Source organism: Cervus canadensis, chromosome 10 (assembly GCF_019320065.1).
Source record: "Cervus canadensis isolate Bull #8, Minnesota chromosome 10, ASM1932006v1, whole genome shotgun sequence".
Lineage (NCBI taxonomy): Eukaryota > Metazoa > Chordata > Mammalia > Artiodactyla > Cervidae > Cervus > Cervus canadensis.
Genome location: NC_057395.1, coordinates 82,230,025 through 82,285,577, shown reverse-complemented (window position 1 = coordinate 82,285,577; position 55,553 = coordinate 82,230,025). Strand labels below are relative to the sequence as shown.

Here is a 55,553-nt window from a genome sequence, read left to right as displayed (position 1 = left end):
TGAAAAGTACGAGTAGCATGAAAAGGTGTGAAAAATACGAGGAGCATAAAAAAGTGTTAAAAAAACGAGGAGCATGAAACGTTGTGAAAAATACGAGGATCATGAAAAGGTTTGAAAAATACAAAGAGTAGGAAATGGTGTGCAGTAATCGAAGAGCAGGAAAAGGTGTGAAAAATACGAGTAGCATGAAAAGGTGTGAAAAATACGAGGAGCATAAAAAAGTGTTAAAAATACGAGGAGCATGAAACGTTGTGGAAAATACGAGGATCATGAAAAGGTTTGAAAAATACGAAGAGCAGGAAAAGGTGTGCACTAATCGAAGAGCAGGAAAAGGTGTGAAAAATACGAGGAGCATGAAAAGGTGTGAAAAATATGAAGAGCGTGAAAAGGACTGAAAAATACGAGGAGCGTGAAAATGTCTGAAAAATATGAGGAGCATGAAAAGTTGTGAAAAATTCGAGGAGCAGGAAAAGGTGTGAAAAATACGAGGAGTGCGAAACGGTGTCAGAAATACAAAGAGCGTAAAAAGATGTGAAAAATATGAAGAGCGTGAAAAGCTCTGAAAAACACGAGGAGCGTGAAAAGGTCTGAAAAATACGAGGAACATGAAAAGGTCTGAATAATACGAGGAGCATGAAAAGGTGTGAAAAATACGAAGAGCAGGAAAAGGTGCAAAAAATACGAGGAGCATGAAAAGGTGTGAAAAATTCGAGGAACATGAAAAGGTCTGAAAAATACGAGGAGCATGAAAAGGTCTTAAAAATACGAGGAGCATGAAAAGGTGTGAAAAATTCAAAGAGCAGAAAAGGTGTGAAAAATATGAACTGCATGAAAAGGTGTGATAAACATGAAGAGCGTGAAAAGGTCTGAAAAATACAGGAGTGTGAAAAGGTCTGAAAAATATGAGGAACATGAAAAGGTCTGAATAATACGAGGAGCATGAAAAGTGTGAAAAATTCGAAGACCAGGAAAAGGTGCGAAAAATACGAGGAGCATGAAAAGGTGTGAAAAAATCGAAGAGCAGGAAAAGGTGTGAAAAATATGAACTGCATGAAAACGTGTGAAAAATTCTAAGAGCAGGAAAAGGTGTGAAAAATAGGAGGAGCATGAAAAGTTTAGAAAAATATGAAGAGCAAGAAGAGGTGTGAAACATATGAAGAGCATGAAAAGGTCTGAAAAATACGAAGAGCACGAAAAGGTTTGAAAAATACGAGGAGCAGAAAAGGCGTGAAAAATACGAGGAGCATGAAAAGGCATGAAAAATACGAGGAGCATGAAAAGGTGTGAAAAATATGAGGAGCATGAAAAGGCTTGAAAAACACGAGGAACATTAAAAGGCATCAAAAATACGAGGAGCATGACAAGGTAGGAAAAATACGAGGAGCATGAAAAGGTGTGAAAAACACAAGGAGCAGAATAGGTGTGAAAAACACGAGGAGCAGGAAAAGGTGTGAAAAATACAAGGAACAGAAAAGGTGTGAAAAATACGAGGAGTGTGAAAAGATGTCAAAAATACGAAGAGGGTGAAATGGTGTGAAAAATATGAAGAGTGTGAAAAGTTCTTAAAATACAAAGAGCATGTAAAGGTCGGAAATATAGGAGGAGCATGAAAAGGTCTGAAAAATACGAGGAGCATGATAAGGTGTGAAAAGTACGAAGAGCAGGCAAAGGTGTGAAAAATACGAGGACCATGAAATGGTGTCAAAAATACGAAGAGCGTGAAAAGGTGTGAGAAATATGAACAGGATGAAAAGGTGTGAAAAATACGAGGAGCATGTCAAGGTGTGAAAAATCCGAGGAGCATGACAAGGTGTGAAAGATCCGAGGAGCATCATATGGTCTGAAAAATACGAGGAGCAGGAGAAGGTGTGAAAAATAAGAGGAAGAGGAAAAGGTGTGAAAAATTCAAAGAGCAGGAAAAGGTGTGAAAAACACGAGGAGCAGGAGAAGGTGTGAAATACGCGAAGAGCAGAAAAAGGTGTGAAATGTTCGAAGAGCATGACAAGCTGTGAAAAATCCGAGGAGCATGACAAGGTGTGAAAAATATGAGGAGCATGAAAAGGTGTGAAAAATACGAGGAGCATGATAAGGTGTGAAAAATACGAAGAGCAGGAAAGGTGTGAAAAATGCGAGGAACATGAAAAAGTGTGAAAAATACAAAGGGCAGGAAAAGGTGTGAAAAATACAAGGAGCAGGAAAAGGTGTCAAAAATACGAGGAGCAGGAAAAGGTGTGAAAAATACGAGCAGCAGGAAGAGGTGTGAAAAATACGAGGAGCAGGAAAAAATGTGAAAAATTCAAAGAGCAGGAAAACGTGTGAAAAATATGAACATCATGAAATGGTGTTAAAAATACGAGGAGCATGAAAAGGTCTGAAATATACGAGGAGCATGATAAGGTGTAAAAAATACGAGGATCAGGAAAAGGTGTGAAAAATACGAGGAACATAAAAAGGTGTGAAAAATTCGAAGAGCAGGAAAAGGTGTGAAAAATACGAGGAGCATGGAAAGGTGTGAAAAATTCGAAAAGTTGGAAAATGTGTGAAAAATACGAGGAGCATGAAAAGACGTGAAAAATTCGAAGAGCAAGAAAACGTGTGAAGAATACGAGGAGCATGAAAAGGTGTCAAAAATTCGAAGAGCAGGAAAAGGTGTGAAAACTATATCAGCATGAAAAGGTCTGAAAAATATGAAGGTCGTGAAATGGTCTGAAAAATACGAGGAGCATGAAAAGGTCTGAAAAATACGAGGAGCGTGAAAAGGTCTGAAAAATATGAGGAGCATGAAAAGGTTTGAAAAATACGTGGAGCATGACAAGGTGTGAAAAATACGAGGAGCATGAAAAGGTGTGAGAAATTCGAAGAGCAGGAAAAGGTGTGAAAAATTCGAAGAGCAGGAAAAGGTGTGAAAAATACGAGAAGCATGAAAAGGTGTAAAAAATTCGAAGAGCTGGAAAATGTGTGAAAAATACAAGGAGCATGAAAAGGTGTGAAAAATTCGAAGAGCAGGAAAAGGTGTGAAAAATATAAACAGCATGAAAAGGTATGAAAAATATGAAGGTTGTGAAATGGTCTGAAAAATGCGAGGAGCATGAAAAGGCATGAAAAATACGAGGAGAATGAAAAGGTGTGAAAAAAAGGAAGAGCATGAAAGGTGTCAAAAATACGAGGAGCATGAAAAGGTGTGAAAAATATGAAGAGCATGAAAAGTGAAGGCTCGTGGTCACTCTTTTCTTTCACAGACCTCTCAGAGGCCATCCAGTGGGTGAGTGAAGGCTCGTGGTCACTCTGGTCTGTCACAGACCTCTCAGAGGCCATCCGCTGGGTGAATGCATGCTTGTGGTCACTCTGGTCTGTCACAGACCTCTCAGAGGCTGTCTGCTGTGAGTACAGGCTCATGGTTGCTTTAGTCTGTCACAGACCTCTCAGAAGCCATCTGCTGGGTGAATGTGGGCTCCTGGTCACTCTGGTGCAAAGTTTCCACAGGGCTGTCGAGAGGCACCATGTGGCTGCCCCAGTTGGGGGCAACTTATTGTGCTCTTGCTGCCCCCAAGCTACATCTGGAAAAGGCTAATCCCAATGAGAAGCTACTTTCAGACTTCAGCTCACATCCCAGGAACTAGTCTTCCAGCCTAAGCAGGTCACTTTGGGTTTCCTGTGTTAGTGTTCACAGCTCACATTTCCTAGAGGGTGGGCTGGATCTGGGGACACATGTCCTCTGCTGCTAAAAGTGACATTAGACTGTGTTCCCAGGGATGGACCACAAGGCGAGATAGGAGAATGTCTGCCCTACCTGCTTGGAGGCACTGTGCCCCCAGCCCCTGCCTTCTCCCCACTCAGGTACGGAATGTGGGAGAGCAGGAAGGGGAACCTGGGTCCCCAGTGAGACCCTCTCAGCAAAGCTGGGCCTGGGTCAGGCTTGGAGGGTGTGACCGAGAGTTTGCTGGACAGGACAGCACATTAAAGGGCCTCCTGCAGTCAGGTTTCAGGGCTACATAGCAACTAAGTGCAGAGCGTGGTGGCTGAGCTGACGGCTGTGGATCCTGCAGGCTGAACGCTGAGCCCTGAACGTTGGAAGGTTGTCTGGAGTCACAGGACGTGCTTGCTCTCTCTGTTGAGATGATCTCAATGGGTTCCCAGGTTCCCCCTCCTACTCTTTAGAAGCTATCAAACTGAAGCCACTCCTCATGGTGAGCTCTGAGGAACCTCAGGAAAGAGAAGAATAGCTGCTTTCCAGCAGCCATCAGACTGCAGCCACTCCCCACTGTGATACCCAAGGAAACTCAGGAAGGAGAAGTCAGGATGCTGGTCCCAGGTGGTAAGGTGTGTATCAAAGGGGATGATTTCAGTGAGATGGCTGGTGCATCTTCCCACACATAGAAAAGTGCTGAGTTCCTTAACTGTAGATGCTGCCCCCTGGTTTTGGAATCCTAAAAGATCTGTACTGAATAAAACAACTCTCAACACCTGTATTATAATATTATTATGTCTATACATATGAAGTGGAGACTTTCCAAAGAACAACAAAGACAAATCTCAACATTCAGCACACTGGCACCAGTGGTGGGCACTCCCCAAAAGATGCAACTAGTGGGGCAATTAGAAAACTCATCACCCCTTTTCCCATAAGATTGTGGAATGAACGCTGACACTGGGAATTGTTACAGGGAAGAAAAAAATTTGACTCCATGTTGAATCTTTTACTTTAACCTTTGCTTCCTGTTGGTCTGTTTGCTACAGGGATGCTGTTCATACATAATGGCCTCCCCAGGAAACCCTGCCCCTCTGCCTCTGTCCAGGACCTGTCCACCTGTGGGTGGCTGCAGCAGGGAGAAAGTAACAGATCTCCTCCCGAGGCTGGCCATTCCAGATATTTGCCAGATTAATGGACTTTTTACTTTATTTCCTCACCTCCCAGGTCTGTGTTCTATGAAAGACACTGGCATCCAGACCCTGACAAGATGGTTTCTTGGAGATATTAGTCTGCTATTTTCTCAATCTGCTGGCTTTCCAAGTAAAGTCATATTCCTTGCCTCAGTACCTCGGCTCTGATTAATCAGCCTGTTGTGAGGCATGAAGAGCGAGCTTGGACTTGGTAACAATCCCACATGCCTTGCAGTCAAAAAATCAAAACAGAAAATGAAAGCAATATTGTAACAGATTCAATAAAGACTATGAAAATGGACCATATAAAAAGATCTGAAACCAAAATCCAGAAGGAACTCAGTGGTTGCCTGAAATATTTAGAAAGGAGTTCGTGCCCCTCTTGCCCGTACCCCATGAAGCCACACTGGACAGTTAGGCCCTGTCCATTCAGGACACCCTCTCCACAACCCAGGTGGAGGTGCTCTGCCCCCACTGCCCACCTGGGTCTCAGGAGTAGAAGAGACACAACCTATGGAGTCTCCTCTCTGGTCCAGGGGAGCGTCACACCAGCCACCCTGTCTCCCTGCCCATAATAAATAAGGAGGTTGTTGGCACCTGGGTGAGAGATGTTGTGGGCACCTGGACTGCCTCATCCTTGTGATTTGAGGTGAAGACAACACAGAAGGAGAACCAGCCAAGAAGGATCCAGGCAGCAGTAAACCCCTGTTCACAGGGACTGTGTGAGACCAAAGACTCACTGTGCCCAACTGCTCCCACTTTTGGGAACTGGCCTTTGTCATTCTCTGGGCAGGAGGTGGGAAGGACAACCCGGTCTCTCTTCCACCTCCTGAGACCCAGGTGGGCACTGGGGGCAGAAGCACCTCCACCTGGGGTCCAGAGAGGGTGTCCTGTATGCACAGGGCCTAACCGTTCAGTGAGGCCGGCCCTCGTCCACAGTGCACTGACCTGCTGCAGGGTCTCGGGTTCCCTGGCATCCAGCTCCCCCATCGCCAACCCCAGCTTGGTGTCTTGGGAGCCACTCACTGGCGGGCACCCAGCAGGTGAAAGCTGCATGCCCAGCGAGAAGGAGGAGAAGCCGGTGGGGCAGGGTCCAGCATGGAGTGTCCAAGACCCCTCTGCTCCCCCAGGAACACCCATCCCCGCCTGCTGTGGGCTTTCTCCTCTTCAGTATGTGTCTTTGTGGCTGATGTTGCCAAACACCTTCCTCTGAAAGAGAAGGCTCCATGACCATGGAAGGTGTGGAGGTGAGGAGGTGCTGTAGCCCTAAACCCAGAGAGCTTCAGAACTAACTCCCCTGAGCCCTGAACGTACTGCCTGTTACATCTGTACGAACCGAGGCTGAGATCCAGGCAGATTCTCTGTGGAAACAATTTCCATGTCCAACAAGAGAACCAAACTAGGCCAAGATCTGGGCAGATTCTCTGTGGAAACACGTTTCATGTCCAACAAGCGAGGACTTGTTAACCCACAGCTGAACCCTGACACGTGGGACGTGCTGTAACTGTGGAGACTGCAGGGAAGGTGTTTGAGAGGCTTCTTCCCGGGCGGCTCCCCGAGGCCCCTGGAGTTACTGGACCCAGAAGGGGAGCACTCTTGCTTCTCTCTTCACTGCAGGCCAGACGGTGCCCCCAACCACACAGCCCTGCTCCTCCACCTCCCTGAGTTCAACAGAAACCCCCCCGGTCATGAGCCCAAAGCACAGTCTTCTTGGTGAGCAGAGCAGAGGCCGGTGGGAAGAGGGGTGGAGGCTGAAAACTTCTTTGTAGAGGAAAAACACGGATGTGTGTTCCGGTGTGTGGTGGCCGGATGCTGCAGTAATTGGTGTTCCCCACACATTTATGGGTGGGTTTTAGTTTCTGTATTTTCTAAATTTCTTGTTTTTTAAACAGCTGCATATTATGAGAAAATTTTGCAATCAAGCATGAGCACTTGCAAAATAAGATCTTTTTTTTTTTCTTTTCCTAAAATGTTGCAGTTTTCTATGGTGACAGATGAATAGCCTCCTACTTTTCAGTATTCATTTAATTGGCTGCGCTGGTTCTTAGCTGTGGCAAGCAGGGCCTTCAGTTGCAGCATGTGGGATCTAGTGCCTTGACCAGGGATTGAACGTGGCCCCCTGTGTTGGGAGCTCAGAGTCCTAGGCTCTGGATCAGCAGAGAATGCTGCGATCTCCTACTTAAAGCAAGGTTATTTATTTATTTCGGCTTGCTGGGTCTTCGCTGCTGTGCGGGCTTTTCTCTGGCTGTCAGGCGTGGGGGCTGCTCTCTCGTTTCTGCGCTGAACTTCTTCCTGTGGCGGCTGCTCTGTTTGGGAAGCAGAGAATCTAGGCTCTTGGGCTGCAGTAGTTGTGAATGGACTTAGTTGCTCCACGGCATGTGGGGTCTTCCCAGATCAGGGACTGAACCCGTGTCTCCTGCATTGGCAGGTGGATTCTTAACCACAGCACCACCAAGGGAGTCATTCCCCTCCCCGCTTCGTGCCAACATCCCCCTTTAAGAAAAGACTAAAAATAATCTATTTAGTAAGTTTTCAGTAGTCTGAGCTCTGGGGTCAGCGTCTGGGTGTCATTCTCCCAAAGGCATCTTGTCTTCAGATACTGGCTGGGCTCATGGGTCCAGTAAGCAGGGCAGGTCTGGTGGCTGAAGACAGGCTTGGCCTCTGGAGCTCTGCCCTCACCAACTCACCCAGGGTCCCCGAGCCCCTGCAGCCAAGCAGAGCCGCGCGCAGGCGGGGCTGGTACAGCCACAGGGACGCGGTGGTCAGGGTGGAGCGTGCGGCGGAGGCAGCTGGCTGTCCGTCCCATGACTGCTGGTGTCCTGTGTGACCGTGCAGGGCAGTCACGGTGTCAGGTGGGGCCTGACCGCTGTCCTGGGGACAGGATGGGACCTCAGAGAGCTCGCATCCCCACTCCCCATCTCCCAGCTCCGCTTCAGATCATGGCTTGTGGCTGCTGGCAGCTCCCTGGGCTGGGAGGCTATGTAAAGCACCAGCCTCCTTGCTCAAGGTCAGCTGAGACCCCCAGTTCTGGGGTCACACATCATCCGTGCCACAATCCAGGTCATCCCACTTCTGTGAGGGAGGGCCTGTGTGGGGCTGTGGGTGATGGGGGATTTGGGTGTGTTGTGGGCTGGCCCCAGGAGTCAGCTTTTTGAGGGGAGGGGAGTGGAGGTGACGGGAGGGAGAAGCTTTGACCTGCTCAGCCTTCCAGGGGATTCCAGGCCTAGCTCTGGTGGGAGGTGTATCTGAGAAGCCCCTGCAGGTTTCTGGGTCCCCACCGTTTTTCAGTTGAAGCCCCTCTGCCTGCACCACCCCTAACTCTCCCTCCCATGGACCCGGCCTGAAGCCACAGAACATGGGGAGTTTACGTGGCTTCCCTTCCTGTAGGGAAACCAAGCCACAGACAAACACGTTCCTTTAAGAAAGCATAGAAACCCGAAAATAATAGTGGGTGGTTATTACTGACGCGGGTCATGTAGAGACGCTTCACAAGCCTGGCACATGGAGGGGACTGAGGGCCGTTGCCCGAGTCCTGGACTTCGCACCCTCCGCCCCCCGCCCCGTGGCCCACTCTCCCCTTGGTGTCTTCTGGTGGCCGGGCGGACTTCAGCCTCCTGAGCCCCTTCTGGAAGGACCAGGCCAGGGCAGAGGTCATTCACAGAGGGGAGGGTGTGGTCGACCTTAAGAACCCCATTGCCCCACTCTGTGTCGGAGCTCAGTTCCGGGTCTGAGCAAGCGTGGCTTCCTGGTGCTGTCCCACCCTCACTCACCCAGGGTGGGGGGGCTTTGTGTCCACCTTCTCCCCTCGTGCAGCCTGGTCACCCCAGGACCCGTGATGTGTGTGCATCTGCCCTGCTCACAGCGCACCCCGGGGCCCATCAGACTTCACTCATGAAAGGGAAGTGTAAGGACGAACTATTCCATGGTTAAGAATTTCAAGGTCGCGACAGTGTTGTCCAGAGCGTACGGGCATGTGTACGGGGCCCATGCAGAGAGAAGCAGCGGTGTGGGCTTCAAGGACCCTCCGTGTGGGGGTGGGATGGGGGCCGGACAGGGATTTTCTGCAAACGCTCCAGGCTCTGTTCTCAGCAGGGTTGACGACTGTGGGCACTGCCTGTCTGTGGAGGGGCCCTGGGGCTGCCCAGCCCAGCAGGAACGGCAGGGGTGGGAATGGAGGTCGGCCTCCCTTAGCACCCCTGACCTCACACCCCGTCATCAGGGCAGCCCAGTGCCTAAACGGCCTCTTCCTCGTCTAGCTCTAAAGACCTGGAAGGTGTGGGGGCTGAAGGACATGCAGAAAACAAATTGTGTAAAGCAATTATCCTTCTATTAAAAAATAAAAAAAAGATTAAGGAAAAAAACACAAAGGAAAGCAAAGGTGGGTCTTGCGTTCTCAGCCAGCCTCTGCCAGATTCCGCCTGTGCTTCCGCATCAGACCAAAAGGCTGGTGCTCCCACCTCGTATCACAGATGAGAAGAGAGACACAGAGAGGTTTAGCATCTTGCCCCAGCTCACACAGCTGCTGGGGGCAGGGCTGAGAACTGGACCCCTGAGGTCAAATCTGGAGTCCAGATGCTGTGATGACCCGGAGGGAGCGGCAGAGACCAGATGGCCCATGCTGAGCCAGGCGTGCGCATACACACACACACACTTGCACGTGGCCTTCACCTTTGCGGCTACAGAAGTCAGAGGAAACCAGAGGGCAACCAGGAGAGGCCAAAGGAGAGCGAAGGCTATAAGGAGGAGAGGCCACACTTCCCAGGAGGCCAGGGAATTCCTTTCCCTGGTGAGTCTAACTCCACTCTGCATTCCTCTCCCTCGACCCAGGAACTGACTGTCCAGTGACCTAACTGACTTGGCTCCAGAATTATCCCTTCCCAGGGGTTCAGCTACGACTGGACTCCACTGCTGTCAGTGATAAGGGGGGAATGAGTACATAGTCTGGGCTTCAGATTTGTTTGGAGACAAAATTTATTAGAAGAGAAGTACTAAAAAACCACAAAGGCAATTGGCATGAACATCTCCAGAACACGTAAGAAACCCTCTGCTGTTTATCTACCTCCTCTCCTGTCACTAAAGTGGAAGGTCTATTTAACAAGTAATTCTGTGCTTATCACACTCTTTCTTTAAAATATTTATTATCTATTTATTTATTCGGCTGTGCTGTGTCTTAGTTGCAGCGTGTGGGAGCTAGTTCCCCAATCAGGTATTGAACGTGGGTCTCTGCATTGGGGTCTTGGCAACTGGACCACCTGGGAAGTCTCTTCTGGGGATACTAACGGGTCTCAGACCTCCTCTGAGGCCCCCTTAGAGCTGAGGCATGGGGTGGCTGCACTAATCCTCCTGAGGCTAAGGTGTGGTTTGATGGTCTTGACTCACTCACACTCCCTACAAACATAGGACTTCTCCCCTGTGTGTGTCCTCTGGTGTCTGATGAGGACAGACTTCCGACTGAAGGTTCGCCCACACTCCCCACAAACATGGGGCTTCTCCCCTGTGTGTGTCCTCTGGTGTCTGATGAGAACAGACTTGTGACTGAAGCGTCGCCCACACTCCCCGCAAACATAGGGCTTCTCCCCTGTGTGTGTCCTCTGGTGTGTGATGAGGTTGAAGTTCTTACTGAAGCTTCGCCCACACTCCCCGCAAACATAGGGCTTCTCCCCTGTGTGTGTCCTCTCGTGTGAGATGAGATGAGCCTTCTGACTGAAGCTTCGCCCACACTCCCCGCAAACATAGGGCTTCTCCCCTGTGTGTGTCCTCTCGTGTGTGATGAGGACTGACTTCTGACTGAAGCTTCGCCCACACTCCCCGCAAACATAGCGCTTCTCCCCTGTGTGTGTCCTCTGGTGTCTGATGAAATCTGACTTCTGACTGAAGCTTCGCCCACACTCCCCACAAACATAGGGCTTCTCCCCTGTGTGTGTCCTCTCGTGTGTGCTGAGACTTGACCTGTCCTTGGAGCCTTGCCCACACTCTCCATGTGTGACTCTCATAATCCCCGAGAACCCTGCCCCCGTGAGTAATGTGCCTGTGTCCTCTGGATTCAGTTTCTGGCTTGTGCTGGGCTCGTCTTTCATTCTCTCATGCACCCCAGAACCCCCCATTTGTCCTCCGGTTGAGTAGGAAGAGGCCCTTGAAATCCTCTTCAGCCTTATGCTTTTCAACAACGGTTGGGGCCTGGCCTTGGTCTTGTGACCCTCAGGTTTGTCGCTCGGGCTGTGTGGATCTGAATATCGCTGATTTTGATTGCCTGGGCAGGGATCCTCTGGTTGGAGGAGGTCTCTTTCAGATGGTCTCAGGAGGGTCTGAGAGGGGTGACTGCGTTGGGTGTGTTGGCTGAGGAATTTCTGACTGGAGAAGGCGAGAGAGCAGGAGGCACATGGGTGGATCTTGGGCTTCGGTTCTGCTGAAAGAGGAAGCTTTTGGTCAGGTAGCTGGTTTGCCGTGGTCAGGCCTGCCTCACTAATTATCTAAGTGTTGACAGTGCACGATTTGTCTCCCATCAAGTGTGTCTTTACAGTCCACTTTTCCACTCCACTCTTATTCTCTACATCTACAGAAATGCAGGAAGTTGGTCTCAGGGGCCTTTTCTACATATCACCCAGATAGGGACCTTCCAGCATCATCAGAGGCAGCATCTCTCCTGATAGAGGTGGATCTGCAGGGACTTTCCTTGCGTGTAAGTATCTGAAAAGTCATGTCACAGTGGCCACAGGTATTTACCCTACTGAGGGATAAGACTTGATGACTTAGATGAAATCTCCTGAGAGGCTCCCTGTGAGGAGAAAGGTTCTATTAAGTTAGGGGCGCCTGTCCTGGAGTTCTCTGCATATGGGAGGCAGCACAGGGGGTGGTTACAGCAGGTGTGGGTAAATCTGACTTTGTGGCTCCTTGTTCAAAGAGCAGCCTTTGTGGCGATCTCTGCAGGAAGTGGGTTTGAGACTGGATGAGACCGAGCGGCCCAGGTTCCACTGGCTACAGGTCTGGCCCCTGCTGCCCAAACAGGTTCACAAATTGCTACTGTCTCAGTTTCCCATAAATCATAAAATACAGGCATATCCTTTCTCAAGCCTCACCAGTACTCATACCTCATTTATTACATTCAGACTTAATCCATTTAACGTGCACTAGGAAGCCCTATTTAAAAATACATCTCCAGCCAGACTCTTCACATCCTCACTCGAAAGCATCTTCAGCCAGCCCACTCTCCCCGCATGTCTGGCAATGAACTGACCTCTGAGGGGGCTCCCTGCTGATGTCTCGTCCCCAAAGTGAACCAAAGCATCGTCTTAGCACAGAGAACATGCTGCTTGCAGCTGAAAGCCGCGCGGTTGTTCTGTGTCACCCAGGAGGACCCCTGGGGCCTGCATGTGGACACAGGCCCTGAGGCTTCCGTGTCACATCCAGCCTCCTTCTCTCCCTCTGTGCTTCCTCCCGTGACCCCTGGCATGGTCTCTCTTCCCGGCCCTAGGTCTGAGGCACTGGCTGCTCCCCTGTCTGGAATCCTTACCCACGGGTGTTATCTGTGCACAGACCCTGCCCCACCGTCCTGCACCACACCCCACCCTCTGCTCACACTGACCCGAGGCAGGTTCCCTGCGCTGTTTTTCCTCAGAGCACCAGCCCCTGTCTTGTGTGAAGCCCCTGCTGCCCCAGGGCAGTGGTTCTGTCTGTTTCGGTGCGTGGAGCCCTGTCTGGCACAGAGTGTGAACTCAAATAACAACAAACTGGAACAGTAACTGAATGCACATCACTGTACATGTGTCATTTAAAAATGGGACGAAATGAGGAAGAAACAGGTAAAGGGCAGAGAGTTCGTAGGTGCTAGAAATGTTGCTTTTTGCTTCTCAGCCTTTCAGCAGAAGGTGATATTACACATTTTTTTGCATGAAATATTAAAAATTAGAACTAGCACTTTTAATATAAAAATTTTTCCTAACAATCATATGAAAAGAATCAAATTCTGAGGCATTTTAATTGCACTCTACTGACTTTACACTGGATTGTCCTCTGCTTCGAAATCGGACCACGGAGGCTCCCAGGATGGGGTGGGGTGCTGGAAGAGGGCTGACACTCACCTCTCCCGGCCGCGAGCTCACTCTTCCCCCTGCTGTCCCGCTTGATGCCAAGGTCCTGACCATACTCGTCCCCGTACCAGACCAGCAGCTCACAGCCCGGCCTGACCACCTGGCAGGTTCGGTAGAAGATCTGCCCGTGATACTGGAAGGCCACCAGGTTCTGCTCCTCGTCGTCCCGGGCACAGTTCACATACCTGGGGGCGAGGCCGGGAAGGGGAAAGAAACCTCAGGTGATGAGTGCCCTCCACTCTCCGACCATGCCCAGCTCCTTGCCTTCCGCCTCTGAGGCCGCCCCTCATGTGGACCTTCTGTTCACACCTTCGACCAGGCCACGTGAATTCCCATGCTTTTCTCTCCTTCCCTAATTAGCCATTTTCCGGAGCCCAGTTCCAGACTCATCTCCACCTGGACTGTCCGTGAGGCTGGTGACTTCCAGCTCCTCTAAACTCTGAATTAAGTTCTGTTTCATCCACAGGACTTGGTGCTCCTTGGCTAACACGCAGCCCTCAGCACTCACCCCAGCCTGCCTTCTCTCCCGAGGCTTTCTCCCATCTCCCCACGTGTATCCAGAGTCCTATTCGCTTCCCCACCCCCTCCCACAGAAACTTGGAGAGAGCTCTGATATAGCTTGAGACACGGAACAGTAATTGTTTGTTCACTGTTTGCCTGCCCTGATGAAAGGGAGGCCCTCAGAGAATGGCCCCACTCAGGGCCATCCTGCCTCCCATTCCTTCTGAGGCCTCAGGGCCCACTTCTCACTGGAACCAAGCCTGAAGAGTTTGTTGCCCACATAGAGTCAAGGTCTCCTGTATCAGGTTTTCCTGGCGCTGTGTAGTTACTCAAAGATAGAAAAAATAAGTTTACTGTTCCTAAAATCAATTGGCTAATGTCTGTTTGCAGTATGTTCTCCAAAATGACATGGGTTGTGTGATCTGCTTCAGTAATGACGTTCATTGTCTAAACTGAAACATAAAGTGTGTGGTAAGTGTCCATTAAGTGAGTTAAAGTGTCCCTGGTGAATCTAGACTCCTCAAGTTGTTTTCAAGTCCACCAGTTTTGTTCAGCATATAGACTTGTATCTTGACGGGACATGCCATATTTTTATTTCCTTCTTTCTAGTGTCTTTTGAAATGAAAGAGCATGATATGGAGGGAAAAGAGGAAGGAAGATGTGAAAGCTGTTGAGGGAGCCGGGTTGAGAAGGAAAGGGGCGTGGGATGGAGGGAGTCTCAATGTCTACACACTGGAGACTCACTGCACTCACCTCATCCAGTTGGCCCAAGACGTGTCCTTTCCATCCACATACTCATAGCAGTTCCTCCCTTTGGTGATCTGAGTGTCAGAGAAAGAGTTACAAGCTTCCCTCTTTCTTTTATTTGTTTTTTGGTAGGAAGATATAGAAGAGCTATTTCCTTCTGTAGTCATTGGTGCTTTTCAGCCTGCATGGATTCACTTGCCAGTCGGACCACACGGTAAGCCCCTTACTCATCATTCCAAGTCTGAGTCTCTTGGTTCATTGAAGGCAAGGGCTCCACAAGGGAGGAGTCACTTCTGTGTGTCTGTACACTGTGGTCCCACCTCTCCTCTGACCTTTAGATAGAAGTCCTGTGAGTGTGTACCACGGTGTTCCCACCTCTCCTCTGACATTTAGATAGAGGTCCTGAGTGTCTGTAAACTGTGGTCCCACCTCTCCTCTGACATTTAGATGGAGGTCCTGAGTGTCTGTACACTGTGGTCCCACCTCTCCTCTGACCTTTAGATAGAGGTCCTGAGTGTCTGTACACTGTGGTCCCACCTCTCCTCTGATCTTCAGATAGAGGTCCTGTGTGTTTCTACACTGTGGTCCCATCTCTCCTCTGATCTTTAGATAGAGGACCTGAGTGTCTGTACACTGTGGTCTCACCTCTCCTCTGATTTATAGATAGAGGTCCTGAGTGTCTGTGCACTCTGGTCTCCCTCTCATCTTTAGATAGAGGTCCTGAGTGTCTGTACACTGTGGTCCCACCTCACCTCTGATCTATAGATAGAGGTCCTGAGTGTCTGTACACTGTGGTCCCACCTCTCCTCTGATCTTTAGATAGAGGTCCTGAGTGTCTCTACACTGTGGTCCCACCTCTCCCCTGATCTTTAGATAGAGGTCCTCTATCTCTGTACACTGTGGTCCCACCTCTCCTCTGACCTTTAGATAGAGGTCCTGAGTGTCTGTACACTGTGGTCCCACCTCTCCTCTGATCTTCAGATAGAGGTCCTGTGTGTTTCTACACTGTGGTCCCATCTCTCCTCTGATCTTTAGATAGAGGACCTGAGTGTCTGTACACTGTGGTCTCACCTCTCCTCTGATTTATAGATAGAGGTCCTGAGTGTCTGTGCACTCTGGTCTCCCTCTCATCTTTAGATAGAGGTCCTGAGTGTCTGTACACTGTGGTCCCACCTCACCTCTGATCTATAGATAGAGGTCCTGAGTGTCTGTACACTGTGGTCCCACCTCTCCTCTGATCTTTAGATAGAGGTCCTGAGTGTCTCTACACTGTGGTCCCACCTCTCCCCTGATCTTTAGATAGAGGTCCTCTATCTCTGTACACTGTGGTCCCACCTCTCCTCTGACCTTTAGATAGAGGTCCTGAGTGTCTGTACACTGTGGTCCCACCTCTCCTCTGACCTTTAGATAGAGGTCCTGAGTGTCTGTACACTGTGGTCCCACCTCTCCTCTGACCTTTAGATAGAGGTCCTGAGTGTCTGTAGACTGTGGTCCCACCGCTCTGACCTCTGACCACTGTTACCTTTAGATAGAGGTCCTGAGTGTCTGTACACTGTGGTCCCACCTCTCCTCTGACCTTTAGAGGGAAGTCCTGTGTTCACGCCCAGGGCACACAGTACACAGGGCTGACTGTGTCATTGCCGACTGTCTTATCACCATCTGCGTCCTTGCATGTAGACATGAAGTACCCCCCACCACTCACAAGCGATTAGAGCCCAGAGGACACGGAAACGGGTGCTTCTCACCAGCCAGGCGTATCCACTCTTGGCGGCCTCTTCATCGTCTGTGATCTGGCCCTCGTAGGGGCCAAAGTGCAGGCCCAGCGGCAGATCGGACGCCTCGTTCCACACTCCAAGCCCAGCGTCAGGGATGCCCGACAGTCTGATGCTCAACCCAGGGGGCAGAGTGAGGGCTGAGCGGTTGGCATGCCCCTTTTCCACTGCACAGTCCTTTACAAAGGTTGGGGGCCCATGGGCAGCACAGCTGTCGATGAAGAAGTTCTGACACTCCTCACAATCTGGAGGTGAGAACAGGGATGAGAGGAGGTATAGTGATGTTGCTGGTCGTAACGACCTCCTCGAAAGAACTGGGGCACTCATGGTGTTAGGGGAAGCACACTGGTTGAGACCGCCCACCCTGGTCAGGCACCATAGTAACCATTTGCATGAGTTGTTTTATGACAGGAGATCCTGATAAGGAATACAGAACTAATAAGCCACCACCAACCGGAAGAGTTGGGAAAGATCAATAGGAGACACCGCATGTCTGTCCACTTCCCAGAATCCCTCTCGCTAGCATCCACCTTGGCGGAGGGATGCGTCAGCCACCAGGAAAGACTCTGAATTAAAATGATTCGCCAAAGACCACCCGGAAATTAATCCCATCACCATAAAACCTGAGACTGTGAGCCACGAGGCAGAGCAGTTCTCCTGGGTTCCCTTACCTCCTGCTCTCCGCCCAGGTGCCCTTTCCCAAGAAAATCTCTTGCTTTGTCAGCATGTGTCTCCTTGGACAATTCATTTCCGAGTGTTAGACAAGAGCCCAGTTTTGGGCCCTGGAAGGGGTCCCCCTTCTTGCAACAAATGGCGACTCTGGTGGGACTCTTCTTCGCTGAGACTGACATCCTGACCACTCGGGGTACTCAGGGGTCAGCTTGTCTGCCAATGGGCCAGACCCAGCGGCTGCAACTGGGACCTTTTTGTCCCTGGTCTTCTCCTGATGCGGACAACTGGCCAGAGTGCCCCGACTGGTAAGGAACAAGAGACTTTGTTGACCTCTCCCCTTCCCTCTCTCTTTCCTCTCCCTAGCCCTTCCTATCCTTCCCGTTTTTCTAGTCCCCTGGTCCTGGACGCAGGAATCTGGTTGAAGGGCCTCAGCTTGAGCTGAGGATTTGAGACCTATCACCTCCTCTTGGCAGAGAACTCGAATTTTCTGGTCTGGTTTCTGGTAGGGCCGGGTTCCAGTCCTCCCTTTTCTGGAAGCCCAGGGAAAAGTCCCGTAATGCCTGGGTGTCTGTAGGTGGCAGGAGACGTCTGTAAGGCCACCCCTTTTGTCCCCCTTTCCCGCCTCCTCCTCCTCCTTCTTTCAACCTGGCTTCCTTTCCTCCTTTTGAAATCTTTGAAGACATCTGAAGTTTTGTGTCTCTATGGAAGGTTTTCTGAGAGACTGTATTCTTGTATTTAAGGGAGTGTCTGATGAGGACTGCCAGGTTTATATGTGTGTGTTTTAACTCTGCTCTGTGTTGTGATTTGTGATGTCCATTTTGCTTTGTCTGGCCACCATTTAGACCTGCTGCCATTTTGTTAGAACTTGATTTTCTTTCCCTGTGCTTTGAGACCAGGGCTCTCAGGAACACTTATCTAGACCATCTCTAACCCCTGAGACTGAGAAAAAAAGGAAGAAAGCCTTTAAAAGTGTTATTTATTTCAACTTTTTTATAAACTAGTAAATTTTATATTGTAATATCTAATTCATGACCTAACTTAGAAAATGAAGCTAGATCTTGCACTGTGTCTGTCTAAATATGTTTTGGTATGTCTTTGTCTCTGGGTAATATTTTTTAGGTTAATTTGTAAATTAGCTCTATTTAATTGGCTTAAAAAAAGGTAAGTGCTTACAAATCAAATAATTCTAAATTAAACAATAAATTCCAGGTTTAGGTGAACTGGGAAATATTCAGTACTAAATACCTGATATTAATGTTTGTTTGTTGACCTATCTAATATAGACATGTCTTAGAGTAATTAATATCAAGTAGAATATTTTCATTGTACCTAGGTTTAATATAAGTTAAATATTATACCTCTTACAAGTTTGTCAACAAGGAAATTACCTTGAGTGAAAAAACTTCTAAAAAATGTAAATGAGGTATGAGTTTGTATATAAAATCTATTAAGAATAATTATTCTTTAAAAATATCTGTCTACAATAGTCTCCCCAGATTGGCGTAACTTGAATTTCTAAGAGTTGTGCTAAACTAAGTATTGGAAGTCTATTAAATAATTATGTCATTTCCAAATGAAATAAGATTTTGAAATATTTACTACTAAACACTGATTTCCTTTTACAGAAAAACTAAAGAGATTTGGGACTATAAATGAATAATGTTTGATGCCATCCTAAAATGTGTTAAGAAAGCAAGGGTTTTAGAAATTATCACTGGTATTTATGCTCACCAATCTATAAAATGCTAATATAAAAGTTAGCTCTTGGTTGCTAAAGGAAAGCAGGAAGTGTGCTTTCAGTAAAAAAGTATGAAAAAATACTAAAAAGAGTTATGCATGATCAGGATTTTCTAAAATTGGATTACAATTAGTTAGATAAATGGATTTTGTTAGGAATGACAGGGTCATAAGAAAACTGGTTAGAGCCACTTAGGTCCAAGATGGCGGAGCTGACTTTCACTAGACCTTGAGCCTTGGTATTTGCGCCCATTGTGACATATCAACAAGCTAAATGATACACCCATCAACACTGACTAAATCTGACCAAATGTTCTAAAGGCTTTTAATTGATCTTTTCAATAAAACTTCCTAAATCGAATTTTTTTGAAGTTCCTTTGACCTCTAGCTAACTTTGGGGTGCTTCAGAGGGCCCCTGAAACATCCCAAAGAGAGATATTAAACTGTGTTTATTTGGTTGGTTAAATTACATGAAAAAGATCATCAAATGAGTAATAAATCTGCTCATGTTATAATGTATGATAAAATTACTAATACAGATATCCTAGAAATTATATGGAGTTCTTAACATTTTGATATGTCTTGGTGTTCTAATTAGAAACCTGACGACTTCACAAAAGTTAACAAAGGACTGAATGAACCAGCGAATATGCTTATAACTTATGGTTTCTATCTAAAAAAATTACAGGTTTGAATCTTGTGTTTTCCGGGAGTAAGGAAAACCTTCCTCTCAAACTAATTATGAAAATAATTTGGTAAAATTATACGTTATGAACAAAATAATTATATTTTCTCTCTATCTGACTCCTCCAGAAATTTGAAACTCTTAGGTTTCCAGTAAGTTTATCAAATGAGCTAGGAAGGTTATCTCACTAACAGGTAGAAAAATCTCAAGGAATTTTTGAGACCTTAAAAAGGGAAGAGTTCACCTAGATTTGTTAGACAAAATCTGTGATAAGCCTTTGGTGTGAGTTTCCCAGCCCTGTTTTATAGTAAAAGTTCAGTCTGAGATTCTATAAATGTTTCAGCAAAACAAAAAGTCTATAAACAATTATGGTTATATAAATCATTAGACCAAAATTAGTGAGAACAGACCTGTTTTGCAAACAAACTAGCCTTAATTTGGTTATATTTGATAAAAATGAGGATAACTTCAGGAAAAAAAAAAGATATTTCAAAAAATGTTAAATCTCAGTTAATGGAGGTCTGCATGTAGTAAGACTCATTTCTTAGATAGTTCTTTGCTGTTCTGTGATATTAATGTAAAATTTAATTGAATTCTTAAAGAACACCCTAAGTTTGTTTCTGAAGCTTATCTCAGTAATCTATCTTTGGATGAAGATCAGATGCCTCATGACCTGCAACCAGGACTAGAAAAAGACATAATTTAGGAGACTGTCTCCAACCTGGATAGAAGGGCTTTTTATCAGGTACTCTTAACTAGCTCATGCACAATGAAACTGAAGGAAAATTAACTCTTAGATTAATTCCCACTTCCAAAGGCCCCTACACTGGTTTGGTCTATAGAAAAGACAGCCGACCTGATCTCACCTTCAAATGATGCTCAAACAGGAAAAACTACACTACACCAGGATGAAAAGACAACTACATCAGAGGTAGGCAGCTTGCCCAAGATGCTGGATCTGCTTTGTACGATCATTTATAATGTTTTCTTGACTTCTTAGACCTTTGCATATAAATCAAATGCTTTTCTTTCATAGGCCTGATCCTATGCTAGTTTTAAAAATCAATCCAATTGTTGGGTTTGTGGCCAATTACCTGTATCTAATTCTGGGTTACCTTGGTAAATTTCTCTACTATAAGACTCTAACTGGTTGGCCCTGTAAAAATTTAGTTTAAAAAAAAATTATAGTCCTATTCAGGTCACTGTGATGCTACTAGACGGGATCCCCTCACTGGGCCAATTAATAATGCCTGCTCTGACTCTGGCCATAAATTTGAGCTTTTTTCTATTACTCAGGCTTAATCAGAGCAACAAGAAAAGTTTCAGCAAAAAAAAAAAAAAATCTCCCACAATTATGAGAAGGATTTATATAGATAACACCATGCTATGGTAATTTAGGTTTAAAGTCTCCTCTGTGTTGGAAACAATTAAATCATGCTAAGGATAATCAGTCTAGTAACACTAAAAAACTGGGCTATGTGCCTTATAGACGGTGGTGCCAATGTATAATTTCCCTGAAAGATAAAGATTTGTACAGAGTAGACTAAGTCAGATGACCTGAGTTATACTGGGCTATGTGCCTTATAGATGGTGGTGCCAATGGATAATTTCCGTGCAAGATAAAGATTCGTGCAGAGTAGACTAAGTCAGACGACCTGGGATATACTGGGCTACATCTAATGGAAGCTCTTAAGTCTTACTTGTGACTTTACTAATACTGCTGGCTATGCTCTTTGTATTTCACCTGTTTTACAAAACTGCTGTTTCTTACACTGCCAAATGTGTGACTTAGGCCTCTGATAAAATAATATATAGTTCCCTATGAGATCAATGATGATAACAGTGCAACTCTAGATATGAAAAAAAGCAACAAGAGGGAATGTCTTCCTGGACCAAGAGGCTAGTAAGACAGGTGGTCCAGAGAATTTTGGATACTGTTTAATGGCCTAGTCCAGTAACAGCACATTGAGTGGCCTATCAACAAAATCTTTGCCAAATCTGAAAATGGACATTCTCAGCACCATGGGATAAAATGGTCATGAAATGCCCCCCTCAAAATCATGGTCAAGTTTATGAGCAAAAAGGGGCTCTGCCAACTTAAGATTGACACTTGCCATCTACATCTACAGAGATTAAATCATGGCCTGTGCAACTGCTGACTTTCAACAGCCCTGAAAGGAGGTCAGGGTGAAAATCAGGAATGAGGCACTCGGTGCTCTGAAAAAAACTGGCAGAACAGGCCTTCAGATAGTTAGATCTTTTCAAGAGATTTTATGAGTCCCAATTCTTGCATCTTCTCATACCTAGAGAAACACTGACGTCAGTAATGGTGCCATCTGCTTTGGCTATTAAGGAAAATTTTACAACTAAAAGTCAAAATAGAGTACTCAGCTATGGTTCAGACATCCTGGAAAATAACCAGGTGTTACTATGGGTGTAATTTCAGATTAGACGTTATATTGCTAAACACTTGAGTTTTCTGAGTCATGTCAGGCTTAGATGCCACCATTCTCAAAACAATGTCTGCTGGATGCTAATAACTTCTACATTACTTTTTATAAAACTAGACAACTGGCCACCTGGCTAAAAGTCTCCCTGAAGTGCCAGGACTAGACTGGGTTTCAGGCCTATTCTTAAAAAAAAGAGATTTATTTTGTCTATTAAAATTCCAGTTATCCCTCCTCCAGCTACTACTAATTGGGTCTGTTACAACAAACTGGCAGACCAAAAGATTGAGATTTTAATCATACAAGGCTCAGATCTAGGACTTAGAACTCAGGAATACTTCCAGTTCAGTGTCTCTTCTCCAAGCTGAGGCGGTCCTATGCCCCATTTTGACAAAAACTTATCACAGTCATAGTTGCCCTGTTCCCTAAATTAAAACTGAGCAGGACTCTGTGGGTGGCGACTCTGGAGTACAGATCTGCTGTGTGTTCTCCATTTCTTATCTGTAAGATATAGGCTTCATTCAGCCTCCTTGACCTTCCCTGAGTTCCAAAGGGTGGATTCAAACGACTGCAAATCAGGGAAGGGAGAGAATACCGAAACAGGAGAAACAATCAAATGGTGGTACAGCCTTGAGACAGGGTCCTGGTTCCTACTCAAAGAAATACGCATAACAATGTCTTTTGAGTTCTTCTACAGAGCTGGAGCCGCCACCCAGGGGAAGATGGTAACTTCAGACTAAACACAAGATTCCTGGAGCACAGCTCTGTTCCTTCACCACCAGCCAAGCAAAAAAAAAAAAAAAAAAGTCACAAACCCAGCAGCCCTCACTCCAAATGTTGCCTCCTATTTCTGGGGACCAGTGATGACCATCCTGTGAGGTCTCCTGTTTGGCCCCTGTCTATTTCATCTCTGAGAGGCGCCAACAGTTTCAAACTAAATTGCTGTTATTACAAGAGTAAAAGCTGGTTTCAGATATAGAACACCCCAACTTAGATCAGGTAGAGAGAGACTTCTGCTCTGCTAGGCAGGCCTATGCCCAGGCACAGCAGGAAAAATTTACAGAAGAAAGAGACCTGCGCCCCAATTCCCAAGAAGCATCTTGAGTATAAAGTCTCTCGGGGGGAAGTTGTTAGGGGAAGCACACTGATTGAAACTGCCCACCCTGGCCAGGCACCATAGTAACCATTTGCATGAGTTGTTTTATGACAGGAGATCCTGATAAGGAATACAGAACTAATAAGCCACCACCAACCGGAAGAGTTCGGGAAAGGTCAAAAGGAGACACCCCATGTCTGTCCACTTCCCAGAATCCCTCTCGCTAGCATCCATCCTGGCTGAGAGATTCATGCACCACCAGGAAAGACTCTGAATTAAAATGATTCACCAAAGACCACCCGGAAAATAATCCCATCACCATAAAACCTGAGACTGTGAGCCACAAGGCAGAGCAGTTCTCCTGGGTTCTGTTACCTACTGCTCTCCGCCCAGGTGCCCTTTCCCAAGAAAATCTCTTGCTTTGTCAGCATGTGTCTCCTTGGACAATTCATTTCCGAGTGTTAGACAAGAGCCCAGTTTCAGGCCCTGGAAGGGGTCCCCCTTCCTACAACAATGGCATTTGGCCTCGATCCTGCACCCCAAGTCATAGAGGAAGGGGATGGCCGGGGGACCAGATGGTGAGGTGAGGTTAGTGGACCAAGGCCTCGTAGCCCCTTCTCCGTGAGTGGGCCAGTGGGGTCACTCACAGAGGTAGTCGTCATCCTGGGGCTCGCTGACCTCTTGGTACACGTGGCCCTTTCTTTCCCGTAGACTGTACCTCCTCACTCCAGTCTCCTTTCTTCTGAGTTCTAAGATGGAGAACAGAAGCTAAGCAAGGCTGATGGGGTCTGGGGAGTTCGTCCCTGTTTTATCAGAAAGTGTGAGTTCTCCTACCTGTCCATCTATACACTTTGTTAAAACTTTCTTACATGTATTTTTCAAACTTTTACTTTTGTAATTTTATGTTTTCATGTTACATTATTTATTTCTTGGCCACACTGCATGGCTTGTGGGATCTTAGTTCCCCGACCAGGAATGGAACCCACACCTCCTGCAGTGGAAGTGTGGAGCCTTAACCACTTCACCCCCAAGAAGTCCCTCCTCTATACTTTCTTTCTTCTCCCTTTAACTACAGGTTCAGGAGACTGAGGCTCCACTGACCACAGATGCCCAGTTCAGTGATAGCATCCTGCACTTCCCGTTAGTAGGTTTAACTTCCAAACCTTCCTACTTAGGAAATAGTTCACCGACACTTCTACTCAGAAAACATATGTTAAGGGCACATGACATGTAAGAGCACATGAGCAGAGATCTGGACATAAACACTAACAAAGCTCGGTTCCTATCATCACAGCTGGATTTATTGAACTACTTGTAGGTGTCAGACTTTTGCATTTAATGTAAGACTTTCAAGCATCGTATGAGTTATGTATCCGTATCTTCACTTTCCAGATAGCAATCGGGACCTCAGAAAGTGTATAAGATTTTCCCAAGGCCTCAGTGCTAACTTCATGTCTCAGATCAGTCCAGCTTAAACCCATGCCTACCCAAAGTCCGTGCCACACACCTAGGCCATAAATATTAGTTTTTCTACAGGGATTAGAGGAACTAATTAGAGGAACTCCCCCAAATTTCTCTTACCGACTTTTTGTCTGGGGTGCTGTCCAGGGGTCCTTGCTTTTCTGTGATGGGGCACTGGTTTCTGAGCCTGCTTGGAGCCACTTGTCTTCAGCGATTTTGCTGCTCCCGGCAATTCCTTCAAACTAGATTCCTTACTTAATGGTGCCCTGGACATTCTCTTCCATGTGAGTAAGAGACAACATGCAGTTCTTTAGTTCTTTAGGACTTTATGAAGTGTTTTCACATGCATGATTTTAGTTAATACTTTGACAATTCTTAGAAATACCTGATTTGGAGGGGGGTGGGTCTGAACACTGGAGTGTAACAAAAGGACCTAGGTGGATAGTGAATCAAAACTAGAATTCATATCTTAAGGTTCTTCCCCTTTAACTTTCTGCATAAAAGTGAGAGCAAGGGAGGAAGAATAGCTGGAGGTCAGGGAAAGAAGAGGGTAAGAGCTCGTAGAGAGAATCGGGGGTGTTCTATTAATTAGTGGCCCTTTGATGGATGAGGAAGTATGGAAAATTACAGAGGGGACAAAACACATCTGGAAAATAAGGTGACAAAGCAGTGAGATTGAGAAGAGAAAAGACGATCGGCAGAAACACATTTAGACAATAAAGAAAATGAGATGAAAGTTGCAGGTTGCCATGTCCTAGAGACAATGTTTGGAATTAAAGTAGCTGGTCTCATCAGTTCTCCTTGAACAAGGCTGTGTGACTAGCTGGTTCTACTCAGTTTCCTGATCCATTCATTGGTATACAGGCTAATTCTTAATATTATAGTGGACATGAAATTTAATAACCTTCACCAAATTGTTGTGTCAGCTATTTAATACAGTAAGAACGTGAGCGTACATCCCTGGTATCAATTTATTCCCTAAACTGCATCTATAATTGAAGTCTAGCTCACAGATACTATCTTCAGCATTCTTTGACCTTTCTACTCCTAGATGAATGCTTAAATGTGGAGTCACTCATTCACAAAACATTCAGGGGGCCCTCAGGGGCTTTGAGCTGGGCCTGGATTTCTGAGAATGAATGGGTGTGCGCTAGGCTCCCAAAGCTCACAACACAGGGGCAGGCTGAACACATGATTCCAAACAGGAGAGTCGCCTATTAGAGCTCAGAGGGGGAGCTGTTACTCCTCCTGCCAGAATGAGCATTTGAAATGATGCCCAGATGATGAGTTTCTACTCAAAAGTGGGTAATCTATGTGAAGTCCTTCTGTTATTTTCTTATTTGTTGCTTTTCAGTCATAAACCTGAGGCTTCTCAGGGTTGCGAGTTCCTTCCTCTTATTGGAGTGGGAGGCTCTGAGGTAGGGATCCTGTCTCCTTCTTCATCTTGGACTGTCCACTCTACAAACTGCCCAGCATGGCCTTAAGCTTCCGTTAGTCATATGTCTTAGCATATCCCTCCCTAGCACAGCACAAAAGAACTGAGGTTGAAAACATCTCTCAGATGAATGATATAAAGATGTATGAATAAGCTTCATAGAACCATGGAAGTTTTAACCAGTTTGTAAGGGGCTTAGAGAACGTGCATTTCTTTAGATTGCACTACCAGTGGTACTGTGATCTCAGACATATAATCAAAGGTTTTTTACCTCATTTTTTGGGATCTATAATGGTGATAGCTATATACCTACTTATAGGTACTGTAGGATTGATTTAAGGTTTAGGTAAGTTTATTCACATAAAATGCTTAAAGTCTGAAACAGTATGAAAATTGTGTAACAACAGAACCGCCTACTACTGCTGTTGTTCTTACTAACTGTAAAGGTGGTGATGGTATCAGACAGTGTGCTAAAGATCCAGGGCAGGAAGGCAGCCGTCTCCATGATCTCTGTGTTTTCTCCTATTTTCACCTGTGACTGGATCCATGAGGAGGACATTTTGGCAACAGGATTTGGGAAATACTCACCTTCTGGTGTTTACTGTGGTCCACTCTGAAGGCCATCAAAGAAGGTTTACCTAAAAAATGGTGAGAATCAGTGTTTTGGTTGGTAAATATTTCCAAACTCTGGGTATTCTAACTAAGGAGACATAATTCTAAGCCAGAGAGTGACAAAGACAATGATTTGCAAAGGAGGAATGGAAGATGATTTCTGTATCATCAACTTCTATGCTTCCACTGGGAGCATTACATAATTTTCTTAAAATTAAAAAAAAAAAAATGAAACTTCATCTGTGCCTCATCTGATGTTCATAAAGTAATAAATTGGTAGACTTTTATGACAAAACTACTCATCAATGTAGAAATACGAGGAAGTGACTGCAATATAATAAAGGTCATATATTGAAAGTCTACCTCTAACATCCTAGTCATCAGTGAAAAGCTGAAAACTTCTATGATCAAGAAAAAAAGGCAAGGATGCCTGATATCTACATTTCTGTTCACCATAATATTAGAACTCCTAGCCAGGGCTGTAGGTTAGAAATGGAAACAAAAGGCTTCCATTTGGAAAGAAAGAAGTAAAATTATGTCTGTTCACAGGGGCATGGTTTTATGTGCAGAAATATCTTTAAATCCACACAGACAAAAATCCTGCACAGAAAGTTGCACGGTACAAAATCAACATTCAAATATCTTTCCATGCATGAGGAATGACCATTCCAGAAAGGAAAGTAAGAAAACAATCCTATTTATTTTTTATTTTTTTAAAGCTATACTGAACAGCTAAATTAAAAAACAATATATTTATTTTTATTTATTTGTTTGTGCCAGGTCTTTGTTGTGGCATGTGGGATCTAATTCCCTGACTAGGGACTGAACCCATGTTCTCTGCATTGGGAGTGTGGAGTCTTAGCCACTGGACAAATAATCTTATTTATAATAGCATTGAAAAGAATGAAGTAATTAGGAGTAAACTTAAGGAGATGAAAGACTTATATGTTGAAAACTACAAAATATTGCTGAAAGGAATCTGACATAAATAAATAGATAGGTGTATCATGTTTATGGATTTGGAGGCTTAATATTATTAAGCTGTTCATACTACCCAAAGCAATTTAAAGATTCAATGCAATTCCTATTAAAATCCCAATGGAATTTTTTTCAGATATAGAAAATTCATCCAACAGTTAACACGGAATCTCAGAGCACCCCAAATAGGCAAAGCAATCTTAGAAAGAACAGCAAAGCTGGAGGCCTCTGATTTTAGAACATACTACAAAGGTACAGGAACCAAAAGAGTGTAGATTTGGCAAAAAATGTATCCTTAGTCCCTCAGTCTTCTCGACTTTTTGTGACCTTTTGGACTGTAGCCCACCAGGCTCCTCTGTCCAGGGGATTTCTCAGGCAAGAACACTGGACAGGGTTGCCATTTCCTTCTCCAGGGGATCTTCTTAACCCATGGAGTGAACCCACATCTCCTGTGTCTCCTGCACTGAAGGCAGATTCTGCACCTGCTGAGCCATTGAGGAAGCTGGCTGGCATAAAGACAGATATGTCAATCAATGGAACAGAATAGACAGGCAGAAATAAACTCTTGGATACATGGTCTAATGATCTTCATCTAGGGTGTCAAGATAATGGGGAAAGTTTAATCCCTGTAATGAATGGTGCTGGGGAAACAAAATAACCATGTGCAAAATAATGAACATCTTACATCTTGAAGAAAAATCAATTCAGAATGGATTAAAGACCTAAATGCAAGACTTGATAAGACTCTTAGAAGAAAACAAGGGTGAAGCTTCAGGACACTGAAACAGCAATGATTTCTTAGATATGGTACCAAGTGCACAAGTATTAGTACCAAAGTAAAAATAGACAAATGAGATGAATCTTAGTTTTAAGATTTTAAACCTCTGTGCAGCAAAGGACACTGAACAGAGTTGAAAAGGCCACCTACAGGATGGTAGAAAATATTTGTAAAATATGCATCTGATAAGGGGTTACTAAGCATACACCAGTGTGAAGCTACCTACAAGCCAGGAAGAGACCCTGATTGACCATAATGGCACCTGGATATCAAATTTCCACACTCCAGCATCGTAAGAAAACAAATTTCTGTGGTTTAAGGAATGCAGTCTGCTTTGTTATGGCAGTCTGGGCTGAATAACAGTGAGAAAAGGAATTGAATAGACATTTCTCCAGAGAAAATACACAAATGGCCAACAAACATATGAAAAGATGCTCAATATTACTAATCAATAGGGAAATACAAACTGAAACCTTCTGCGATGGGCAATATGTCTAAGAAGACAATAGCAAGCTTGGTAAGGATATGGAGAAATTGGAACACTTATACACTATTGTTGGCAATGTAAAATGTTGCAAGCTTTCTAGAAAACAGTATGGAGTTTCCACAGAAAGTTAGAACTGCTGTATGATCTAGCACTCCCACTCAAAAGTGTATTTCCATAAAAATTGAAAGCAAGTTATTGAATAAATAGTGGGCACATGTATGGTCATTGCCGCATTATTCCCAATGGGCAAGATGTGTAAGCAACCTAAATGTTCATTGGTGGATAAAAGATAAAGATTATATATAAGATATATATTATAGCTCTTATATCCACATGCACACAACGGAATGTTTTGAAGCCTTAAAAAAGAATTCTGTCATATGCTACATCATGGATGGGCCTTGATGATATTTTACTAAGTGACATGAACCAATCAACAAAGAGAAATATTGCCCGATTGGACTTCTATGAGGTATCTAAATTAATCAAATCCATGGAAACAGAAAATAAAATCGTGGTTGCCAAGGGCTGTGAGGAGGAACGGTTGGAGAATTGTTACTCAGTGGATTAGGGCTTCAGTTATGCAAGATGTAACATTTCCACAGATTTGTTGTACATCAATGTGTATATATATCCCCGGTGGCTCAGAGGTAAAAAATCCACCTGTAATGCAGGAGATGCAACAGATATAGGCCCAGTTCCTGGGTTGGGAAGATCACCTGGAACAGGAGATGGCAACCCACTCCAGGATTCTTGCCTAGAGAATCCCACGGAGAGAGGAGCCTGGTGGGCTACAGTCTATGGGTACACAGAGTCAGACATGACTGAGCGATTAACACTGTGGCCACTAACCCTAACGTGTACATAGTTAGCAACAGTGTGCCATACACTCAGAAATTGTTAAAAAGGTAAATAAAGACGTGCAGGCGTATGGTGAACCGAGGCGTATGTATTCCTTATGAAGAATCTCTCCTTATGTCAAAACCTTTGCAGACAACCAAATGTTTGTTTTCATGTCCCTTTCACTAGTTTTAATAACCTAATGGAACAGAGGGACTTCCCTGGTGCACAGTGGATGAGAATCTGCCTGCCAATGCAGAGGACACAGGTTCGATGGCTGGTCCAGGAAGATTCCACTTTGTGCAGGGCAGCTAAGCCTGTGTGTCACAAACTACAGAGCCTGCATGTACTCTGCAACGAGAAGACACCGCAACCAGAGAAAGCCCATGGACAGCAATGAAGACCCAGTGCAGCCAAAACTAAATAAATAATTTTTAAAAATCTGGGAGAACAGAAATCCATAGATGGAGAATCATAGAACTATCTAAATTGTTTTCTCCAGTCTAGGCAGATTAACTCTTCTAAACTCTTTGAGCAGCAGAAGAGGAAGTGAGCTGCTCACTTCTATTTTATAAGTGTACTTCATTTTATTTACCTGGTGCCCTCTCTGGTCAGTGAAATGTGGGAAAGATCATGGAGAATAAATAGTTCTCTCAAACACTTAACCAGAATCAAAATAAAGAATTAGTTTAACCTTAGGGTAAGAAGATCATGGGTTTTGTTTTATATACATAACATAAATAATTTATCTTGACATAATATGTTAATTATTTCCTCTTTGAAGAGATTTAATCCAATAACCAATGAGATTAGTATTAAATCTGTTTGGTGAATTTATTTCTAAGCTTTCTTTAACTGCCTCTCACTAAGAATGTTTAGCAAAAATAATTCTTTGTTAAAAGAATGATAAATTTTAACCGTAAAATTTTTGAGAATTACACAGGAAAACCTATACATTCATCTTCATTCAGGCTAATGTCAATATTCAGCCACAACCACTTCGGAGTGCTGAAAATTATGTCTTCCTTACTACTGGCTGAGATGTAGTTGAGACCTAAGCCCAGGCTGGTTTCAGGAAGACACCTCCACATCCTCCTGGCCTCTCACCTTGCTGCCTTGGTGTCCATTCTTCATCAGAATCCTCAGTGTCATCTACCTGGGGTTTGACGACCTGCCTGCGGTGATGCATGAAATCCGGTCGAGTGGCTCTGAAACCTGGAAAGAAGCAAAATATTTGTTCTAAGAAAGAGAAACAAAGCATAGAAGCAATGGGAAGTGTCACAAAGTCAAGGAAATCTGTAGGATGGGCTGGGAGAATCTAGAATAAGGCAAGAGGTGAGCTCTGCCCTGCAGGGTCAACCTCCCTTTGGTACAAAACTCTAAACATTTCCTTAGTCTCCACACAAAAGGGAACTGTGAGCAGATGAAGCCACCTAAGAGCAGGCCAAGTGAACACTGAGGGTGAAGATCTGTTTCATGTTTCCCAAGCTCACAGGCACCCAGCATTTCCTGATACCTATAGCCATCAGCGCTTCGTAGTTTCTTTTCATATTCCTATATCGGATTTTTTCCCATTCTCCCATCTCTTCCCATTGTTCCTTGGAGAAGTATACGGAGATGTCTTTGAAAGCATCTTTGGCCTAAGGAAAATAATAGATTTCATCAGTGATTTACTAATCTAAGTCAGACCTTAGAGCTGGGCCTTCTCCTCCACCTTTTGTGCAGGGAGTAGCCTGAAGCTACTGGATGGTCTGTGTGAGACAGGGATGAAGACTTTCCTTCCCGACTGTGTCCTGCTTAACTGAACAAATGTTGAGCATTTTCCTAGCTCTCCATGGACACAGAGCAGTTGACGAAGCTAGTGTCCTGTTTTGTCCCACTCCACCCCACCATCTCAGACAGGACCAGGTACCCATCCTGTGTACAGTCACAGGGAAGTTCACTCAGCTGGCCAGGCAAGCAGTCTGTGGTGCTTCAGGGACCAGCGCCAGGTCCTTCCTATAGAGCTGGCTTAGAGCCCAGCTTTGCTGCCTCCACCTCTCACCGTGGGCTTCCACTCTGTTCTCCCGGGATCTCCCTCAGTGCTCTCCTCTGGAGACCTGTTCGGCCTCATGGCCATTGGAGTGCTCAAGGCCAAGGTGCCTGTGGAAGAAGAAGGTGATGAGAGAGCCCAGACCAGTGTCCAGAGCCTGGTCTGTCTTCCTTGGGTGGAGTGTCCAGGGCAGGAAGGTGAGGGGAAAGTCGGGGTGAGGGTATTGGTGGGATGGATGGATCCTGACTAAATATGACAGATCAGCCTAATGTGAACTAGATTTGGTTTCTTTGGTTGCCTACAAATCAGCCCCTCTGAGGGAAGGCACTGGGAGGAATGTGTCTGTGGGAGACGGAGGGATTTTTAATGAGACCCGGAAACCCCTAACTGCTGGACTGGGGTCAGGCTGAAATCAGGGCTCTGTTCCAGTGCAGCAGAGGGAATGTTTCTCCAAGAAGGGTTTTGAGGATCTCCTCCTGCGGACTCAGAAAAATCTGGGCATAACTTAGGTTCTACATCTAAGGGACAAGTCGCTCGGCTTGAGGAGATCTGGGTCCCACAGGCTGAAGTAACTGGGGTCCTCAGACAGAGGGGACTGGGGATCTTTTGTCTGATGTAGAATGTGCAGGGTGAGAAAATTTGGGATCTGTGAGGCAGAGGAAATTGGGGGTTTCTTTTTACGGGACTTTAAGTCTCTGACAGGCAGGACAGTTATGGTCTTGAGGAGAAGAGTTTTAAGAGATCCCAGGCGGAGGGATTCAGGGTTTCCGAGGGTGAGGAAATTTGGTCTCTCTGAGGGTGGTATTTTTACGGTGCCTCAGGCTGAGGGGAACTGGGCTTAATCTAGGTATTTGAGGGTCGCAGCATAGGGGATTCGCAGTTTCTCTGGGTGGAAGGGACTTGTAATCCCTGAAGCTGACGAGACCCAAGCCCCCTTCTGATTAGGACTCAGGTTACTCAAAGTTGACAGGATTTCGGGCCTCCCACCCTGGAATTGGAAGCCATCAGGCTAAGGGTTTATGAGGGCTGGGCAGGGCGCGTTCCCGTCAGCCTCCCCGCTCTCCTGCCGCGTTGCCCACCCTGTCCCCAGGAGCGCTAGAGGTTCAGCGAAGTCCAGTCCTTCCGCGCTGAGGTGAAGTGAAGGGCCACCAGCCTGCCTGTATACCCTGTCAGGCACAAGCGACCAATCGGCGTTGTGACTGAGGCAGTCTGGCCAATAGGCGGCGGGAGGGTAGGGAGCGAGATGGAGGCCCCGCCCCACCGCTCCGGGATTGGCTGCTCTGTGGGCGTGTCTGTCAAGCCTCCAGCGCGCAGGCGCAGTTTGGCTGGTTTCTTTGTTTTCAGGCCTGGCCTCTTAGGCCTGGATCCTCAAGTGGGCGGGTTGTCCTCAGGCTGAATGTTTCTTTCCAGTGCCCTCAACTGGTATATCGGCTCCACCAGACTGTAACCGTGCTCCCGGAGTGTATCCTAGGCCCACCTGTGCCCTACCTTATCAAATCCAGTTTTGGCAAGAACTCTTATGTGGTGAGTACTGCATTATTCAAGGGAAACGGTGTAATTAACTGCATTCTGATGAGACACAAGATAAACACCGTGTGGTCAAAGATTTAAACACAACGCGCGGAATAAGGATGTTAGAAAAAACTTGGAGGATTTTTAACCTGAAAGTGGAAGTGGCACTGATGAGCCATCTGTGTATTTAATGTACCTTCAGAAATGAGGTATAAGTAAAACCTCAAAGCCCTGAAAGTGTTTTCTGTAAGCCGAGGCATAGATCTGGAGGACTGTGGATCCACTGAGCTGAGTTTGCCTGACACCTACTGGCTTCACAAGATAAAATAGGGACACTGTTTCTGGCCCTTAGGTAGCTTTGCTCACAGAAAAATAATGTGATTTCCATGTATTGGAAGCAAAGCGACTGACTGTAGAATTAGTATCAAGTGGTGGTTGGGAGTCTGGATGGAGAAATGTTACCAGAAAAGTGAGTTTACCTCTTGGTGGGTGTAGAGCCAGAAGGTACAACCCAGCCAAAGCTCATGGGAAGGAAAAGTGTATTATTTGCAGAACCATGGAGAACACCACCGAGCTTTCCAGAGCAGGGTCTTTGTAAACCACAAAGTTGGGTAAGCTTTAATCTATGAGTACAGGCATGTTCCGGCTTCTGTGGTGACTCAGATGGTCAACAATCTCTGCATAGCAGAAGACCTGGGTTCAACCCCTAAGTGAGGAAGATCCCAAGAGGAAGGCGGAGCAGACCACTCCAGTATTCTTGCCTGGAGAATCCCATGGACAGAGGAGGCTGGTGGTCCATGGGGTTGCAAAGAGTCAGACATGAGTGAGTGACTAACACTTTAACTCTACAGGCATGTTCATTAAGGGTCTTGGCCTGTGGGAGACTCCAAGCTTCAGTTGATTGATGTCTTGAGAGTCAGAACCAGTCACCATCAGCATGCCTTACATTCCAGCTGGTCTGATACACATATAGCTATCTATTCTTGACATAGATATAGATACCTATTCTTCTTCATATTCTTTCGCCTTATCAGTTCAATTCAGTCACTCAGTCATGTCTCACTCTTTGCATCCCCATGGACTGTAGTACGCCAGGCCTCCCTGTCTATCGGTAACTCCCGGAGTTTACCCAAACTCGTGTCCACTGAGTCGGCAATGCCATCCAACCTTCTCATCCTCTGTCATCCCCTTCTCCTCCTGCCCTTAATCTTTCTCAGCATCAGGGTCTTTTCAAATGAGGCAGTTCTTCATATCAGGTGGCCAAAGCACTGGAGTTTCAGCTTCAACATCAGTCTTTCGAATGAACACTCAGCTCTGATCTCGTTTCGAATGGACTGGTTGGATCCCCTTGCAGTCCAAGGGACTCTCGAGTCTTCTCCAACACCACAGTTCAAAAGCATCCATTCTTGAAGCTCAATTCCAGAAAAATAAATGACCCAATCAGAAAATGGGCCAAAGAAATAAACAGACATTTCTCCAAAGAAGACATACAGATGGCTAACAAACACATGAAAAGATGCTCAACATCACTCATTATCAGAGAAATGCAAATCAAAACCACAATGAGGTACCATTACACGCCAGTCAGGATGGCTGCTATCCAAAAGTCTGCAAGCAATAAATGCTGGAGAGGGTGTGGAGAAAAGGGAACCCTCTTACACTGTTGGTGGGAATGCAAACTAGTACAGCCGCTATGGAAAACAGTGTGGAGATTTCTTAAAAAACTGGAAATAGAACTGCCATATGACCCAGCAATCCCACTTCTGGGCATACACACTGAGGAAACCAGATCTGAAAGAGACACGTGCACCCCAATGTTCATCGCAGCACTGTTTATAATAGCCAGGACATGGAAGCAACCTAGATGCCCATCAGCAGATGAATGGATAAGGAAGCTCTGGTACATATACACCATGGAATATTACTCAGCTGTTAAAAAGAATTCATTTGAATCAGTTCTAATGAGATGGATGAAACTGGAGCCCATTATACAGAGTGAAGTAAGCCAGAAAGATAAAGAACATTACAGTATACTAACATATATATATATGGAATTTAGAAAGATGGTAATGATAACCCTATATGCAAAACAGAAAAAGAGACACAGAAGTACAGAAAAGACTTTTGAACTCTGTGGGAGAAGGTGAGGGTGGGATGTTTTGAAAGAACAGCATGTATATTATCTATGGTGAAACAGATCACCAGTCCAGGTGGGATGCATGAGACAAGTGCTCGGGCCTGGTGTACTGGGAAGGCCCAGAGGAATCGGGTGGAGAGGGAGGTGGGAGGGGGGATCGGGATGAGGAATGCATGTAACTCTATGGCTGATTCATGTCAATGTGTGACAAAACCCACTGAAATGTTGTGAAGTAGTTAGCCTCCAACTAATAAAATAAATAAATAAATCAATAAATAAAAATAAAAATAAAATTAAATTAAAAAATGCATCCATTCTTCCGCACTCAGCTTTCTTCACAGTCCAACTCTCCCATCCATACATGACCACTGGAAAAACCATAGCCTTGACTAGACAGACCTTTGTTAGCAAAGTAACATCTCAGCTTTTTAAAATACTGTCTAGGTTGGTAATAACGTTTCTTCCAAGGAGTAAGTGTCTTTTAATTTCATGGCTGCAGTCACCATCTGCAGTGATTTTGGAGCTCCCCAAAATAGTGTCAGCCACTGTTTCCCCATCTATTTTCCATGAAGTGATGGGTCCAGATGCCATGATCTTAGTTTTCTGAATGTTGAGCTTTAAGCCAACATTTTCACTCTCGTCTTTCACTTTCATCAGGAGGCTTTTTAGTTCTCCTTCACTTTCTGCCAAAAGGGTTGTGCCATCTGCATTGCTGATATTTCTCTCGGCAATCTTGAATTCAGCTTGTGCTTCACCCAGCCCGGTATTTCTCATGATGTACTCTGCATAGAAGTTAAATAAGCAGGGTGACAATATATAGCTTTGATATGTTCCTTTCCCGATTTGGAACCAGTCTGCTGTTCCATGTCTGGTTCTGACTGTTGCTTCTTGACCTGCATACAGATTTCTCAAGAGGCGGGTCAGGTGGTCTGGTATTCCCATCTTTTGGGAATTTTCCACAGTTTATTGTGAACCCACACAGTCAAAGGCTTTGGCATAGTCTATAAAGCAGAGATAGATTTTTTTTCTGGAACTCTCTTGCTTTTTCAATGATCCAGTGGATGTTGGCAATTTGATCTCTGGTTTCTCTGCCTTTTCTAAAACCACCTTGAAGATCTGGATATTCACAGTTCATGTATTGGTCAAGCCTGGCTTGGAGAATTTTGAGCAGTATTTTGCTAGTGTATGAGATGAGTGCAATTGTGCAGTAGTTTGAGCATTCTTTGGCATTGCCTTTCTTTGGGATTGGAATGAAAACTGACCTTTTCCAGTCCTGTGGCCACTGCTGAGTTTTCCAAATTTGCTGACAGATTGAGTGCAGCACTTTCACAGCATCATCTTTTAGGATCTGAAATAGCTCAACTGGAATTCCATCACCTAACTAGCTTTGTTTGCAGCGATGTCTCCTAAGGCCCACTTGACTTCACATTCCAGGATGTCTGGCTCTAGATGAGTGATCACACCATCATGACTGTCTGGTTCATGAAGATCGTTTTTGTGCAGTTCTTCTGTGTTTTCTTGCCACCCCTTCTTAATATCTTCTGCTTCTGTTAGGTCCATACCATTGATGTCCTTTACTGAGCCCATCTTTGCATGAAATGTTCTCATAAGCATAAGTTTTAAGGTTGCTATTGCAGGGAATGGCCACAAGGCGTCAGGACTTTTTCAGGCCCAGTTGTGATTCCCTTTAAAGTGAAAACATTCAAGTTTTAACTCCAGACTGTATTCAATACGGAATGTAGCTGAAGCAACACCCAAAAACTTATGTGTTCTTTCTGAACATTCTTATTTATTTATTTTAATGTTTTTTTTTAATTTACTGGCAGGTCCATGTGGCATGTGGGATTTTTAGTTCCCCAACCAAGTGTCGAACCCTCGCCCCCTGCATTAGAAGCACAGAATCTTAACCACTGGACTGCAGGGAAGTCCCCCTAAGCATTATTTTTTTAAAGTAACCTTTATTTCATATTGTAGTAACATGGATATACCATGTGTTGTTGGTGGCAGGTAAACCGAATGTATTTTCTATTTTGTTGTTGTCCAGTTGCAGAGTCAGATCTTTTTGTAGGAGCGTTCCTTTTTCTACAGGCCCTGTTATACTGGTAAGACATCTATTTGTATATACATAAGTGTACATAAATGTAAATATCTAGGTACATAGATATGTAAATGTCCAGATAGAGACATAAATGTCTACGTATGTAGATATACAAATGTCTATATGCATAGAGGTATACATACTAGATACATAGATGTATAAACACCTACATTCATAGAGACATAAATATCTATACACATAGACATATAAATATATATGTACATATAGATATAACTATCTATGTATATACAGATATAAATATCTATTATAGATACATATAGGCATAGATATCTATATACATAGACATGTAAATATCTGTATACACGGAGGATGGTTACACAGTGGACAATGAAGGAGACCACCTTATAGACAACATAAGTGATACAGATAGTGGCATTTATAAGAGCATACTAGGAGAGAGAAACATAAACAATTCCAAACAAAGAAAACACAGCTAAGCAAGATGCATGTGACTAGTTTTAATCTGAGGGCACTAAACCAACAAGTCCACAGGGTGTCAGTAGATGATGGCAAAGTCTGGAAGGGTGAGATAGTGAAAACTAGTTAAATGTTTCATCTTTGTTTACAAAGTATAGCTTATAAATTTTTGGATTCATAATCCTTACCTCCTAAAGCATGTATCATCCTATATATCCTCATATGCCCACATCCAAACTGTTTCAACTCAAATCAAGCATAACTCCAACTTGTTGCAACTCTAGTTAGTCAACTGTTGCAATTTCATGAAAAAGACACATTGTGATTCTTTTGTATAGACCAGTAATGGTTAGGATTTCTGTCTAATGCTTTTTTTTTTTTTTTTTTTAGGGTCCTTAGAGATCATTTAAAATTTTAACACTTCTCCCTGCTTCAACTTGTTCTGATTCAGTTGACATTGGAAAAGTTATGGAAAGAGTGTTTAATATAATCTGAACTCACCAGGTATCTATTGTTTGGTGTACATAAAGATCTGAGAATCAGACTCGATGGATGTAAAAATAAATATTGTGGATATAGAACATAATTCGAAATTGCGAGAGTCATTTGACCAGAGAGCAATCACAATGGATCCACTTCATCTCCCACACCCACGAGGACAAGTTTATCTTGGTTATAATATCAGCAACTGAAGAGTTAAAATGTTGAAAGGTTGTTGCTGAACCATAAGACACTGGAATTCTTGTCCTCCGGAGGAGACGAATTCAATCCAGGGCCAGAGACCAGGCTGGATCACTCAGAACTTTTGTGTAATAAAGTTTTACTAAAGTATAAAGGAGATAGAGATAGCTTCTGACATAGGTATCAGAAGGGGGCAAAAGAGTACAACCCTCCTTGTCTTTAGCTGTATGTTATATAGTCACTCACAGTCTGTTAATGAAAAGAAAGAAGTGTCATAAAATTTAGAATGGTACCAGATAATTCATCCTTGGCCATAAAACGATTGACTTGAATCTTGTAGAAGGGCAGAATACCAACAAATAGTTTCGTTTACATAGATTAGGGGAACAATACCTGAGTAAGTAGGTTGGGCCATTTGGCAGAACCAACTTGGAGATAGAATCTGGGGTACATTAACATAGCTTAAGACAACATTTCCATAAGAAAAAGAAATGTATTGGTTAACTCAAGGTTTGAGAGTAATTAGCTTCAGGTGAAACCAGGTGTCATGGCAACACAGCATTTTAAGAGAAACCTCCTTTTAAATTTGTATAGAGAAGAAAAATATCTCTGGTTTTCTTCCTCCTGCAGCTTAAGAGAGATAAAAATGTCTGGCACTTGCAGCCTCTTTCCTCCATTTGGAGACCCCTGGCCTTCCTGCCTGTTACCCTCTCAGTGTTATCACTGTGAAAAATGATTATGAAAAGAAACCTATGGAATGTTTTCATAGATAGGATGCAACTTTCCAAGATGCTTTAAATTTCAGGTGAATGTTTTATTATTTGAAATCTTGAGTGGATTACAGACTCTGTAAGTTTTACAGACTGTTCAAAGTTACATTCTATCCCATCCCAGAATGAATCCATTACCTTTTGGTCCATGCACTTGTGACATCCTTAATCAGACTTAGAGACAACCTGTGTTGGGAAGTGCTCTAAACCAATGTGTGCGTACCAGCTGCAGGTCTGACAAGAAACATTCACTCTCATGTTGTTGTAGTTGCTGTTCAGTGGCTAAGTTGTGTCTGACTCTTTGTGACCCCATGGACTGCAGCACGCCAGGAATCCCTGCCCATCACCATCTCCTGGAGATCGTTCAAACTGCTGTCCGTTGAATCAGTGATGCCATCCAACCATCTCTTCCTCTGTCATCCCCTTCTCCATTTGCCTTCAGTCTTTCCCAGCATCAGGGTCTTCTCCAGTGGGTCAGCTCTTCACATCAGGGGGCCAAAGGATTGGAGCTTTGGTTTCAGCGTCAGTCCTTCCTATGAATGTTCAGGACTGATTTCCTTTAGGATTGACTGGTTTGATCTCCTCGCAGACCCAGGGACTCTCAAGAGTCTTCTGTAGCACCACAGTTCAAAAGCATTAGTTCTTCAGTGCTCTGACTTCTTTGTGGTCCTAGTCTCACATCCGTACATGACTACTGCAAAAACCAGTAGCTTTTACTCTCACATATGGGATATCAAATTTGTTTTTACATGTTGCCTGCTATATTGAGGCTCTTGCTTCATACTTCATGTACCCATGGAGTGTTGTATTTAAATCCAGTTTGAAACAGAGCTATATTTGAAGAACGTTTTGCCACCAGCAGCGTTCTATTCTCACCAGCACCTCTTACCTTGGTGTGACATCTCAAAACTCAGAAACTCTTACATGTTGATATGAATATCAATTTCATTTTAGGAGAGTTTAAACAGAGAAGTGACAAAATCAGGGTGCCTATTTTATCAGGTTTCTCCAGGCAGAAAATTGAAGCTTGATGTGGTTCAGTTGCTCAGTCACGTCCAACTCTTTGCAACCCCATAGGCTGCAGCATGCTGGGCTTCCCTGTCCTTCACCATCTGCCAGAGTTTGCTCAGACTCCTGTTCATTATGTTGGTGATGCTATCCAACCATCTCGTCCTCTGTCATCCCCTTCTCCTCCTGCCCTCAGTCTTTGAAATTTAAATTGTTAGAAGGCAGAGTTCATACACCTTATGGGCTCCTTGACTCAATTTTTTTTTACAAGAATTTTCTTAGGTATTTTTTCAAGTGTGACCTTTCATTCATATAATAGCAAATAACAGAATTAGAAGAAACCAATTTGAAACAACGGATTGTTTCTACCCTGACAATCTGAACACAAAGGAACCAGTGGGAACTGCAAAGATGTGGGGGCCAAGCTTTTAAGAATATTTTAGGTTGGCAAATACTAAATAGTATGCTTTCCATTTCAATAATTCTTATTCTGACACAGAATATCCTTTTCTAGAAGGCTTCCAGTGTCGCTGCCTCCTGCTGGAAGCATGGGAGAAGGAGTCAGGGCACTTTCTGTCTGTCTTTACAAGACACTGGACTCAGCTCTAAGAAATCCCAGATCTTCCCTGGATCCTGACCACCACAAGCCAGAGATACTGGTAACAGTTTTGTTTTCCCTGTTAAAGTGTTTAATGACAAAGGTTCTTTCGGTTTCCTGATGTGGGTGACATGTGGGGCCCAGTGATGATTTTTTTTTTTAAGAAACTTACTTGCTAGTTTCCACATGATGGTGAGGCCGCTGTCCAATGATGAGAGACCCTGCTTGTGTATGACCTGTGCCTCCAGGAGAGCAACTTTACTCTAGTTTAAACCTGGCCAAGTTCTGTCTGCATGGTAGATTTAGACCTCTCTGTCTTGTCTGGGATTTTCCCTGGTGGCTTAGATGGTAAAGAATCTGCATGCAGTGCAGGAGACCTGGGTTCATTTCTGGATTGGGAAGATCCTCTGGAGAAGGGAATGGCGACTGAATCCAGTATTCTTGCCTGTAGAATCCCATGGACAGAGGAGGCTGGAGGGCTACAATCCACGTGGTCACAAACACTCAGACATGTCTGAACGATGAACACTTTGACTTTTCAATCCTGTCTGCACTGATTATGTTTAGACAAGCCTGCTTGCTTTCTGCAATGGCAATATTGACACCTGACCATGTTCTGTGTGCACGAGGACGTGGAGACCTGGGTGCGGACTGGGCCTGGCCTCCGTCCTGGAAAACTCCGTGCTTGTGTCTGAATGTCAGTGCTCAGAGGTCTGGGGTCTGGAGCTGTGGTGGGCTTCTCTGGATAATGTGCCCTCCTCTGAGAGGGGTTCCATGGCCCTCCCAGGGGTCAGTGCTGCAGTAGGGCTCTTAGTCTATCCTCCTGCCAGGCTCACCTGCCCTGAGGCTCATGGAGACTCCTCAGGAGGGCTACTTGGTAATTATTCCAGTTTTTCAGTGCATTCAGTTTGAGTAGGGAGGCAGGTTCACCTGGCTCATTGATTCCAGGGTACAGGGATCAGGCAAAAAACCAACGGGCAGCAGGTGAGGTTGCTATGTGATCACCTTCCCGTCGGCCGTCCCTGCTCAGCAGACACCAGACCTACCCCTTGTCTTCTAACCCCTCACCTGGTGTATTTTCTCAACACCTCAGCGGGAAAACAAAGAACGGAGCCTGCTGGAACCAAGGCAGTGTGTTCAGCATTATCGTGACAACTGTAAAAGCAGTTAGTATCAGACAGAAGCAAAGGGCAAGAGAGGAGGACTTCTCTGGGACGAGAGAAGTTTCCAGGAACCCACTCGTTTCCGCCTTTGGGGCCCACCATCAGGGACCTGGTGTCCTAACCAAGAGTCATACAGCCCCAGAGGCAGGGTTTGGGGACCGTGTGGGTCTCACCCCATCCACACGGGTCCGGATCCTGTGCCCAGAGACCCCGTGTCTGCTCTTCACCTCTGTGTGTCTTGCCCCTTGGAGATCCCCAACATCTGAATTGAGGGTGTTGCCCTGATTCATCTATGGTCTTTCTTCTCTTCATCTTGGGACATTCACATGAGGTCAGGCACCTTTGAATGGGTTGCTGCTCCGTGTTCTGCTGGGTGAAAACCTTTGGCGGTGTCATATTAACATCATAGTGTATCACAGACCTAATCTGTAGGGTCGCCACTGTCTGGGGTCCCCTAGATGGATTCTCTGTAATTTAATTTTTATTTTCTATTGGAGTCAGGTTGATTTCCATTGTTTTATTAGTTTTAGCTGTACAGGAACTTAATTTGATTTTACATAGAAGTGAATCTATTCTTTTTCCAATTTTTTCCTCATATACATTATTACAGTCTCTTTAGTAGAGTTCCCTGTTCTTTGCACTAGGTCCTATTTGCTTATCAGTTTGTTAGATCTTAGTGTGTATATAAATCCTAAACTCTTTATCCCTTCTTTCTTTCTTTTGATACTCATAATTTGATTGTCGCAGGCTGTGAAGTCCATTTTGTACATTAGGTCGCTGGTATGAATTTATAGATTGTGATCATAAGTGATATCTCATGATATTTGTCTTTCTGTCTCTGAGTTCCCTGACCTGGGGTGATGATTTCTTAGCACACCCATGCTGCTGACATCATCCCTGTTTCACTCTGTTTTACGGTTGAGTGGTGTTCCAGTGTAGATGTACCGCCTTGTCTTCACTTTTCTTCCACTGGACCTTTTGGTGGATGCCATGTCTTGCCTATTGAAAGAGTGCTGCCCTGAAAATCAAGGTGCACGTGTCATTTTGAATGGTGATTTTCTGTGGACCTGCGCTTCCCTTTATAGCTCAGTTGGTAAAGAATCCACCTGCAATGCAGGAAACCCCAGCTCAATTCCTGGGACAGGAAGATCCACTGGAGAATGGATGGGCTACCCACTCCAATATTCTTGGGCTTCCTTTGTGGCTCAGCTGGTAAAGAATCTGCCTGCAATGTGGGAGACCTGGGCTTGATCCCTGTGTTGGGAAGATCCCCTGGAGAAGGGAAAGACTACCCACTCCAGTGTTCTGGCCTAGAGAATTCCATGGACTGTATAGTCCATAGTGTTGCAAAGTGTTGAACACGACTGAGTGACTTTCACTTCACAGTCTCTGGACCTAGGCCCATGAGTGGGATTGCAGGGTCATGTGATACCTCTATGTCTTGTATTTCTTGGAAGCTCCATGCTGTTTCCCAAAGTAGCTTCACCATTGACAATTCCCAAAAAGATTGTAGGAGGATTTCATTTTCCGTATATTCTTTGCAGATGTTTTATTTTATTTATTTATTTAATCTTTATTCTTTGTAGATCATTTTGATGATGGCCACCGTGACCAGCGTGAGGTGATACCTTATTGTAGTTTTGATTGGCATTGATTTAATAATTATTGGTATGGACTGTCTATCCATGTGCTTTATTATTTTATACTTTGTGAGTACAATTTATCTCTTGAAACTGGCCTCTTGAAACTTGGCCCTGTTTGGAATTCTTTTCTGATGAAATACCCCGGAGATTTCTTGAGGGCAGATGTCATTTCAAGCCCTGTCAAACTTGTGACTATTTAGAGCCCTTCAGCACCTGTTTTATGGCTTCCCTGCTCACTCGGTGGTAAAAGAATCCACCTGCAATGCAGGAGACTTTGAGGAGACCTGGGCTCCATCCCTGGGTTGGGAAGATTCCCTGAAGAAGGAAATGGCAAACCACTCCAGTATTCTTGCCTGGAGAATCCCATGGACATCCTTTGTCCTGGCAGGCTACTGTCCATGGGGTTGCAAAGAGTCGGACATAACTAAGCAACTAAACAGCAAAAACCACACCAGTTTTGACATGTAAATATTGATGTGTACCAGCTAATTACTCCCCCCACCCCTTGCCACCTTTCCATTTTGGTAAGGGTAAGTTTCTGAGTCTGTGAATCTGTTTGCATTTTGTAATGACGCTCATTTGTATCCATGTTTAGATTCCACAGAAATGATACTCTCTATTATCTTTGCCTTTATCAGTTATTTCACTTAGTTTGATCACCTCTAGTTTCTTCCCTGTAACTGGAAATGGCATTATTTCATCCTTCTTGATGTCTGAGCCATATTGCATTGTGTATATGTACCTCATTTTCTGTATCCATTCGTCTGTCCTTGTACACTTAAGTTGCTCCCCTGTCTTGGCTGTTGTACCTAGGGCTGCCATGATTTTTGGAGTGCCGGTGTCTTTTAAAATTTTGCTTTTTATTCTGGATCTACTCATAGGTATTGGATTTCTGGGTCACTGGGTACTTCTGTGCTTAGTTTTTACAAGAACCTCCATAATGTTCTACCTAATGGGTGTACCAATTTACATTCCCACCAACAGTGTAGGAGGCTTTCTTTCTTTCCACACCCTCTGCAGAATTTATTGTTGTAGGTTTTTGATGTGGCCATTCTGACCAATGTGAGGTGATACCTCATGGTACATTTGATTTGCCTTTCTCAAAGAACTAGTGATGCTGAGCATCTTTTCATGTGCTTTTATCACTGTCTGTATGACCTCTTTAGAGAAACATGCATTTAGACCCTTGGCTGATTGTTTTTTGTTGAGTATTTTTATTTAATTGAGCTGTACTAAAAATTTATATGTGTTAAAGAGAAAGTTCTTGTGAAATCAACCCTGAATATTCATTGGAAGGACTGAAGCTCCAATCTTTTGGCCACCTGATGCAAAGAGTTGACTCATTGGAAAAGACCTTGATGCTGGGAAAGATTGAGGACAGGAGGAGAAGTGGGCAGCAGAGGATGAGATTGTTGGATGGCTTTACCCACTCAACAGACATGAGTTTGAGAAAACTCCCAGAGATAGTCAAGGACAGCGAGGCCTGGCGTGCTGCAGTCCATGGGGTCACAAAGAGTCAGACAAGGCTTAGCAACTGAACAACTACAAAAACCTGAATCCTCCTGAATATTAACTGCCTAACAATTCAGCTGGCATTTAATATTCAGTTGTCCAGTATGAAAAGACAAAAAGATATGACACTGAAAGATGAATTCCCCTGGTTGGTAGGTGCCCAATATGCTACCAGAGAAGAGTGAAGAAATAAATCCAGAAGGAATGAAAAGGCTAAGTCAAAACGGAAACAGTTGTGGGTGTGTATGGTGGTATAAGTAAAGTCTGATGCTGTAAAGAGCAATACTGCATAGCAACGTGGAATGTTAGGTCTATGAATCCAGGTGAATTAGAAGTGGTCAAGAAGAAGTTAGCAAGAGTGAACATTGACATTTGAGGAATAAGTGAACTAAGATGTGTGGGTTAGGGTTAGGGTTAGAATGTGGTCCACTGGAGAAGGGAACGGCAAACCGCTTCAGTATTCTTGCCTTGAGAACCCCATAAACAGTGTGAAAAGGCAAAAAGATAAGACACTGAAAGATGAACTCCCCAGGTGGGTAGTTGCCCAATTTGTTACTGAAGATCAGTGGAGAAATCCCTCCAGAAATAATGAAGGGATGGAGCCAAAGCTAAAACAACACCCAGTTGTGGATGGGACTGGTGATAGAAGCAAGGTTCGAAGCTCTCAAGAGCAATATTGCGTAGGAACCTGGGAATGTTAAGTCCAAGAATCAAGGCAAATTGGAAGTGGTCAAACAGGAGATGACAAGAGTCAACATCGACATTATAGGAATCAACAAACTCAGGTGGACTGGAATGGGTGAATTTAACCCAGATGAGCATTTTATCTACTACTGAGGGCAGGAATCCCTTAGAAGAAGTGGAGTAGCCATCATAGTCAACAAACGAGTCTGAGATGCAGTAACTGGATGCAATCTCAAAAACATCAGAATGATCCCTGTTAGTTTCCAAGGCAAACCATTCAATGTCACAGTAATCCAAGTCAATGGCCAAACCAGTAATGCTGAAGAAGCTGAAGTTGAACAGTTCTATGAAGACCTACAAGACCTTCAAGAACTAACACCCCCAAAAAGATGTCCTTTTCATTAAAGGGGACTGGAATGCAAAAGTAGGAAGTCAAGAAACATCTGGAGTAACAGGCAAATTTGGCCTTGGAGTACAGAATGAAGCAGGGTAAAGGCTAATAGAGTTTTGCCAAGAAAATGAATCACTCATAGCAAACACCGTCTTCCAACAACACACGAGAAGACTCTACACGTGGACATCAACAGATGGATGACTCCGAAATCAGGTTGATTATATTCTTTGCAGCCAAAGATGGAGATCCTCTATACAGTCAGCAAAAACAAGACCAGGAACCAACTATGGCTCAGATCACGAACTCCTTATTGCCAAATTCAGATTGGAAATAGAAGAAAATAAGGAAAACCAGTAGATCATTCAGGTATGACCTAAATCAAATCCCTTATGACTATACAGTAGAAGAGAGAAATAGATTTAAGGGACTAGATCTGATAGAGTGCCTGATGAACTATGGGTGGAGGTTCATGGCACTGTAGAGGAGACAGAAATCAAGACCATCTCCAAAAATACAGAAAAGAAAAAGAAATAGGAAAAATCAAAATGGCTGTCTGAGGAGGCCTTACAAATAGCTGTGAAAAGAGGGAAGTGAAAAGGAAAGATATTCCCATTTGAATGCCCAGTTTCAAAGAATAGCAAGGAGAGAGAAGAAAGCCTTCCTCAGTGATCACTGCAAAGAAATGGAGGGAAACCATAGAATGGGAAAGACTAGAGATCTCTTCATGAAAATCAGAGATACCAAGGGAACACTTTATGCAAAGATGGGCTCAATAAAGGACAGAAATGGTAGGAACCTAAGAGAAGCAGAAGATATTAAGAAGAGGTGGCAAGAATACACAGAAGAACTGTAAAAAAAAGATCTTCATGACCCAGATAATCATGATACTGTGATCACTCACCTAGAGCCAGATATCCTGGAATGTGAAATCAAGTGGGCCTTAGGAAGCATCACTGTGAACAAAGCTAGTGGAGTTATGGAATTCCAGTTGAGCTATTTCAAATCCTAAAAGATGATGCTGTGAAAGTGCTGCACTCAATATGCCAGCAAATTCAGAAAACTCAGCAGTGGCCACAGGACTGGGCAGGTCAGTTTTCATTCCAATCCCAAAGAAAGACAATGCCAAAGAATGCTCAGACTACCCCATGATTGCACACATCTCACACGGCTAGTAAAGTGATGCTTAAAATTCTCTAAGCCAGGCTTCAGGAAGACGTGAACCGTGAACTTCCAGGTGTTCAAACTGGATTTAGAAAAGGCAGAGGAACCAGAGATCAAACTACCACCATCTGCTGGATCATCAAAAAAGCAAGAGAGTTCCAGAAATAGATCTATTTCTGTCTTATTGATTATGCCAAAGCCTTTGACTGTGTGGGTCACAATAAACTGTGGAAAATTCTGAAAGAGATGGGAATACCAGGCCACCTGATCTGTCTCTTGAGAAACCTATATGCAGGTCAGGAAGCGAGAGTTAGTACTGGACATAGAACAACAGACTGGCTCCAAATAGAAAAAGGAGTACATCAAGGCTGTATATTATCACCCTGCTTATTTAACTTGTATGCAGAGTACATCATAAGAAATGCTTGGATGGAGGAAACACATGCTGGAATCAAGTTTGCTGGGAGCAATATCAATAACCTCAGATATGCAGATGACACCACCCTTATGGCAAAATGAGAAGAAGAACTGAAGATCCTCTTGATGAAAGTGAAAGAGGAGAGTGAAAATATTGGCTTAAAGCTTAACATTCAGAAAACTAAGATCATGGCATCTGGTCCCATCACTTCATGTTAAATAGATGGGGAAAGAGTGAAAACAGTGGTTGACTTTATTTTTCTAGGCTCCAAAATCACTGCAGATAGTGATTGTAGCCATGAAATTAAAAGACACTTGCTCCTTGGAAGGAACGTTATGAGCAATCTAGACAGCATATTAAAAAGCAGAGACATTACTTTGTCAACAAAGGTCTATCTAGTCAAGTGTATCCTTTTCCCAGTGGTCATGCATGGATGTGAGTATTGGGCTATAAAGCAAACTGTGCACAGAAGAATTGATGCTTTTGAACTGTGGTGTTGGAGAAGACGCTTGAGAGTCCCTTGGACCGCAAGGAGATCCAACCAGTTCATCCTAATGGAGATGAGTCCTGGATGTTCATTGGAAGGACTGATGTTGAAGCTGAAACTCCAATGCTTTGGCCACCTGATGCAAAGAGCTGACTTATTTGAAAAGACCCTGATGCTGGGAGGGATTGAGGGCAGGAGGATAAGGGGACGACAGAGGATGAGATGGTTGGATGGCATCACCGACTTGATGGACACGGGTTTGGGTGTACTCCGGGAGTTGGTGATGGACTGGGAGGTGTGGTGTGCTGCGGTTCATGGGATCGCAAAGAGTCAGACATGACTGAGCAACTGAACTGAACTGAATTAGTGTTAGAAAAATTGTTTGGTATAGGTGCCTTGGGATCGCATCTGATTTTCGTCCTAGAGAAGTCACAGCTCATGAGCGTAGCACATCTTCTGTGGAAATTAACATTCATTTAACTATCACTATAGGTAAAACAACCCAATCATCTACTTGCAAATACCCTGGCTTTAACTCTGATGTTGGAATTATATAGGAGTAAAATTTCAAGTCTTCATAAACTGTATATTCATAGCTTCAATGTCTTTGGTGACTGATAGTTTATATCATAAGGCATGGAGTGGTAATTTTTTGTTTATTATGTATAAAATTTATAGGGATGGAAAGGCAATTAAGATGAAAATAATAGCTTGTAAGATTGTTCAGATAGTCTACTTCTTGTGTGTCTTTAGTGCCAGTGTGTGTGAGTTTTGTTGTCAAAATAAGTGAGATAATATAAAGTACTCGTGAGCTGATTAAGAAAACAATTACTAATGTGTTATCATGAAGGTTAAGAATTCTTCTATGATGGCTGGTGTTGCATCATGAAAGTCTAGCTGTAGAGGATATGCCATTGATATATACAGATTTTTCACCTACAACTTAACTTCAACAAAGTGATACAATATTTTGCTAATATCTCCTAAATAGAGAAGGAAATCATGGTTATGATTTTAGCTTGAAATCAGTAGTTCAGGGTTTGATTCCTTCCTTATTTATTTTCAAATGATGTGCATAGGTTCTTTGAGTGTGTGATATGGTTGGTCTACTGTTAAGACCTCGTCTTGATGCAAATGCTTCTCAGGTAATAAGAATTATTGGTATCACTGTGGTTAAAGGAATGAATGGGCCTATAGATGAAATAGTATTTCATACTGTGTATGCATCTGGGTAGCCAGAATATTGTTGTGGTATTCCAAACAGGCCTAGAAAATGTTTTTGAGCAAGGTTATGTTAACATCTACAAATACATTTATGAAGTGAAGTTTTGCTCATGTCAAGTTGAGTATAGCCTGAGAATAATGAGATTCAGTGCAGAAAGCCCCCTATAATAGCAAATCTCCCACTGAAAGTACATAATGCAACTATGTAACTACATAGTGTATATCATGAAGAAAATATCTGAAGGTGAATTAGCCAGGAACATTCCTGTTAACCCTCTGACTGTGAAAAGAAATACAAAACCTAGGCCTCACATTATAGCTGGGGGTCATTTAATGTTACTGTCATGAGGCATTGCTAATCAACTGAACATTTTTACTCTTGTTGGCCTGGTAATAATTATAGTGGCTGATGTGAAATAGGCTTGTGTGTCAACATACATCCTTACTGTGAATATCTGATGTTCTCATACAATAAATCCTAAGAATCCAGTTGACACTATCGGTCAGACCATTCCCATGCACCTGAAAGTTTCTTTTCCCCTAAGTAATAGGTTACAATATGTGAAATCATCCTAAATCCTTGCAAAATCAAAAGATATACTTCAGAGTGTCGGAAAACTCAGATCAATGTTGAAACAGTATTGGGTCCTCTCCTCCTTCAGGATCAAAGAAAGCTGTATTTAGATTTCAGTCTGTTAATAGCATAGTAAAATTACCAGCTGCCAATACAGGTAGTGATAGTAATATGGCTGTGATTAGGACTAATCACATGAATAACAGTGTTTGATATTGGGATATGGCAGGGGTTTATATTAATAGTTGTAGTAATAAAATTGATAACACCTAAGACAGAAGAAACACCTGTTAGGTGTAGAGAACAAATAGTAAAGTCTACTTAAGCTCCAGCATGAGCTAGACTTCTGGCTAAAGGTGTAGACAGCTCAGCCTGTGCCAGTGCCTGCTTCAGCTATTGGTGATGCAAGCAGTAAGAGGAAAGAGGGAGGGAGAGGTCAGAAGCTTATTTATTCAGGGAAAACTATGTCATTAGCTCCAGCTATCAGGGAAACTAATCAGTTACCAAAGCCTCCAATCATCATAGGGAGTACTATAATGAAAATTATTACAAATGCATGAGCTGTTACAATTACGTTATAAATTTGGTCATCTCCAAGTCGAGTTCCAGGTTGGCCCAACCCAGCACAGATTAAGAACCTTGGGGCTGTGCCTACTGTTGCCAGCCAAAATCTTGGCCTTCTTTGCCCACTGACGCTGAACGAAAAATATGGAGACCGGGCTTGGAGGAAATAGAAAGGTGGCTTTTATTCTTATCTGGCAGAGAGGAGAAAGGCTGTAGGCTTATGCCTCGAGAGCTGTGCCCTGCCCCCCGAGATGAATCTAGGGGCTTATAGAAGGCAAGAGCTCACAGTCAGGAATCAGTGATGAGGAGCAAAGGGGATAGGATCTTGATTTCTTCCTTTTGCATTGTTTCAAAGACAGTAGGAGACTGACGTCAATAACCCAGTAATTGAGTCTGGCACTCGGTGACTCTATGGCCTTCTTTCTGATAGGTAACCTCAAGGGAAAGAGTGTTCTGAGGGTAAACAGCAGATGGGGATATATTTAGTGCAGAGGCAAAGGAAAAGAGGTGCCAAATGTAGCTTCTGCAGAGTTTAGGGTCAGAAAAGCAAACTTAGTCACAGACATTCAGCGTGAGGAGCAGTTACAGGAAAAAGAAAAGTTAGCAATGTTCAGGCCTGCTCAGTCTTCTCTTTATCTTCTTTGTTGTCAGAAGAGAAAGGAGAAAAGCTCATTCCTCCTTTTTCCCTTTCACTGCAACACTGCCTTCCCGGCTCAAGCACCAAATAGTCAGTATATAGTACCGATATCTTTATGGTTAGTGGAAAATTATAGGCAGTTAATGAACATAGGCAGAATGGCTGAGTAAGCTTTAGATTGTAAATCTAAAGACAGGAGTTTAATCCGCTTTTTTCTTTTTACTAAGTCCTGTGATGAATATTTCATGTTGAATTGCAAATTCAAAGAAGCCGGTTCAATTTGCTATGACTTATACCGCTTTTTTTTTTTTTTTTTTCCTATTTTGCTTTTGCAATAGAAGTAGGTTGAAGTCAGTTGACCAGGATATTTAGCTGTTAAGTAAAAGTTCCTGGGGTTATAGCCCACCGATCTAGAGAGGGTTTAGCTTGAAGTGGCTGGTTTGTATTCAATTGATGTAAGATATAAGCTTGCAAACCTTATGAACAGGAATTAAGTAAGTTTTACTTGCTTAGGGCTTTGAAGTATAAGGAACATCCCTGTAGTACAGGAATTTTCCTGTAGTTCATACAGTAAAGAATCTGCTTGCAATGCAGGAGACCTGGGTTCCATCTGTGAGTTGGGAAGATCCTCTGGAGAAGGGACTGGCAATCCACTCCAGGATTCTTGCCTGGAGAATCCCATGGACAGAGGAGCCTGGTGGGCTGCCGACTATGGGATTGCAGAGTCGGATATGACTGAAGCAACTTAGCAGCAGCAGCAGCAACCAGGTTTAGTGCTGTCAGAGTGGGATTACATAATAGGATGGCGTTTATACATCCTATGTGGGCCATAGGCTGTGATTTTTCATACTGCATCTGATTTCACCATCCTCAGCCTCCAATTATAATGGATAATGTGGATAAAGCTTGTATCAGCTTGGGTTTCCGTGGTGGCTCAGATGATAGAGAATCTGGCCGCATTGTGGAAGACCTGGGTTTGATCCCTGGCTTGGGAAGATCCCCTGGAGGAGAACATGGCAACCAGCTCCAATATTCTTGCCTGGAGAATGCCCACAGCAGAAGAGCCTGGTGGGATAGAGTCCGTGGGGTCAAAAAGAGTCAGACATGGCTGAGCGACAAAGCCCAGCACACAGTACACTATTAAATTAATTGATGGTGAAGTTTGGTATAGCACAGACATGGGTGCAAGTTTTTGTCATGTTCATAAGATTAAGCCAGATGTTAGTAAAATGTCTTGTATACCTTCTGGTACTCCAATGTGAAATGCAGATATTCCCAGTTTTATTCATAAGGCTATTGTTATTAATATGCATGCTGTTGGATTAAATAGTTTTGTGGCAGTCCATTGGCCTGAGAATAATAAACAATGACAGTTATCGTGAGTAATATTGATGTGGTGGATTGTGTCAAGTATTTAGTTGATGCTTCTGTCACTCCTGGGTTGAATTGATTTATTATGATGGGGATCATGCCTAATATATTTATTTCAAAGCCAAATCAGATAAGTATTCAATGGAGATAATTTTAATGACAATAGATCCTAAGAAAATAGTTGATAGGATAATGAGAAAGATGATGGGACTTATTAGTACAGAAAGGGTATAAATGAACAGTATGGGGTACAGGCCCAATAGTTTAATTAGCTGACCTTACTCATAGAATGTGGTGTAATTTGGTAGCACAAAGAACTTTGGATGCTTAGGGGTATGTTCAATTCCTATAATTCTAGATATAAGAGGATTTAAATCTCTATTACTTACTCAATCAAAGTATCTCTAGTCAGACACATTTCTTATGCTTGTGGAAGAGTACTTGATAATAGGATGGATAAGATATGTGTCATATGCACAGGACTTAGTGTTAGGGATAGAAAATATTTGCGACTAAATGTATTCATTGGGCATGTTGGTGTTTTGCCCGATGTCCAAATCCCCGAGCAGGAAGAGAGAAGGCTTCCAAGACAATGCAACTCGCAAAAAAGGGAAGTTTATTACTGACTCGAGCCAGGGCTCCTGCCGCATCCAACGCAGTGGTGCAGAGTCAGAGAGCCCCGAGCCCAAGCTGTTACCCAAATTTATAGGGTATGCGTAAGCGGTTGGTAGCTGGCTTAAGCGGATTGGTTACATGTTTGCAAAGCAATTTTATTGGTACAAACTTTCACGGGCTTTTTTCAAACTTGGGCATTCGCAGGCCTTTCAGCTTTCCCTTTGTTTCTTACTGGGCACATATTGATTGGCTGGCTCCAGGTGGCCTGATGGGGGTAGGGAATCTTACCATTTCAGGGGAAACCGAAACTTAGGTTCGGGCCGCCTGTCATAGTGTTAGCCCTGGCAGGCTCACAGTTGGAATCACGGGTATAATGCTCAAATTGATAGGAAGGAAACTGTTAATAACAGTGATTTGGTTCAGTTCAGTTGCTCAGTCATGTCCGACTCTTTGTGACCCCATGAACTCCAGCATTCCAGGCCTCCCTGTCCATCACTGACTGCTGGAGTCCAACCAAACCCATATCCATTGAGTCAGGGATGCCATCCCACCATCTCATCCTCTGTTGTCCCCTTCTCCTCCTGCCTTCAACCTTTCCCAGCATCAGGGTCTTTTCAAATGGGTCAGCTCTTCGCATCAGGTGGCCAAACTATTGGAGTTTCCGCTTCATTGTCAGTCCTTCCAATGAACATCCAGGGCTGATCTCCTTTAGGATGGACTGGTTGGATCTCCTTGCAGTCCAAGAGACTCTCAAAAGTCTTTTCCAATACCACAGTTCAAAAACATCAATTCTTCTGTGCTCAGTTTTCTTTATAGCCCAACTCTCACATCCATACATGACCACTGGAAAAAGCATAGCCTTGACTGGACGGACCGTTGTTGGCAAAATAATGTCTCTGCTTTTTAATATGCTGTCTTGGTTGCTCATAACTTTCCTTCCAAGTAGTAGGCATCTTTTAATTTCATGGCTGCAATCACCATCTGCAGTGATTTTGGAGCCCCCAAAAATAAAGTCAGCCACTGTTTCCCCATCTATTTGCCAGGAAGTGAAGGGACTGGATGCCATGATCTTAGTTTTCTGAATGTTGAGTTTTAAGTCAACATTTTCACTCTCCTCTTTCACTTTCATCAAGAGGCTCTAGTTCTTCTTCTCATTCTGCCGTAAGGGTGGTGTCATCTGCATATCTGAGATTATTGATATTTCTCCTGGCAATCTTGATTCCAGCTTGTGCTTCCTCCAGCCCAGCATTTCTCATGATGTACTCGGCATATAAGTTAAATAAGCAAGGTGACAACATACAGCCTTTACCTATCCTTTTCCTATTTGGAACCAGTCTGTTGTTCCATGTCCAGTTCTAACTGTTGCTTCCTGACCTGCATACAGGTTTCTCAGGATACAGGTCAGGTGGTCTGGAATACCCATCTCTTTCAGAATTTTCCACAGTTTCTTGTGATCCACACAGTCAAAGGCTCTGGCATAGTCAATAAGACAGAAATATATGTTTTTCTGGAACTCTCTTGCTTTTCAATGATCCAGCGGATGATGGCAGTTTGATCTCTGGTTCCTCTGCCTTTTCTAAATCCAGCTTGCAGATCTGGAAGTTCACAGTTCACATTTTGCTGAAGCCTGGCGGAGGCCCCCCCCCCCCCCCCAATAAATTCTGTCACTGTTTCCATTGTTTTCCCATCTATTTGCCATGAAGTGATGGGACTAGATGCCAGGATCTTAGTTTTCTGATTGTTAAGTTCTAAGCGAACTTTTTTCAAAGAGGGTGTTTGCTTTTACCAGTGCATTCACTTGGCAAAACTCTATTAGCCTTTGCTGTGCTTCATTCTGTACTCCAAGGCCAAATTTGCCTGTTACTCGAGGTGTTTCTTGACTTTCTACTTTTGCATTCCAGTCTTGCAAGTCTTCATAGAACTGTTCAACTTCAGCTTCTTCAACACTACTGTCAGGGCATAGCCTTGGTTTACTGTGATATTGAAAGGTTTGCCTTGGAAATGAACAGAAATCCTTCTGTCGTTTTTGAGACTGCATCCAAGTACTGCATTTCAGACTCTCGTGTTGACTATGATGGCTACTCCATTTCTTCTGAGGGATTTTTGCCCACAGTAGTAGACATAATGGTTTCAATAATACGTCAACTGTGAACATCGAGATGTTCAAGCTGGTTTTAGAAAAGGCAGAGGAACCAGAGGTCAGATTGCCAACATTCACAGGATCATTGAAAAAGCAAGAGAGTTCCAGAAAAATATCTATTTCTGCTTTATTGACTATGCCAAAATTTTGACTGTGTGGATCACAATAAATTGTGGAAATTTCTGAAAGAGATGTGAATACCAGACCACCTGACCAGTATTCAGGTCAGGAAGCAACATTTAGATAGAACTGGACATGGAACAACAGACTGGTTCCAAATAGGAAAAGGAGTACGTCACGGCTGTATATTGTCAGCCTGCTTATTTAACTTATATGCAGAGTACATCATGAGAAATGCTGGGCTGGAGGAAGCACAAGCTGGAATCAAGATTTCTGGGAGCAATATCAATAACTTCAGATATGCAGATGATACCACCCTTATGGTAAAAAGTGAAGAACTGAAGAGCCCCTTAATG

General features: G+C 44.1%; 1 protein-coding gene across 1 annotated transcript; it reads right to left on the bottom strand.

Moving 5' to 3' along the window:
* Positions 1-10,256: 10,256 nt before the first annotated feature.
* On the bottom strand, positions 10,257-31,329 carry LOC122448960 (histone-lysine N-methyltransferase PRDM9-like). Its single transcript, XM_043480612.1, has 10 exons — positions 31,254-31,329; positions 30,733-30,849; positions 30,324-30,431; positions 26,110-26,159; positions 24,207-24,363; positions 23,273-23,374; positions 15,962-16,233; positions 14,223-14,290; positions 12,960-13,153; positions 10,257-11,284 (listed from the first exon to the last, which is right to left on the bottom strand). The coding sequence occupies exons 1-10, from the start codon at positions 31,327-31,329 to the stop codon at positions 10,257-10,259; spliced, it is 2,172 nt and encodes a 723-aa protein (XP_043336547.1).
* Between the last annotated feature and the right edge of the window lie 24,224 nt (positions 31,330-55,553).

Excerpts from the sequence above, each read along its gene's own strand:
- LOC122448960 (XM_043480612.1), bottom strand. The coding sequence starts at position 31,329 with ATGAGGCCGAACAGGTCTCCAGAGGAGAGCACTGAGGGAGATCCCGGG. Across the intron at positions 30,432-30,732 it reads CGAAGCGCTGATGGCTATAG|GTTTCAGAGCCACTCGACCG; the intron begins GTATCAGGAAAT and ends GCTTCTTTCCAG. Across the intron at positions 14,291-15,961 it reads AGAGTGGATACGCCTGGCTG|ATCACCAAAGGGAGGAACTG; the intron begins GTGAGAAGCACC and ends TCTGACACTCAG.